The sequence below is a fragment of the Thunnus maccoyii genome, chromosome 2 (genome assembly GCF_910596095.1).
Source record: "Thunnus maccoyii chromosome 2, fThuMac1.1, whole genome shotgun sequence".
Taxonomy (NCBI): Eukaryota; Metazoa; Chordata; class Actinopteri; order Scombriformes; family Scombridae; genus Thunnus; species Thunnus maccoyii.
In genome coordinates this window covers 29,252,506-29,316,284 of record NC_056534.1, presented here as the reverse complement: position 1 = coordinate 29,316,284, position 63,779 = coordinate 29,252,506, and the positions used below count along the sequence as shown (strand labels likewise).

At 39.4% G+C, this 63,779-nt stretch overlaps 5 protein-coding genes across 13 annotated transcripts; 1 reads left to right on the top strand and 4 right to left on the bottom strand.

Annotated features, from left to right (window-relative positions):
• Nucleotides 1–4,409: 4,409 nt before the first annotated feature.
• Nucleotides 4,410–23,956, bottom strand: rgl3a (ral guanine nucleotide dissociation stimulator-like 3a). 4 transcript variants are annotated; one of them, XM_042391784.1, is made up of 18 exons: nt 23,772–23,956; nt 22,307–22,568; nt 15,729–16,018; nt 13,921–13,965; nt 13,466–13,635; nt 12,382–12,542; nt 11,964–12,275; nt 11,763–11,866; nt 11,503–11,587; nt 10,519–10,593; nt 9,742–9,828; nt 9,602–9,634; nt 9,340–9,461; nt 9,117–9,212; nt 8,557–8,692; nt 7,956–8,225; nt 7,151–7,265; nt 4,410–6,546 (listed from the first exon to the last, which is right to left on the bottom strand). In XM_042391784.1, exons 2-18 carry the CDS (start codon nt 22,493–22,495, stop codon nt 6,392–6,394), a joined length of 2,445 nt encoding a protein of 814 aa, XP_042247718.1. In that variant the 5' UTR covers nt 22,496–22,568; nt 23,772–23,956; the 3' UTR covers nt 4,410–6,391. The 4 variants fall into 4 exon arrangements, with proteins under 4 accessions (XP_042247718.1, XP_042247733.1, XP_042247724.1 ...); XM_042391799.1 differs by having other exon boundaries at nt 22,307–22,513; XM_042391790.1 differs by lacking the exon at nt 23,772–23,956 and adding an exon at nt 23,319–23,753.
• A 3,329-nt stretch (nt 23,957–27,285) lies between these two features.
• On the bottom strand, nt 27,286–33,533 carry odad3 (outer dynein arm docking complex subunit 3). The gene is made up of 13 exons (XM_042423816.1): nt 33,092–33,533; nt 32,742–32,863; nt 32,548–32,625; nt 32,209–32,400; nt 31,969–32,070; nt 31,383–31,508; nt 30,813–30,935; nt 30,425–30,574; nt 30,135–30,295; nt 29,613–29,769; nt 29,392–29,541; nt 27,786–27,873; nt 27,286–27,700 (listed from the first exon to the last, which is right to left on the bottom strand). The coding sequence occupies exons 1-13, from the start codon at nt 33,168–33,170 to the stop codon at nt 27,576–27,578; spliced, it is 1,653 nt and encodes a 550-aa protein (XP_042279750.1). The 5' UTR covers nt 33,171–33,533; the 3' UTR covers nt 27,286–27,575.
• A 627-nt stretch (nt 33,534–34,160) lies between these two features.
• slc44a2 (solute carrier family 44 member 2) lies at nt 34,161–52,889 on the bottom strand. Of its 3 annotated transcripts, none has more exons than XM_042393379.1 (23): nt 52,395–52,889; nt 44,926–44,974; nt 44,745–44,818; nt 43,847–43,931; nt 43,565–43,649; nt 43,346–43,465; nt 43,178–43,238; nt 42,964–43,090; nt 41,997–42,080; nt 41,562–41,674; nt 41,344–41,475; nt 41,154–41,253; nt 40,233–40,325; nt 40,041–40,125; nt 39,627–39,889; nt 39,021–39,115; nt 38,519–38,622; nt 38,364–38,437; nt 38,184–38,254; nt 37,984–38,072; nt 37,811–37,895; nt 36,996–37,531; nt 35,127–35,212 (listed from the first exon to the last, which is right to left on the bottom strand). In XM_042393379.1, exons 1-22 carry the CDS (start codon nt 52,429–52,431, stop codon nt 37,023–37,025), a joined length of 2,535 nt encoding a protein of 844 aa, XP_042249313.1. In that variant the 5' UTR covers nt 52,432–52,889; the 3' UTR covers nt 35,127–35,212; nt 36,996–37,022. The 3 variants fall into 3 exon arrangements, with proteins under 3 accessions (XP_042249329.1, XP_042249313.1, XP_042249321.1); XM_042393387.1 differs by lacking the exon at nt 52,395–52,889 and adding an exon at nt 47,150–47,283; XM_042393395.1 differs by lacking the exon at nt 36,996–37,531 and having other exon boundaries at nt 34,161–35,212; nt 52,395–52,868.
• Nucleotides 52,890–54,633: 1,744 nt separating this feature from the next.
• LOC121884653 (glutaryl-CoA dehydrogenase, mitochondrial-like) lies at nt 54,634–59,845 on the top strand. Its single transcript, XM_042393588.1, has 12 exons — nt 54,634–54,741; nt 55,259–55,365; nt 55,634–55,666; nt 55,804–55,944; nt 56,269–56,331; nt 56,547–56,717; nt 56,826–56,955; nt 57,347–57,563; nt 57,704–57,807; nt 58,556–58,681; nt 58,774–58,934; nt 59,274–59,845. The coding sequence occupies exons 2-12, from the start codon at nt 55,266–55,268 to the stop codon at nt 59,345–59,347; spliced, it is 1,320 nt and encodes a 439-aa protein (XP_042249522.1). The 5' UTR covers nt 54,634–54,741; nt 55,259–55,265; the 3' UTR covers nt 59,348–59,845.
• A 134-nt stretch (nt 59,846–59,979) lies between these two features.
• syce2 (synaptonemal complex central element protein 2) lies at nt 59,980–62,704 on the bottom strand. 4 transcript variants are annotated; one of them, XM_042393609.1, is made up of 5 exons: nt 62,450–62,704; nt 61,991–62,108; nt 60,824–60,903; nt 60,581–60,695; nt 59,980–60,488 (listed from the first exon to the last, which is right to left on the bottom strand). In XM_042393609.1, the coding sequence occupies exons 2-5, from the start codon at nt 62,063–62,065 to the stop codon at nt 60,288–60,290; spliced, it is 471 nt and encodes a 156-aa protein (XP_042249543.1). In that variant the 5' UTR covers nt 62,066–62,108; nt 62,450–62,704; the 3' UTR covers nt 59,980–60,287. The 4 variants fall into 4 exon arrangements, with proteins under 4 accessions (XP_042249543.1, XP_042249551.1, XP_042249534.1 ...); XM_042393617.1 differs by having other exon boundaries at nt 61,991–62,095; XM_042393600.1 differs by lacking the exon at nt 62,450–62,704 and adding an exon at nt 62,203–62,247 and having other exon boundaries at nt 61,991–62,095.
• Between the last annotated feature and the right edge of the window lie 1,075 nt (nt 62,705–63,779).

Sequence of the window (63,779 nt, the reverse complement as noted above, 5' to 3'; positions counted from 1 at the left end):
ACACAAAGAGGGAGATTTTTTACTCCCTCTAAGACTGTAACTGTGGAAAATATCCACCTTATTTGACTAACTCAGACAGCGGAAGCCTCATATTATCTAAATATAAACTTCTTTTTGCTCAAATTGAGGACTGCGGATTTTGTCCTCCATCACTTACTTTAAGTGCGTTTGGAGGGAATCTTTTAATGGTCAGTATGTACAGGAGTAACCTGTTTCAATGTTCATATGAACCAATCGTTCATATTTAGATGTGTCTTAAAGTATATGTTTAGATTTTTTCAATATCTATCACAGACATTCCCTCACTCTGATGTTAAAGATGGGGAACAAATCCTTGTTCTAGTTAAGCTATGAGGTTTTAACAGTCTGGGTTTGCCTAATCAAGTGGGTATCTTCCAAATTTACAGTCATTTTAGGACAAAATTACTCCCTCTGCTCAGTAATGAAACTGTACGAGGAAACACAAAAAGGGAATTGTGTACTAAATAGCCTGTGACTTTGGAAGATACACACTTGACTGTTGAAGTCTCATATTAGCTTCAACTTCAGCTGAATATCTGAACCTGCAAATTTACCTCAGGTTGATGCTTTCCTGCAAATACAGTTTACACAGCTGATACTGTGCTGTTTCATCAGGAATAATGCACAGTCTGCATTTTCCATGTAAGCCAAAGGCATCACAGCTCCAGCAGCAGCCTGACGGACAAACAACATGTTGAATCTGTCCTTTGTGGTGGTTATTAAGTGGATTAACCCCTTTAGATTAGTCTCAGCCATTTCTCCCATCTGTCTACTGTTACACCACAGACCTACTGTACTGCCAACACAGGACACACACACACAAACAAAAGAGGCATCAGAATTATGTTTACATGAGCGTATGAACAAATCTTCTCCCACTGACCTTCTGTATATATCTGTGCGTGACTGGACAGACACACAACACACACACACTGAATGAACACTTAATGCTCACATCATATGCTTACATTTTATTGTAGACACGCTCACACAGTGGCCTTTGCCTCACATGCAAGAAAACATGCACACACACTAATCTGTGATTAGTCGTTGGTTATTATTCCCAGTTGAGTGAACAGCAGACATGCAACTCATATACAGTAGTGACACAATGAGGCGGTGTTAGTGATGCGTGACTTCAGACACAGCTGTGCGTGTGGAGGGATTTAGACTAAATGTACAGTATTAATTGCGCCACTGTGCGTGTGTGTTTGTTTGTGTGTGTGACACTATTGATGGTGCGAATCAAAATGCATAAATAGATCTTTATTTTTAGTAAAAAAGTTTTTTTTAGATGGAGTTTATTCTGATGAAGGCCTAAAGAAAAGTTGAAAAGAAAATCCAAAACACCTGAAGAAAAGCACTTTTCTACAGAAGACCACAGAGGACAAGAGTGTGTCATTATTTTATCTTGTGATTTAATATTTAATAACAAAACAATATTTATAAAACAAAACAACAGATTACATGAATTTAGAGAGATAATATATTTGAGTATGTGAAACCTTAACCTTAACACCCCCCTTACCTTTGTCCTCTCATGTACGTATCTCAGTAGTAGTTACTCACACTGAAAGGAGGTTGTGTTTTCACTGCCATTCATCTGTCTGTGTGTCTGCTAGTTGCAGAAATATTAAAAAACAAAAAGCAATTCAACACATTTCAGTTATATTATTAAAAAGTTCGATCATGTGTCAAGAAAACCACATTACTTTTTGGTGCAAATAGAGCCACCATGTGGCCACTAACTCGTGAAGTGTCAAAGCAAAATCGATTTTTCTTCTTCTGTACTTCTTAGTTCAACACTTATTTCCATATAAACCACCTCCATTCTAGCATAAAGATTTAGCATCATTTTTTGATAATATATTTAATTCATATAATTTTCTTGTAACTGTTTGCCAAATTTTTATATGCCTCATGGTGCCGTTGCAACCGAAGGCAGATGACTGTACAAGCACACATGAAGTCAAAACACTATACTTAATAGCACTTCACCAATCAGAGGCGGCACAGCAGCATGATGAATTCAGACCACCATATTTTACTGGTCATAAGTGTGACTTGAAATTTGCTACATTTTATCCTCCTACAAAGCGCTCATAGTGCTGCTTTGATGCAGATCAAAAACATCTACATAGGCAGCTGGGTGGAGGTGCACATCCTCTCTGAATGTTTCACTGTAGTTTGCATCACAGTCTGGGCTACTACTAAACTAAAACTACTGATGATTTGATTTTCGCTACAGGCCTCACTTCTGCCATCAAACAGAGCAAACAGTCCATGAAATACAACTCATGTAAAACTAATTTCAATGGCTCAGAGTGAATCTTCTATATGTCATCCTGGGGTGAATGGAGAATAATTTGTACTCAGTTCTCACATGACACCAGTTTGTGAATGTGCAGCCTGTTGGTTGACTGAACGGAGGGAGTTCATCTTAGGGAAGCTGATCTGGCCCCGTGCACACTGGAACTCATTAAGACTCAATTAGCCACGAGGCCCCGGGGCAGAGGAGGACAACAAGAAACCACAACCACAAGTAAGGAAAACAACACAGCCCTCAGGGAAAAAACACAGCTTGTTTGTCTGTTTTGGTTTTTTTTTAGCTTTGAGCTCACAGACAGACAGTCACACACAAATGCCTTAATGTAATACAAGCAGTCAGTTCAGGGCGAGAGGAACATGTGACGTGAGGTGTCACTGGGACATCCTGTACAGGTGGTGAGAGTCAAAATAATCACACATATATGAAAGATGTGCCTGTTTGCAGTGTAGCAGTGGTAGTTAGAGCACATGGAGGGGAGACGGTAGAGTTAAAGAAATCTAAAATATTGTTAAAAAGAATAAGCAGAGGAGAGGAAATAAAGAGAGACAAACATGTTTGACTCTGTATCAGTTACATTGCACTCATGTTTGCACTGAGCTCTAGGAAATCTAATCCCACTCCTACTGACAAGAGTGTGAGCAGAGAGAAGTGTGTTCAAAATATGGAAATTAAAGCTCAGACAACATGCAGTAAAACTGGCCAGACAGGTCACCCCCCCCCCCCACCCCACCCCACACACACACACACACACACGTCACTGTGAGCTCTGCCCTCCCATATAATTTAATGATTCATCAGCTGCATTTCTGTAAAGTGTTATTTCAGCATTATTTAACCACAAAGATTCACATCTGTGTGTATGTTTTGTCTGTTTTGTTTTGCTTTGCATTTCTTTGGCTGCTGTTACACCAAATACATTTTAACTTGCTCTACTTTTGGCCAAAATGTAGGTCACCGCTGAAAAGACTTGATGTTTGATTGAAGGATAAACCAGTTGTTTGTCTTTCAGTGGAACCACAGGGAGTGAAACAGGTCAAAACACTTGAAGTATTTGTGTCTGGCTCCACCTAGTGGTTGTCTACGAGACTTATATTCATCCTGATAGTTGCAGTTGTACATAAATCGTCACTTCCCAGTTGACCCGCGAGGCTGGAGTTCATTATCAACTTTAAATATAATATAATGAAAACAGGTTGGTTTTCGGCTTTGTGACAACACACACAGATCATCCAGTAAGTTTTTAAAATTGCTCATTTAGCTTAAAAGTATAAATATTATAATGAAACCTGCAGCTTATCTGACTAACTCGAAATTTGGAGATACATGGTTTTAAATTTATATTGTATATTTGGACTGAATATTGGTTATGATATACTTTTTATAGTGCATGCATTTTCCAGGATATTTTATATACTGTATGCTTAGACTGGATATTGATCGCAGGTGATTGGACTGTGCACATTATTCATTTAAACTGTATATTGGGACTGAGTCCTGTATATGATGTTTTTATATTGCTAATATTTTTTTTTAGGTTATTGTGTTGATGGGTGTGTGCATGAGTGCGTATGCTTGTGTATGTCTGTTAGTATATGTACATTGTGCTTCTGTGTTTTAATTGAGAAGTGTATGACCACATGAATTTCTCCTAGTGGGATAATAAAGTTTATCTTGACCTAAATGGACTTCATGTTCATGTTATCAGTCAAAATATCAGTGTTTACTTTTAAACGTCCCATTTCAAGAAGAGATTGTGTTGAAAATTAATGGTCCTCTGACTAAAATATTCACTCACATTTTTCACTGTATCACTTTTTGCACATGAAATAAATTGATTCTTTTGCATCCTGGGAGTCTCTTCCTTTTTTGTGAGTGTGCGAGCAATTCCTTTTGAACATGCAATGTTGTTTTTGGCTGTACACACCTCACACCATCTTTTGAAACGCTTGGATTCATGAGTGCAAACCTTGTTACTGTTTGTTGCTTTTGAATGACCTGTGACTCAAAAAAGTCCCCAATCATAAGCAATACAGCAGACAAATTTCATTTATAACACTGATAAATAGTAAATTGGCTTTATTAGTTGACATTTCATACTAGTTACAAAACAGCAAGTGCTTAGACTTAACTTTAAAAATAAAGAGTCTGTTGAAATAAAGTATTAGAACACATATAGGCTTAAATTACAACGTGCATACAGTAATGTAGACAACTTCACTTACATTTTAAAACACAATAAAGGAGAGAATGAACAAAAAGCCTACTAATAATAAAGTTGACAGACACAGCAAGTCACGCTGTAGACTTCTCATTCATATATTTTGACTGCCAGACCTTTGTTACCACAGTAGCATTAATGTTGGACTTGTGATGCAAAATCCTGTACAAAACTCAGCAGGATCTTCACCAGTGTGTGTGTGTTTGTTTTTAACAGGGATGTAAACCACTGTGTGTATCTGTTTGAGTATACCCTCTCACCAATACTATCGGTAGTTGCACAAAAGCTGCCTGCTAGTTTTGGGGAGGATTTCACATCACTGAAATGTTCTAATATGTCACATTTAATTCACATACTGGGACACTTCATTTTCACATACAAGAACCATTCATCACACTTATCTTGCTCACAGCATCACAGGCAGAGAGAACCATCCTCTACTCATGGTAGAAGACTGGTTTTACCTTCATTCTTAGTTAAACTGCCCTGGATGACAGAAACCTTGCCTGAATCACAGCCTTTAACATACAACATATCAGCATTTCAGCTCTACTTTAAACCCTGGCAAGACCACTGAATATAAACATATTTAAACATTATGCACACGCACAATATCTCCTTCATTTGACAGCAGCAGACTCGAAAGATTTCTTCATTTAAAATAAAACAAACTTCAGTTCAGATTTACGTCAACAAGTCAAGGATGTTTATGTCTGACAAAAACATGTCGCATTTCAGACTGAAGGGAGGGTCATGATCAAATGAACCAAAACATAAAAACCAACAAAACAGAAACAAACACATTTTTGTGATACACTTGCTCTAAAAGCTGAATACTGAAATGCATTAAATAATTTAAGTTGATAAAATTACATTAAGTTACTTTAAAACAATTAAATCCTCAACTAGAAGACAACTAAATACTTATTACCGACTCTCAAATAAAATCTCACTGAGGTCTGGGTCCAAACAGTGAAACACTATTTGACTCTTGTTCTGCAGTGCACTTGGCACGACTGAGATCAGACAGATTTCACATTTGAACCAGATGTGTTTAGGAGTGCTTACGCATCAACTAACAGTGGACATCCCATTTTTAGTCATTCTGACTCATTTTTCTTCACTTTGTTCTGTGTGGTTGAGAAAGTCAACTGCTCCTTTTTCTCATTCAGCCTCACATCTCATGTGAGTCCCAGACAAGAAGCTGCAGTCGAGTCTGTGGGCCTGATTCTGCAGATTTATCAGGTTCCACTGTAGAGTTATAAAACATGACAGTTTTCCAAGTCCTGCTGTTCCTGATGTTTCTATTTAGCAGCAGTGAAAGTTCCAAAATCCACCATGTAATGTGCATTTGTGCTCAGTAATACAAGTGTACATCTAAGGAAAAAAGGTCCTGGGTAAAATGTGATTCATTTATCCAAAGATGTGGATGATTAGCATGATAGAAACAGTGTGAGAATAACAAAATTCTATATTTCTTAAAAGTCTTCATGTCTCTCTTTTGTGTACCAGGACATTTCTCTCTTCTTCTATCACTCTTCACACAGTCCAGAATAATTCTTGGGGTGACACATTGCACTGTTGCTCCTGGACGGTGAAGACCACTTCTTGACAGGAACGCCTCAAGGTTATGTTTCAGTCGACGCTCTCCGGTTTCTTGGGAGTCTCTGTGGCAGAGCCGCTCATATCTGCTGTACAGTGCCAATCTCATGTTGATGAGTAGATACAAACAGCCACAGATGTGCTGGTTGTTGTTGTTGCAGATGAGCGGCTTATCTGTCTTCTAGGTGTACTCCTAACATTCAGCCAGGGACAGATGTTTCTCACTTGGCATGGCGGTTCTTGGGTTGAGCTCCAGGGCTGGAGGAGGTGCCGAGATGTCGGCTGTGGCTCTTCCAGCGCTGGCGCAGGACGAAGTTGTAGTTGGCTGTGGTGCACATGGCGTAAAATACGTTGGCTTTGTCGGGGATGTGTAGCTCTGAGGCAGAAAGAATAGAATGATGAAGTTGTGCAATTTATTTTTAGTTTTATCCACCTTCCCTCAACCCACATTGTCTACTTCTGTTTCACAAACTGTCTGAGTTCCTACATTTCTCATAGTGACAAGTTGGGTAATTTCGCAAAAAGTTTGTGATGAAGATCTCAGTAGAGGGAAGGATTAGCAATGACAACATAGTGAGAACTGGAGTGCTTTTCCAGCTGAGAAATTGTGAGTTACACCTCTTCTGAAAACATTATGTTTCGTGGATGATTTGCATTATTGTTTATTAAAGGATGTTTCTTTTTTTGTATTTCTGTACAATGGATGTCCTGACATTTATTGCTGATCTACTGCAGAGGCCAAAGCCTTTTCTGCTACTAAATACTGGTGCAACATGACATAATCTAGCGTTTATTTAGTCACTTCATACATACGATTAAGACAAATGAAACTGACCTTAAAATGCATAACTGTCACAGCTGTAAACAGCTGCTTTTTTTTTTTCTTTAGAGATAATGAATGACTTCCCATTACAACGACATTACAGGTATTCTCGTTCTGAGCATTCAGGAAAGATCAGACTGCCTGAGGAGATATTCACCTTTTCCATTGTTGAGCATCTGGTAGAGGTTGAAGTTATGGCAGCTGACATCCTCTATGTTGTGTTTCTCAAGAGCCCTCTGAATCACCTGAGGCGTATGATCCTGACTGGTCAGCTGGGGAGCAAACACACAGCCAGATTCTATTTTACTAATAGAGTAAAGACAATGTAACTTTAATAATTGTTTCAGTCATTTATCAAGCAGAAATTATCAATATTTGCTGATTACAGCTTCATCCTGTATCCTAATAGTTACTTTATGTTCTCCATGTCATAACATTATGAAATTATCATTTTTAGGATAAATTAATTAATGCTGTGGCAACTTGCAACACACATCAGTCATTATTTCAGACTTTGAAATACATTTATTGATTAAAAGCAGCAACTGTCAATTGATGAATATCTTTGACAACAGAAATAATTGTTAAGTGCAGGATAATGTTGCTTTGCTGATACAAGCTGGAGAATTAATTCATAAATCTTAAGCTGATATTAGCGTAGTAGCTTATTTGCAAATGTCACAATAAAACCTAAAACTGCTTCTGATTTCTGATCATGGACAAAATCTTGCACACATGCACCAAAGTAACCACTGACTGAAATACTCTTGAAGGAAACACGTCAGTTTTCTTTCCTCATAAAGCGGTCAAGACAGGTCATTAGGCAATACCAAATCCTGACTCTTCTGCTTTCTTTTTTTGTCTTTTCTTCTACTTTCCTTCTTTAGGACTTTTTGACTGACAACAGTCTGGCTGAGCTATGAATGTGCGGTAAAAGCAGATTACAAAACCATCTCCCTTACCAATATGCTTTTGTAGACATTTCCGTTGCTGTCACTCTCCACGCTGACCCTGATGATACATGAGTCAGCGACCTGTTTGTTGTAGACAGGAAGTGCGGCCTGAGGGGAGCAGCTGGAGGATGATGTCTCTGGGCTCAGTGCCAGAGAGGAGGAGCTGAGGTCTGGATGAGAGGAGCTGCAGGAGGAGCTGGAAAGACTCGCAGAAGAAGAGGAGGACATGGCACTGGAGGAGAAGTCCTCTGCTACATTGTGGAGAGAACCCGAGAGAGACTGAAGGAGAGGCAGAGAGGAAAAGAGAAGAAAATGTAAATATTAAGTTCCAATTTTAGGCTTTAAGTGTTCAGGTTTTTAAAAAACATACAACAAGCACCAAATCCCAATTTAAATAAGTCAGTCATTGTATGTTTTTAATCTATGTACACTGTGGCTCAAAAATTCTTATAAAGTGACAAAAAGCAGGTTGTGCCTAATAAAAGCAAAATTTTAAATTAAATCTGCTCTTGTCTCTTTATTGACGAAGGTCAGATTCTTTGCATGAATGTTACAGCTCTCGGCACACGAGACAAACGGTGTCCGTTTAGGAGACCGTCAGTGCTCACACCTTGAATTTGAGTCTGAGCGGAGAGGGCTGAGGGACGGTGAGATCCTCCATGTCTGAACTGCTGGAGCCAGAAGACGACACACTGATCTGGTCTGCATGGGTCTTCCTGAGGGAGCTGTCGCTGGCTGTTCGCAACCTGCACACACACACACACAAAATCCATGTTTAAAATGTCAGTCTGGCAAGAGAATCAACTTTCTGCAAATATTAAGCGTTCCATGTTAAAAGGATGATTCCAGCATTGAGTGAAAATTTTTTAATTTCTATAAAGTTTGGTTTAAGTCCTGCTCCAGGAGTCTTTTAAATAATTTGTTAACACTGCGTGATTGTGGCATTTTTGAATATGTTCAGTATTTCCATTTGCAATACTTCATATGCATAAAGGAAACCATACTTCCAATTATGTTCTATCACTATGTGTATTTTGATGCAGATCTAGATTCAGAGGCAAATTAAAAACTTCTAAACTTTGGGAGGAGGATTCATATCACAGCAGTCATTGTTATAACAAGTCACCTGTGGTTAAATGTTACAAGCTAGATGTAGTTTTCCAGACTTACGAGGCGAGCTTCTTGGTGAGCAGACGACTGCTCCATATGTTGGGAGAGCTGGGACATGGGTCAACTGGAGGCTCCAGGTCACGAGACAGCTCATAGCTTCAGAACAGAAAAAAAAAGAAGCTGACTCAGGAGAACAAGAAATGATACTAACATCTTTGAAAAGTCTTCAAACCCACTTGATTGTCTTTATGTTTTATTGCAGCGGTGTTAGTGTGTGTCTCACCTCTCCTGGTCTGTGAGAAGTGTGTGTGCCTGCAGCCAGGCAGTGATTTGAGGGTTGACTGAGAGATTGTAGTGCGAACAGGAAGCCTGAAGCTGCCGAATCTGAGACAGAACCTCAAACTCCTGAAACAGAAATGAATAAAAACAAAAGTACAGATTAATTCCTGGAACAGAAAATTATAAAACAGAAGTAACCGCTGGATATTAAAATTGAAAACAATTATAGTAATTGATGCAAGACACCACTAGGAGGCAACACCTACCCGTCTGCGCTTTTCAAAGTTGATGAGTCCACCCTTCGGAAAATGGAAAGAACAACCAGTGTTACTTGTGGCGTCATAAATTCTACTAAAAATAAAAAAAGAACAAACAAAACCAACAGGAGGGTTTGATTTGTACTCACTTCCACAGTGTCAGTGAGAGCTGTATCCAGCATGGTGAGGACAGTCAGGTAAGTGCCCAGGTAAGGTACGACACCACTGTGGAGGCTCTGAGGACAAAAATCAAGCAAAAAGGTTTATATTTGGAACATTGTGTTGATAGAAATAAACTAAAAATAATTTTCAAAAAGCTGCAGATAAGCTATAGATTGGTAAACATCTTGTTGTTATGGTATTGATCCTATTGCAATAGAAAATTAGCGGATGCAAGTCTCTTATTCTTGTAGTTGAAGAATCCATTTGAGCCCAACCAAAAGAGGACAGAACACTGAGCTCACTTGATATGTCTATGAAAATAACAGAATATACCTGATGTAGAAATGTACACAAACAACTGAGAAAACATGCCCATCCCTATTTAAATACAATGGAGATATAAAACTTTTACACACAGCCCCACCCAACCTCAGCAAAGTGTGCCAAACTGTGGGAAAGGGGGACTAATAATTGTCATGTGAATTGTTTGAGTCTGGCTAGAGTCTTTTTCTACTAAATGTCCAGAGTGAAAAAGGAAGAGGGAACTGGTACTCTCGAAACTTTGAAAACTTAACTTTTAGGGAAGCAGAATTGATGATCAAGGCAGAGCAAAATAAACATCTGCCTTTCTGTCTTTTTTTAATGACTGAAATAGCAGACACATTCATTTTATTTCTGTGGTTGAACCTGAAATGAGGAACCAAAAAGGTAATTTCCAAAGGCATTAATTTCATTATTTTGGTGTGACAGACAGTGAGTCTTACCATCTGTTTGGATACAGAGCACAGATGAAGTGACTTAGAGCCCGGGGTGGTGATGCCGTCTGTCTGACTCCCATCCTGCAGCAAAACAGACAACAATCCTGTCAGTGTTGATTGAACAACATCACTCAGGCTGTTAATGTGAGAGTGCAGGTTATATAATTGTTCTTTTCAGGGTTGAGCACCTGCTGACAGGGTGCTGTTGGGTGTGGGAGGGTGTGCCATAGACATACTGTAGTTACACCTTATTACGTTGGTAATGCTCAAGGATCAGTGTGTGTGTGCGTACTAGGAGAGTATTAGACAGGATGTAGTCATAAAAAAAAAAAAAGAGTAACCACTGAGTACTTTTAGTGCGCAACTAACCACTTTCATTTGTAGCTTTATTTGTGTTGGCTGCCAACAATGGCCTTTTTATTATTTTATAGGAACTGGTGTGCTGATAAAAACAATATCACTAAACACACAATCATATCGATTGTTCTTCAAAGGGAATGACTCACAGGACAAAGGAGACGGAGTGGCAAGTAAACTGGAGCCAAAACATTAATTCAATTTTATGATGCAAGTTAAAAAAAAAAAAAAAGATTTGACCGTAACACCATTAAAAGGACAACTAATTAACAAACTACTAGAGACCCTTTGTACACAGTGCATCCAATAATTATTAGAAGGACCTTTCTGATTCATGTAAGTATAACACTTTTCACAGTTAAGAGAAATGTAACAAGACACCTTGACTGCATACAAGGAAGTAACCTTGTATGCATTCAATATTTTCTTCAGTGAGGTGAATTCAAATCATGCAAACATCTTGTCTCTGGTAAGATCCACCCTGCACACTTGTTGAAATAAGAATAATTACGTATATAAGAGTTAAAGAGTACAGTCTTGACCTGTGCCCTGAGATAACACTATACAAATAAATTGAACTGAATTGAATATAGATCTTTCTCTCATATGAGTCAAAAAGACTCAGATAGTTACCTCCACAAGGATCTCTCTGCTGGTTAGCACACAGTTCTCATCAGGAAAAGTCTCACACAGGTGGTCAAAGGTGGCCATGCTTTCCCTGAAACAAAACATATTCAATTTGTTAAGACATCTTTGTTTTGTAGAGTCAGTTTTCACCGTGAGCAACACTTAATGATGCAGGCTCAAATAAGATAAATAAAATACAAATCGATTTTCTATCTTTGTTCCTTATCGACTCAGACAATTTAAACTGCTTGATATTGTTTGCTGACCTGCTGACAGCAGCCCAGGTCTTCTTGAGGCGATATATGGCATTGGACTGCAGGGCTGAGAGGATGGCCCACAAGGAGGAGAAATTCTTCAGCTGTTTGCACTCCTTCAGAGAAAACATTAAATAACACCTTTTGTTAAGCTGTTTTGACAAAAGTTACGTTCATTTATGTCACTTATTCTTAACCATTTTTAATCCTGACCTGTGCAATAGCGATCCACCTCTCGATGATGCGTTCTCTGTGGGCGGGGCTTGTGTGTGAGGAGCGAGGTGAGCCCGGGGCAGTGGGGGGGTACAGGAAGGTAAAGGAGGAGCTGGGTGATGAGATGGGAGAGGAAGTGGAAGGGCTGGGAGAGGACGGGCAGAGGAGTGAAGTGATGACACGGTTGGTGACAGCGTTGAACTGGGAGATGGTGGCGCGAACTGTGGGCGCAAGGTTTTGGTTTCCCTTCTTGTCACGCTGCGACCAGACGCAGCCCAGGCAATGGAAGGGCACCACTCTGACAAACAGTTCCTGTCAGAGAGATAGAGACGGCGAAGATGAACGAGAAGAAAACACTGAAAAGAAAAGATTCAGAGACCTAAAGTGAAACAGAAATGAAAGATCAGATGAAACCTACGGCGTCCAATCTGGTCAGCTGCTCCGCCACTTCTCTCGCTGGGAAATCCATTAAGTTGTGTTTGTGTTCCTCCTTAGAGGACATCTCTCCTCCTTCCTCCTGATCTCTGAAGTCCTGCTGCAATGATTCACTGTCATGCTCTGATGTAGACCGGCTGCAATCTGTCAAACACAGCAAAAACATAAATGACATATTAACAGACTGCTCAACAGACGCGTTACAGGACACACGCACAAACATGCAACTACTTGTCATTCATGACATGAGATACTACTGAGGACGTTAACGTTGCTTAAGGATCATATAATTCCTATGTTAGAGAGGCAGCGTAAGTAGTCCAATATCCTACAGCAGTCTATCACAGTAACGTTGAGGGCTAATTTCAAATTTCTACAGTTGCTTTTATTTCTATGTGATCTACTGTAATCTCTTTTCTGCACGTTCCAGTTCATCACTGCATAAAAATCAAGAGCACATTTTTCAAATTAAATTAATTATGTGCAATAAATTTTCTATATGGGATTGTTGTTATCTTTGGCAGAAAAGTAGAGAATGTTTGCACTCAAGGAGAGCTGATCAATTACACTGAATTCTTGATAATCTGGATGTACGGATCTATGAATAAAGGGATGGATGACTGATTATCAGGGCTGTCAATTGATTTAAAAAATGAGCTAATTCAGATCCCACAATTTGCTGTGATTAATGGTGATTTATTGCTTTTTTCCTTCTCAATATTGAAGCTTGTAATGATGGATATTAAAATGTAAAATCACAGAATTAATGTAGAATCAACACCAAGGAAGTAAATTTAAATAATATACATATATAAAATAATACATTGAATTTTTCTTCTACACATTAAATATTTCAAATTAATTAAAAAATGAACATGTTCATTTTGACGGCACTAATAATTATATATGAGTGGTTGAGTATAAAAGATAGAAAGTCTGTGAAGTGTCCTAATTATTCCTCTAGTGTAAAACGTATTCAGTGAGGTGCTTGAAACTGTATCAACAAGTGCATCCTGCAGTTGATGCATTATGGCAGCAGAACATAAACAATCACATCTCCCCTGCACCTTGTTCCTGGAGCCTTTTGAGCAGATTCTCTGCGGTCTGAGCCAAACGTCTGAAGCAGAGGCGATGCCGCAAGTGGACACACAACAGCCGGAGGGCCTGGTACTGAGGGGAGTCATGGAAATCTTCACTGTACTCCTCCAACCACAGCCGGATGACTGGGGGTAAGGTACTGAGGAGGTGATCAGGGAAAGAGTTTTACAGTGTTAATACTTTACTTACCACAGTTTGTGCTGCTGAGATACAATAAAGTGAGGCCTGGACAACATCTTTAAAATGTGTCAGACAAATAAAAAAAAAAAAAAAAATTTATTTGTCTCATAATTTGTTTGGGAAAGTATCACAAGGTGTGGCAAAAGAACATAAAGCTTCCGCTTCGCTCCATTAAACCCAATTATCAAAATCTCACTTTAGATTGATGGCAAAACACAGACAAACGTGGCGTGACTTCACTCACCTGCGTGGGCAAACAGTGTTATCCAGGTTGGCGATTGAGTCATCTCTGTGGAAAAGGTAAACACAATCACCTATCAGCTGAATATAAAAGATTTCACCACATAGAAACACAACATGGTAACCAAGTGGTAACAGAAAATACCCTGTAAACAAGAAAAGGATCACAGGGTGGATCTTCCGTAACTGTTCATCCTGTGGAAATGTCATGCAATACTCCGAATCCCAGCTGACTGCAGAGACACTGTAGCCTTGAGTGTGGAGAGTAAACTGACAAATATCTCCCTCAGGGATCAATAATGACATCATTTGAATATATACGCTGTTTAACTGAAGCGTATTGCGATGCTGTCTCATTTTAGGAACATGGCCAGAGTTTTCTAATGGGGTCCTTCTCTTTATGACGTCAAAATGTGCTACAAAAGATAAATAAATCGTAATTCTTACAGCACTTATAAAGATACAAAACAGGTGGTTTTCAATTTAACAACAGCATCAAAATATTGCATCCTGTACAAAATCCTGTCAGCCAAAGGAGGGAAAAACACACTTCTCAGACTGTCCTTAAACTGACCTCACATAGAGCTCACAGGAAGCCTGTTGCCACCAGCACCACAGACATGAGGGCGACTGTTTGACAAATAATATATCAGATCTACAGCACTAATGGCCACAATTGCTCACAGAAAGATATTTGTAGTGCATTCAGCAAAGGTGAGTTAGAAAGAACTTTTAAAGACTCAAGCCTCTTCTTTGGGGGGGGGGGGGGGGGGGGGGAACTTTGTTTGGGAAATCTACTTAATATCTACAAATGGCCTCTTGGGGAGCGCTAATAACCAAGGTGGCTGTTTTAATCTAACACTATAATTGATCATTTAAAGAAGATCCCTGCAGGTAATTCCTGAGTGAAATTAAATCTCAGTGCAGTGTGAGGGTAAGAGGCCGCTGGGTGTGGAGGGCGTGACATGAAAACTTAGGAATGGAACAAAGTTACTGACTGCTTTGTTTAACTCTTGACAATAATACCCGTCATAGAAACTCGCACCGTGTCAATAGAGGTTTTCTTTGTAAATAGCTTAAGCGATGTCAAGAGAGCGTTAAATTACTCTTTGAAATTTGATGTGTGCATCTGGCATAATGGAAAACCTGGCTACGTATGTGCCCCACTTACATTTGTATACAGTGATGACCTTTCTAAAAGTAGCACACACTGCAACAACAAATCAATGTCAGTAAGTTAAGAAGTAAACACTAAAGCCCTCGATTCTTCTGATCAGTTTAGGCGTCACTGGCACACTTTTAACTAACTTCACTTTTTGAATGGTGAAATTAGTACAGTTGTGGTTTTGCTTTAGCAAAAAATATAGTTTTAAACTTCGAAAAGCTTAGCTAATATCTTTGAAAAGCAGTTTGACATTTTGGGAAATATGCTTATTAGCTTTCTTGAACATGTTGACAGCTGTCCCGTAGCACACTGAATTTACACCTGTCGTATGAAATGTGCTATATAAATAAATTTGACTTTTGACTTTTAGCTTAGCTTAGCATAAAGACTGGTAGCAGGGGGAAACATCTATCCTGGCTATGTCAAAAGGTATGCTTTATGCTAAGCTAAGCTAACCGACAGATGTGAGAGTGGTATTGATTTTCTCATCTAACTCTCGGCAACAAAACATAAGCATGTATCCTAAAATGTCAAACTATTCCTTTAAAAACAGGGTCTCAATCATGACTGAGCCCACTTGTTTTTTTGTTAACATGTGTTTCAGTTCAACAAAAGTCTGCAAGGCCCCGGCGTGGACAATTTCTCACCTCTGAAACAGCAGCTCGATGAGGGTGCTGGTGGAGGTGAAGGCCCTGTATGTAGAAAGGAACACAGGGACGTAGTCAGGCTCCTGGTGCTCTCGATCCAGCAGGTGGGTGACCAGACGCTCCAGGGTGGCGGCCTTCAGCCTGCGCACCTTCACCGTGTGGTACTGGATGAAGCTGAAGGCTGTAGGGGGCTCTGCCGTGTCCGAACCCGGCAAGACGGGCTCCCTGCGCAGTGTGATGCCAAATACAGCCCCGTCTTCCTCCTCCTCCCCCCACTCCTGCACCGGGTCCTGCAGGGGAGAATACAAGGTCATCAAGATCTGGCAAGTAATTCTGTTTCTTTGTGATAGTGAATATAATACAGACTATCATGTAGTTTTTAAAAAAGGGAAACGTGTAGAACTATTGCACAACAACAAACTTTTTCATCAACTGAATGTTTTTCTTAATCTGTGCAAATACTTGCAGTGCAAAGAAGAAAAATCATCGGTATGTTTCAACATTTCACTTGACGAGGCTGAACGCAGACTAAATAGTCACAGAGCTCCTTCAATACTGCTGAGCTAAATTACTGTGACAATCTTACATATCTGCTGCACATAATTCATGACAAATGCAATAAGCCGTCAGACTGAGTCATTTTATTAAGACGCCAATTAAACATCGATTGAACTCATTCCTGAGATTCTGCTTGTGACCCATCCTTGAACCCTGACGCAGAAAGACACCTGGTGACTGAGGCGATGACGAGGCAGAGAAGCATCCACTGGCACTATTTGTTTATGCCCAGAAACACAAGGACAACTTCTTAAACCATGACACAGTCTGACCTCAGTTTTGCTTTCCTCAAACATTATTTTCCACTTGTTTAGCATAACGGCAGCAATATGTTACCCCTCATTATTACATTACATGATAGAAAACTGTAGAGAAACAACAGTGGTCAGAAGAGATCAGGGGTCTTTTCTTGATCTAGACAGGCTTTGACTGGAACAAAGTGAAAGTATGTTTAGCTGAATTGTGGTGAGTGATGTAGACAAAATTAATATCACTAATTATAAGAGCATTATCTCAAGTGATGTGTTACATTTAGTAAAGTATCCAAAATAACATGTTCACATTCTTGATTTAAATAGTTATGTTAGTTGTATTATGTTTTACTCAACAATTTACTTATGGGTTGATTTTTACTCCACCATCAAATGGAGAGTGGAAGAAGGGAATACATCCTCAATGATACTTCAAGATATCTAAACTATATTTAGATATTAGTTTTTACAAAGCACGATTTAGACCTGTAATGTATTTATGTGCGGCATCATGACAACCTTCCTATTCAAAAGTGTTACAGACAGCTGAGATGAAACAGTGAATAAAAGTGCGTCTTGCAACAGAATCGACAGTATTTTATGACAACGTCCCACATTCTCAATATGCTATTTCATATCTTGCGCTTATGTTCATGCATTTTATTTTATCTGTATTCACCTTTCTCTGTATTTCACACAAGTCTCATGCCAACTAATCAATAAAAATACCACCATTGCTAGTGAAAATGTAAAATCAAAATGAATGTTTTAACAGCATGAGCTCAACTTGATAGGCTGAGACAGCCCTCCAATCACTATCAAAGTAAAACCTTTGCTGCACTGAGCCACTTTGTCAGTGACAAGTTACACCTAAGTCCTACACTCAGCCTGCTCGTCATTCAAGGGTGTACAAATATATACTGGACCCTAATAATGCAGCACAGTGTCGGTACAAGTATATGGGACCCAGAATTAGAAAAGTAGGGGTTGCTGACAAAATGAAACATGATCCTGACGATGACACCTCACCCCATCTTTAACAACTAGTCATTGCCCTGCCAGGAATGAGGCTCTATGACCGGACTGGTAGAAAGCACGTGTCTATACAGGCTATATATGTATATATGTAAGCACAGTGTAACTCGAACATATGTAACAACAGAAGCAGACCAGGCTTGAAAACACCTGATATCACATGACAGAAACTCAGACAAAAACCAGTGTGCTGCCAGACACAATGAGACACTGGTGCATCACAGCCTGCAGTCAATTAAACCATTATATCGATAAGGTTGTCCTGGTAACCAGAGACAGAATAGCAAATAAAGAGTAAAATCGAAATGACACTTTAATGTGACAGTTTTAACGTTTCCATCTTTTTTACGCTTCACAAAGACACACACAGTATTAATTAAGAGGTTCATTCAACCTACCATCGATAAGTGCCATTTTCCCATGTTTGTCTCGCGCTCGCAAAAAGAAGAAAATCTGTTGGCAAACTGCCGCTATTGTAGGTGACAGCACCGCAGCACAGGCAATAATTAAGGATTTAGCTCCGTCCTCCGACAGTTCACTTCAGTCTGAATTACATGTGAGAGTCTCATTTTTGAAAATGAATGTCATAGATACCATAAAGTTAAACTGTGTCTCTCAGACGAGACGTGTGACAGTTGACGGACTAGTTTCAGAGTGAGCGGAGGAGAACAGTGAGGCAGGGAGGAGGGGGGTGAGGGGGGAGTGAGCAGTATATCACTGGGCGGGGCTGATTGAACAGGTGTGGGCGTGGCTAATATTGCTGACCAATAAGGATGATGGGTTAAATCGTATCAGGTATTATGCTAATTTAAAACGTGAGGCTATGACTGGTAAACGTATTATTGATACAGATGATGTTACTGCAATTAGTGAACTATCATGATTAGCAGCACAACTGTAGTGGTAGCAGCTGTAGAGCACAATTAGTAGTTATAGTAATGGTAGTAGTACACAGGGTGTCGACTCGTGCATAGCACTGAAAAAGTATTAAAATCCTAAAAAAGTAGCCATTTCACAGACTTAAATTACCCAGGTTCTTCATGTGTTTATACCATACTATTTAACTTAAAGTAGAGTTTTTAGCAAGTAAAAGTAAAATGTTCTTATCAAAAGTAAAAATACGTACTCTCATGAATGGGTCCTTTCAGAGTAGTGTCAAGCAATTAATTGAAACATTTATTTAAGACTCGAAAATCATTGAGGTGTCCCTCATTTGCAATGATGAGTTAAAAAGAAAATACACAGAGTTAAATAGATTGAAAGAGGACAATACTCAGTGAAAACAAGTGTGCACTGAGGTGAAGTGGTTTGAGATCATAGTCTTGAATTGTCCAGGGTTAGTGAGAGTGTTGATCATCATGAGGATGTGTTGAAGATAATTTCACTGTCTGCTGCACAAAAACTAAAAGGTGGATTTTACAAGTTCAGAATAAACCCACAGGACTTGAAGCATAAGACAGTAATCAGAGTGAGTTTGAGGGTGAGGGTCTCATGGTCCAATCACACATAGATGTTATATAGAGTGGTAAATGTCCAATAAGGGATTTATGGAATTGAAGCATACCAGTAATAAAGGATGTCAATGCAGTGCTAAGTTTGAGCTGGTAGTTTAAATTACATCAATGCATTTGATTTTGTTATACATTATGCCTGCTCAGTAAAATCTTAATCATCAAATAACTAGAGGAATGTAGCAGAGTTAAAGTACAATGTCTTTGTCTGAGATAAAGTGAAGTAACAGTTAAGTTAAAGTCCTACAACATGTAACAGTTGCTGTAAATCTCCATATTGCATTATGATGTCTTCTAACAACAGTCAAAATAAATAACAATAATGATGATAATAATTAAAGGTTGAAATGTGCAGAAAGGTTGTAAGGTTTTCTCATTCATGCTTGGTGTCAGGATGAACGAATGGTGTGAAGGTTTGTATCCTGCCTGTCAGAGTCCTACAGTATGTTTGCTTGACATCAATATAGACTCACTTTTTTTGAAACAGACAATGAGAAGTCATAAATCTGTACAGCAACCAAAACCTCCCTCATTATCACTATCCACTGTGATTACAGAAGGCACCATGATGTGGGAGAGAGATTATGAGCTGCTGTGATGCTTGACCCTCTAAAATGCCTGATGACTGTTGGTTTAAGACATCATACTGCTTTATGAAGGTGTACAGTATTTCTTAAGGTGCATTAATAAGTGTAATAATGTGTAGGCAGTATCCATACACCCTTCATAAAAAGTGATGTGTGGGAGTATCTAACCTTTTTATTGTATCTAAATGTTTTTCTCCATGGAAATGAGCAGCAGAGACAATACTGTGACATCTGGTGGCCAAACTATAAACATTAAAAAAAAAAAAAAATGAATCAATGAATTCAATTTCCTCAAGTTCTCCGTCTAGATCAAGAACAGGCCCGGGAGCTTTCATCTAGCTCCACATCCTGATCGAAAAAGTATCTATTTTCCGTTTTACAAAAACACCAGCTGTAGTTTTTCAGGAAGAGATTGAAGGAAAGATATCAAAGGAAAGGTTCTGTCAGCTAGAAGTGAGAGGCTGATTTCAGGCCAACATCAACATGTGAGGAACTGGTATATCTCAGAGCTGTTGCCTCTTAAGAATCCAGTTGGGACAGTTTTACTCGACAACCTGTGGCTTATATTCCTGCCCCATGGTGTCAGAGGCGTGGTGGGGACATACCACATGAAACAGGTCTGGTTGGATGCACAAAAACAACTTCACCTGCGTGACTGAGCAAAATTTCAAGAGAAAAAGTTATCATTTATGACCCTTTGGTACTACTGAAAACACTACATTTCATTACATTTAGAGACAACTGACTGACTGCCACAACATTATGATAACATGGACAAGCAGAGCAGATGAGATGCCTTTAATCAGGCTGTCCACTGCTCTTTAGGCTCAAAGGGAAGAATGAGCTTTTTGTTTCTCTAATGAGTTTCTGCCTCTGAACTGAAAATCCACATTACCCCATCCCAACCAGTTTTTTTGCTGAGGCTAAACAAAAGAGCCTCTTTGCAGCGCCGGGAAAGACCTCAATTAGTGCTGATTAGACACATGAGAAGAGGTGACAGGCAACAAGTGGCAGCTGAAAAAAAAAAACACACTGGTTGAAGTTGTTTCCTCAAAATTTCACATGACCACAAGGTTTTGCTTTGACTAGAAATACACAGTACACCCACAGGAATATAATATACTTCCTGGAGAGACGACTGTAGTTCCCTTTCAGTGTCACCAAAAAGCTGCTGGTATTGACGTGCTGAGTGAAAAAATATTGAGCAGAATGAGAACAATAGTGGGAGTTTCCAGAGAAAAACCTGACGTAAACACTACCTGGATATATGACGGCTCCTCCGTCACAGATGTAGTATGTGTAAGTGCAGTCAAATCAACCCTAATAATTCAACTCTAAACAACTCTTCAACACTAAATCTGAAGTACAATCTGGGAAAGAGTTCATTAAAATGAACATTTTAATTGTAATTTGAGACATCTACCATTTAAAATAACACTATACTAAAAGGTTGATGGAAGACTGAATATTGGCAAACATTAAGGACACCAACACATATCACGGCCTTGTTTTGCAAAATGATAAAATTTAAAAAAAAACCTGAATCATCTATTTAAGCAGTGCTGAGTAATTCATGACTGTCCTTTTACCTCCAGAAGGATATAAAATTAGGTGGAAATTACAAACTCTGTGGTGTCCTTTGTGCCAATAGTTCAGGTTCAGACTGCACCCACCTTTACTCTTTTTGTTTAAGATACGCTGAGACTGGAACTGTTCATATGATTTTCAGCATTACTGCTGGTCACCACAGTGCATGAAGACACAGTGGAAGCTGTTCTGTTAATATTGACATGAATTATTGTGTTGAAGTTAAACATCACTATCGTTTTGATGATGAATCGATCAGTCTGCTAACAGGAAATTCATCTTTTAAGTCATTTGCTGGTTCTAGCTTCACAAAAGTAAAGATTTACTGCTTTTCTTTGTTTCATATCGTTGTAAGTTGAGTATCTTTGGGTTTTGGATTGTTGATCGGACAAATCAAGCGATTTGATGAAGTCACGTTGGGCTTTGAGAAAATATGATGGCCGTTTATTAAAATCTACTTTTTGAAACTTTACAGAACTACTTACAGCCCTGGTTGTTGTGGACTCCTTATTAATACTGATATGATAAAAATAAAAAGCATGAATTAGTCTTTTCACTAAACAACAACAGCCAAATAAGCTCAGGCATTTGAATCAGTTAACTCTTATACAGCCTTTAGGATCAAATGGACATTTAAGGATATTTATATATCATAATTATGATGTTAACCAAATGAGAGGTGATTTTTCATGTCATATCACAGTGTAACACATTCTATCAACATATCCTTGCACTAGATGGAATTCCCTAAAAAATGTTAACATTTCCATGCTTCCATGATGCCTCCCTCTGAGAGAGACTATTTGTTCAGTGTGAGTTTGTCACATGGATAAGTGTGTAGATGCTTTGACTGTGGACAACTTGATTTCTACAATGAGAAAATATCCAATGACCAGTGAACATAGTTTAAATATTGACATACAACCAAAGACAGTCAATTGTGAGTTTTAAATGAAGTGAGGTTTTAAGACATGAAGAGCAGCACATAAGATAAACTTCAGCATTTCATAATGTTGCTAGAAAGCCAGTTTGACTGTGTTCCAGCTCACCTCACGCTGTCCGTCAGTGTCCAACAACTGGAAGCTTCTCAGCCACACGCCAGGCTCCGTGTCCGTGTGGACGTCCACGCAGTGACTCTGCCTCAGCCACAGCAGCTTCTTCATCTTGCCCACCCTGGAGCGGAGGCCCCGGGACTCCCCTCCATCACCGCCTCCACACACGGGAAGAATGGTCCTCATCTCCCACTTAATGTCACGCTACGGGCCCACACACACACACCTCGTCAGATCTCTCCCACACCTGCTGTCTCATCTGTGGCAAGAGAGGAGAGTGTGAAAACGATCAGGCGCATTATCTCGCTGAATCTCTCGCTTATAAAAATGTTGATTCCAACCATCAAAGCAGCATCCATGTCAGCAGGTTTTAAAACCCCATGATGTGCAGCCATTAAACAATGAATGTCATTAAACAAAGATCAGTTTAAAAAGAAACTGGGTCAGTGTAGATGAATGAAGAAAAAAATCATGATTAGATTTACTGTGCTAGAACAGAAAAAAAGTATTAAAGTTTTCAGCATAACAACACAGTGCTGTAAATTATGTTTTATTCTATAAATAGCCTTCATAACAAACATGTAAAACCCCTAAAGTGCAGGGAACAAAAACAACTGACACAAATAAAGATCAATTTGTCATAACAGCTTGAGGAATCTTCTCTTGTATCAACTAAACTTTATATCTGGTAACAGTGTGTTAACAGAAAAGTCAGTATGATAGTGTTGTTTATTACATTTTACACATTTTTACAAGAAGTTCATTTGTATGATCCTTAAAAAACATTTTAATGGCCACATTATGGAAAAAAAATCAATGAAAATATGAAAACTGTGATGAGATACAGAATATAACTTTCTGGTTGATGTTCATTACAACCATGAATATATTCCTGATAGGTGCAAAATTCAGTTACATGTACAATTCACAAACAATCGTAGCTTGAGCATCTCAGAAAAATCTTAATCACTCACTGAATACAATACAGAGGAAATATATTGTTACTTACTGTAAACTTGCTTATCTTGAATCCTGATTAAGACCATGTTTAGAGCTGCATTTGTCCAGCAGGCAGAACATTCAGCAGCAGCATGTAGAGACAGCGTGAGACTGAGGACTGACTGTTCTTTGTGTTTGTGGGTGGATGATGCTCTGCGCGCATTTATATGTGTGTGTGTGTGTGTGTGTGTGTGTTGGAAAAGCCTCCTCCCTGTGTGGCTGTACACTGAGATATAATTATGTCCCTTTTTGATTGCATTTCACATCCCATCATTCCAGTTCACTACCCACCTAAGCAGAATAAACCACTCTGCCCTCATTTTCACCTTGATCATACAAGCAGTAAGACGTATAGCTTAAAGAAAGTGCGCAGAAATGCAGAATCGCAGAATTGCGCTAATTAAAACTCGACTGGTTACTCTGATGAAAGTTTGCTGATAAGCTTTGCTCATATGTTTCTTACCTGCGGTTTGGGTTACAGTACAGTTCATAGGTGAGCGTATGAAAGCGTGACAATGACACGGTTTAAAACCTGCACAGACTGCATGTTTAATTGAAGGCCTGCTGGCAGGAGATGTTGAGGAAAGCCACTCACGTTGCTGGCAGCGATTCAAACTCTGCACCAGGAAGCGCAGGGCCGCCTCCTCTTACTGATTGGTCGATCAGTTAAAAAGAAAAATGTATGCTTATCACTTGTTACCGGTGTGCACTTATTTCTTGATGTATAAACCAATATTCTAAGCCTGCATATTATCCAGTAATGTCCAACATGATGGAAAAACTCTTGAAAGAGAGAAGAAGAGAATCCCAATAAAACCACCTGATTAAATAAAGATTAAATAAAGCTCTGTCCTCTGTTACACACACACACACACACACACACACACATATATATATATATATATATATATGTATATATATAATGTTTTTTAGTTTTTCTTCCTTTTCTTTTGTGAATATTTGAACAAGTGTGTTATGTGTCAGTTGTTTATGACAGAATCAAATAATTTGCCTTCCTTTTAAACTTTATTTTCTTACTTTCTATCTCAGGTATTATTTTAGGGGATCAGTTCATTAGAGGCTTGCTGTAAATTAATTCTTCATTTCTAAGGCCTGAGGTCAGACACATAGCTGAGAACTTTACATTCACCCCAGAATTGTTACCTTCTTTCAGCTGAGTGTTAATGGCAGTCCCTGGTCTAAATCAGTGACTCCCAACCTGTGGGAACAACAAAATCATTTTCTCTCATTTTTGCCTTTCTACATGTGAAATACAAGATATATGAAAAAATCCTTCAAATGAAACAATCTGAGAAGAAGGAAAAATAACTGGTTGAACTGTTCATGCAGTAACTCACATGCACACACTGAGGAAATAACCTGCGATGTGGGGTCAGAAGTAGACAGCATTTAATTTGAAGGGGTTACAAGCCAACAGGTTGACTTTTAAAATATTAAAACTTGAAGTTAAACACTATTGCAATACAACTTGTTGGAATGAGAGAAGTCAAATTTAAAAGACAAATTTATAAGGTGAAGATAACAGCAAGCCCAGATAGCATATGAAAGTGGGCCACTTCAGGCAATGATGTGGCACTGCTGGCCTTCTTCTGGCCCAGACAAAATGGATGTGAGCCTGAAGTGGCCTACATGTAAGATAACAAATATGGCCCAAATATCCCAAAACAAATGTGGGCCATTTTTGGCAAAGATCTGGCCCAGTCGACAAAAGTTAACGTGGGTGTAAACCAAAAGTGACCCGGTTATATTAAAACATACCTAGGCCAGTTCTGACAAAGATACGGCACAGTAAGCACTGGCTTGACTTGATGTGAACCTAAAGTGGCCAACATATGATATGGCAAATATGCCCTAAATACTATACAACAAATTTGGCCCACTTTTGGCAATTGTATGCCACAGTCAGCACTGGCTGTCATAATGTGAGCCTAATGTGGCCCACATTTGAAATAGTAAATATGGCCCAAATATTACTGAACATTATTGGGCCACTTTAGGTAAAGGTGTGGCACAATTGATACTGGCTTATCTGAGTGTGGTCTGTTTATCTTAAACATGTCTGGGTTAGTTCTGGCGACACAGTAAGCACTGGCTAATCAGGGTGTGAGGCTAGAATGGCCCATATTTGAAATGGTGAATATGGTTGAACAGTATTGGGCCACTATAGGGAAAGATGCGGCATAATTAGTACTGGCTAATCTGGAAGTGAGCCTGAGGTGGCCAACATATGATGCAGCCAATGTGGTCCGGTCATCTTAAAACATATCTGGGTCAGTTTTGGCCAAGATACGGAACACTCAGAACTGGCTAAGCTGGATGTGATATATGTTATGAGATATGATTTACTGTGGTTCTAAATTAATCAAAAAATTTTAGAGGTGAAGCTCAGTGTGAGTGCATACACACCGATAACATTTACAACTGGGACTCAGGTAAGATTCTCTGAAAATGCTCCCAGAAGATTATTTTTCTACAGCAAAGTGTGCCAGGGCCTCCTCCTCTTATAAACATGGAATTTGCTGTTCTGTTAGTCCAGGGATCATTGTCCTAACAGTCCAGCCACAGTCCCCACCTCTAATCTAAGAACTGGTTTCCTCTGCCTTGTTTGGTGCAATTATGGTTGAACCCCACATGTACCCAATTGAACTGATTAACTGATAGCACCTTGTTGGGGGCTGCACAGCTTAAGGCAGCTGTCTTTCCAGTGACACACAAAGGCTTTATCCACAGGTCCCGGAATTTGCAAATCATCTTGACTCTGGTGACTGCAAAAACAATGTTGTTAGGCCTGTTGCTGGCAAACAGGAGTGGAATGCCCCAGTACCATCATCCCATGCAGTATTTGGGCCAAATGAAGATATGAAATGTAGGCCAGATAAGGGCCTGACTAAAAATGAACTGTGGTCCAGATTTGGGCCAGATCTGATTTATTTGTTTAGTTTTTGGTTTACATGTGGCATTGCTATGATTTGCTTGTGGCCCGGATCTGGCAAACAGGAGCGGACCACCTAAGTGCCATCAGTCCATGCAGTATGTGGGCCACATGAAAGTGTCGAGTGTGGGCCAGATATGGGCCACAGCAATTTTGCTATCTGGGAGGTCACAGGAGTTGGTGGAGAAATCACAGGTGAATACAGGAAATGAAACTCTCTCTCACAACGGGCAAATAGCGGCATCTAAATATGTTGGCCATCAAAAAATTGTATTGGTCAAAATCACTGGCTACTACGTTTTACAGAATATTTATCTGAGCCTAAAAAGATGCTAAAATTACTGTTAAAAAAGTCAAACAGATATCAGACAGTCAAGAGAAACATTAAAAGCTGAATATTGGAAGTGAACGTGACATGAATCCGACTGCAGATTAGATTACAACCACCACTACTCTAATTTCAAGCTTTCCTGGAACTTACTGCACACACACACGCACACATACACACACACAAAGGAGCCAAATTGCCAAAAGTTGTCTGTCTGGTTACATTCTGTAAGTCATTCAATCGCTGCTGCTGCAGCAGTGACCAGAAATAATTGTCATACAGACAATTAAAGAGAGTTAACATCACTGAGGTTATACTTGTTGGACTGAAGAATTATTGTTCTGCCTTTAACTCTGTGATAGAACAAAACAATCCATCTAACATCCAAGAGCTGGCTCCATCAACACTAAAGTGTTTGGGCAAAGAGGCAGAACAATTGTTGAGACACTGAACATAGCAGAAATAGTTCAGGTGTTGGTGCTGCATGTGTCCAAACAGGGAAGGTTTCACATGCAGCTCTGTATCATATTTTATACTCGTGCAAAACATGAGCATCTTTAGTTTTGATGTGATTCACAATTGGTAGGTTTCAATCAGCAGGACACTGGCAGAGAAAACCTTTGGGTACATGTTACCTGTTTCTTCCACATACTGCACAGCCCTTTATGGTAAAAATGAATAAAAAAGTGAAAGAAATGTTTTGACTGTTTTTATTGGCCTCCCAGTGAGACAGAGTGTAGAACTCTGAACTGTAGAAAAGAGGCGGAGAAACAAGTGTTGGTGCAACAGTGACACAGGCCAGAGAACATTACTGTTGTCAAAACAAACTCACCTTTACACCAAGTAACCAGCTTCAAAGACACAAACATATTTGGATAAAAACCCAATGGACTCAGATATTTATGGGCTCTTTGTCCTAAACCTGAGTTCATTTTACACTCAGACCAGGTTGTGAGTGTTTTCTCTTCACAGACTGTGGAGTTGGATCAGAACTTGCCCTTCTTCTTCTTCCAGGGCTTTTTCTTGGACTTGGAGTCGATGATCAGCTGAGACTGACGCTTCAGTGCCTCCCGTGAGATGATGTCAGCTTCGTCCTCTTCACTCTCGTCCTCTGAGACACAAGCAGTGAAAGTTGAAACAAAGAAAAATGTAGAGAGTGTGTGTTTGTGTGTGTGTGTGGGTGGCTGCCAACTCACCGTTGTCAAAGAGGTCCAGTCTTTGGTCCTCAGGCAGCTTGACACGCGTGTTGTAAGCTGGCAGTTTCCCCTCAATCCGGACAAAGAACTGCTCAAAGCAGCACACAGACACGTTGAAAATATTCAGTGGTCAAAGACTCTCAACAGAAAGACAAGTATTTTCTATTTCTGCTAATTTAATTTTTATATGATTCTTTTTTTTAAATCTACAAAATCCCTTATTTGCCATAAAATTAGAATTTATGCAGGTCAATTTTCATGGTTTTTGCTTTGGTTTATTGACAACATTGTAATTCATGTTTAATCTTTATAAATGCAACATTTATCAGACTTTGTCAGGGACAGACAGATAAAGTCCTGGACCCATTACCATTGTTGTCCCTGGTGTCTGCACAGTCCACCAACCTTCCTCAAGGTGGACATTAAGTCCTGATAACGTGTCCATTATCAGGACTTAATGGACAACAGGGAGGCCAGAACCGTCCTCCGCTGTGCATCGTACAGTTGCCTCTGTGGAGTTTATTAGTTACCTCATCATGCTCACTCTTTCACACAATGAAATTTATGTAAGCTAATATATATATATATATATATATATATATATATATATATATTCTTAATTTCACATTTGTTTCTTTTCACAAGGAAATGAAATTAGTTTTAGGCCAACAAAATCTAATAAATGAGCCAAAGTTGTAGGAGAGACGGGATCCTTTTTTTGATAATTCACTCAGACCTATAACAGATATGATGACCAGCAGAAGACTGGCCTTTCTCAGACTTTCTGTTCTCCTTTATGATAGAGCTGCAGGTCGTTTGACAGCCAAACCATATTCCAACCGTACCGGTCAGGCAAACAAGGCCGGGCTGATTTTGAAATTATCAGCTCAGACTTACGTCAGTTAGAAAGATTATGCCTTCTAAAAATGTATCTGAGGGTAAAACAGTCAATGTCATTAGTAAATGGCAGGCAGACTGTTACGTGTTTCCTCTGGTACACTCTGATATTCCATGTTCTCAAACAGAGAAGGTCCTGCCGAGCGTTAGTAATCAAGAGCAAACACTTCAGGTGGCTCTAACAGCTGCTTTTTCATTTGGATAAGCAGTGCAAGCAGAGGAACACACTCAGCCATGCTGCGTTCATTAGTATTACTCTGTACTGTGGGCTTAAATAAGAGTCCGACATGCTTCATTATGTACCTTGACAGCCCCCATTGCCACCTAATGCTAAACTGCTTTTATCATTGAAAGTTCAAGCTGACACACAGCTCTAACAGAAGAGACTGCTCACTGATTCTCTGAATCAGATCTCCATATTTAAAAAGATTTCAATCTAGTTTTTTAAAAGATGTTTCGAAACGATTTTCTTTCATCAGTAACAGTATTTATTAAATATGACTATATTTGTCACGTATTTACATGCGTAGTACCACACACGTGCCAACATTCTCTGTTAATGAGTACAAACTGTACAATGTGACTCATCTAATGATTGGCGTGTGCCCTTCCCACACACACCTGTCACTACAGTACTTTTTGATGTCCTAACCAAAACCAGAACCTGTATTTCAAACCCCTGGTTAAGTGTTGTGTAACTTCGTCTCACCTCCTCTTCCTCCATCTCCTTCATAATCGCAGTGTGATCTTTTCCCTGAAGCTCCTCTTGCAGTAACTGCAGCTTCAGCTCACACTGGGTCATCAGCTCCACCACAAACTCATCGGAGTCTGGAGACACTTCAGCCACTGTGTGCTCACTCTGAAGGGAGAACAGAAGAATTTGCCAAAAATGTTCAGAAATAAAGAAATAAAGCCATAGTTAAACTTTACCAGTGTGATGTGCTGAAGTTTGTCTGCAAGGTGCTCCTCTCCGGCTCGGACAGTACTGAGGGTTTTAACAAGCCAATCCAGGCGCTCTTTGGCTGCATCACACCTCTGTTGTTCAGCCTGCAGTTGCTGCTCACAGTCCTCCAGCATCTGCTGGTCGCTATTTAAACCACAGAGAAAAAGCTTTGAGAATAAACATTAATACAGTTGTATCAAAAGATTGTATAAAAAATGAAACTCATCATTGGCCTCATAGACCATGAGTGTGGTAGGTGAGTTATAGAGCAGGAGGTCATTAGATTCTTCATTTTTAATCCCTAACCCTTAATTTTGACATTCCAGATTATTTAAGTTATTTAAATAGTTAGACTTAAGCACTCCCATTACCTCTGTAGCTCTCTTAAACAGAATTAATTTTACCATCATATTTTATATATTGAATGTGTATATTGCATGGAAATATGCATTTAAGCCATTTTTGTAAATGGAGTAATGGTGGTACAGTAGTGCATGATGCTGTCTCACCTGGAGAGTTTAGCCTCCCCAGAGTATTTCATGTCCTGGAACTGTTGGTATAAGAGCCCCTTCTGCTCCTTCAGCTGCAGCAAGATCTTTTCATTCTCTTCTTTCAGCCTCTCCAGATGTTGGTGTGTCTCCTTCTGTGAGATAAAACGCTCCACTATCTCCTACACACATAACACATGAAGACACGTGTGGGTATATAAACGCTGATAGTTACCACATAAAATATCCATGGAAAGTATGGGCACATGATGCAGTGAATACAGTAAATCCTTCTCTTTTCACATTCATACCTGTATATTTGTGACTCCAGTGGCCTCCTTGATTCGCTGGAAGGCCTCCTCAAAGGTGGAGATGGTTTTCTCCTCTTCACCTGCCATTCTGGTGGTGCTGCGCTGGGCCTCACTGCTCAGCTCATCCGGCTGCATGGTTGATCTCTGAGCCTGCAGGTAGCCAAGTTTAAGTTTTTCGTTTGACCAAATATAAGATAGTAAAGGTGGTGACTGCTTTTGAAGGCCCTTCTGTGGTCATGTTTCTTGATGTCATTTTAATGTTTAATCGTAAGTTCATTCGGCCAACAAGAATGCTTATGTAGGTGATCAAAAGAGGAAACATCACCAAAATCAAACTTACGCCTCTTAAGTTGTACACACACAGTATAAACCACCATATTTATCTCACCCTCCTGTCGACTTTCTCAGCCTGGGCCTTACGCTCCTCAACCTTCTTCCTGTAGCTTGCTATAATACGCTCTCTGTCTTTGCGCTCCTTGTAGAGCAGTTCCTCCTGCTGCTGTAACTCAGCCTTGAAGGAAGAAGAAAGGGAAATGAATGTTGGAGAGTGAGCGAGGGGAACAAGGGAAGAAAGTCGGTATAGAATTTTAACATTTTTGTTGGCTTAGAAGGCTCCGTAATCAAACACATTAGCTTTTGTGGCGAGTACTACTGCCTCTTAGCAGTAATGTATCTCTATTTGTGGCTGTGCAACTTTGGCAGGAACTTCAGTGCCAGAACACAGAAAATATGAGAAAACAGACAATTTCCTTACTAATAGTCTCATTTGCTTAAGCTGGTTATACGTTAAAGGACACAGCTACATTAGATAAACACTGAAATAGTCCCTGAAGTGTCTCTACGAGAGATGCATTTAACTAATATCAGTAGTGAAAAAAGTGATGTTGAATGCTTAATGCCTTTACTCATAACATGTTCTGTATGTTGTAAATTCATGGCAGAGGAGGCTGCAGGTCACCTTAGCAGCTTCTTTAGAGAGCTGGGCTTCGCTGTTCATGACCTGTAGGTTGTGATGTTCCTCTCTGTGCTTCAGGATTTCTGCTTCCAGACTGTCCAACTGGCCCTGGAAAGTCAGACTCTCCTCCTGAGAGGGTAAAAAGTGGAAGAGTGAGAGATAGAAGAAGCTGGTTTGACACTGTCTACCACTGGGGAATATTTGTGAGGTGATCAAAATTCAAAAACATCCTGTATGCAAAAATGGAGGTCAAGTTAAGTTCAAACAAAGGTAAAATGAGGCCTGGGACAGGAAGTACTGTACCACTGTAGAAGTTGTTTACACATTTACATACCACAAACACAGAGTACCTTGTCAAAGGTACAACAAAGTGTCATATCACAGGCCATTACCCTGCAGAGCACTGCAAACCATCTATTGTTTCTGCATAAAATACCTAAATGAAAATGATTAGCAGACTGTGTACAAAACATGAATGGTGTACAAGTGTTTTCACTCTCATGCGGGTGTATAATGCAACATGCAGCAGAGCAGTTGAATTTAATTCATTATCTTGATATTAAAAAGCAAACATGCATCTTGGGCTAACCTGCAGGTGACTTTTGAGTTTTAGATAGTTTGTCATGATGTTTTCAGCTTCCTTGCATTTAAACTGGGTCTTCTCCAGATTGTTCTCCAGTGCCCGCAATTTCTAGAGAAACAGAAACAGATGTACAAAGCATTGTTCACGAAGATATTTATCTCTGAGTGCATCTAGTGAACACCAGGAAGAAATAACAATTAAGATTATCATGTTTTGCTAATCCCTACATGAGCCTGATGTAACTACCATGGCATCTTCCTCTCTTTTCCGAGCACGTGCATCAGCAGACTGTGCTCCACTGCTGCCTTCTGGTTTCCTTCTCTGGTACTCCATCCTCAACTCGTCCAGGCGGTGCTGGTAGGTCTGGGTGGCGTGTTTTAGGGCATTGAGACGCTTCATCTTGGACAGCACCCGCTGGTCCAGTGTTGTGATGGCCGCCTGAGAAAAGGGCAATGACATGAAACTAGGCTGAGAACTCTTGTATGAGGATATAAGCAGTGTTCAGATTCTATAAACCATAAACAGCAAGAATCAATGTCAAAACAAGGCTGCTGTGTCTTTTATATTCATGCTCCTTCCTCTCACCTTCCCTGACATATTGCGGTAGGCATCCTTCTCCAAGCCTCTGTTGTGAAAGGCCACTTTGATGATATGTTCATCACCCTAGGAGGCAAAGTGAACAGGATTGTAACTGCCATGAGAGTCAGGTATGTTCAGTTTTAGTGTTTCTTTGTGATAAATGAGGACAAAACACAATTTGTGCTATGCAGGGAACTTACAGCATTAGCCTCTGCCACTTTCCTGTACAGCCTCTTGTTCTCCTGCCTCAGCTGTCTGATGGACTCTCTGTTCTTCTTGATGGTGGACTGAGAGCTCTCATAGTATGCAGTTCTGTCGCCCTCTGGAGGACATATTTCATTGTTACACCAATAATGCACAGACAAAATAGGTCATCAACTACCGTAATAATTAAGTTAACTGCTGCTTCTGTTGGACTTCTTTCTGTTACGAGTTTACACTGACATGGATAAAATAACTTAACGTCAATTATCTGATAAAACTAGCATAAACAATTGTTGCAAAACGGACTCTAATGGACTCCTATCGACAACCAGGCAAACAAACTTACCCAATAGTTGAATTTTCCGCTGCATTTCTGTGATTTGGTCATGCAGCGGAGGTTTCATTGTGTCGGTACTGAACGGCATTTTAGTAGTCTATTAATATTGTACACATTTAGCGAAGACAAATATGCCTACAGTCAGAGTTAGCTTGACCTCACTGAACACTGAACACCTCCAGTGTTGCCTGGCAACCTGTACACTTCACACCATAGGCAAGCTCACGCTTTCATATTAACCCTGTGGGTGCTGAGCTGCTGCCATTTATTCTGGTGGTCTATATATAAACTGAACATTTAAGTTTCATTGACCATGACTGTTGCAACAGAGCTCGGTCAGTAACTTAGGTCTAGCCTGTATCTATTGTCATCACCTACAACACATTTCATTTCACTAAAACGCCCTCTCTTGCTTAAAGGATCATTGTGTAGGATTTACTGGAATCTAGCGGTGAAGTTGCATATTGCAACCAAGCGTGTAGGAAAACCTACGGTGGCCGCGAAACTCACAAAAAACCCGAAAGTCCCTCTCTGGAGCCAGTGTCTGGTTTGGGTCTAAGCAACTGAAGAAACATGGGTTCTAGGTTCTAGGATAGTATATATCCATGAAGAGGACCCGCTCCCTCTGTAGATATAAAGGGCTCAATCTAAGGTAATGAAAACATGATTATTATTTTCAGGTGATTATACACTAATTAAAATATACTTATGAATACTATATTCTATTATGTCCATAATATTCAATTTCTGCCAATAGAGCCCCCTAAATCTTACACACTGGTCCTTTTATGTTCAAAACGTCCAAGTACGCTGTTCTCATAAAAAGTAAGATATAAAGACTCCCATATGCAAAAATATAGGAAGCACACAGCCTTAATATACAATTTATAAACTTTGTTAACAAAACGTAGGCCTTTTTCTTGAATGATTATGACTACTTTTGCATGATACAGGTTTCATATCTGAAGTATGAAATAAAAACGTTTATAAAACTGCAGATGTATGATTCTTGGAGATTCAGTGGGTAGAGGAAAAGGTATCAAATGTTTTGATTTTCTTGATTTTTTTTATTTTTTGTATTTGAGCATCCTGTTCTAATAATAACAGCATACACAATAATAATCCACATTTTATTTTACCCAAATAATATCAGTCTCTAAAAGGCAGTGGCCTTTTTTGTCCCCCCCCCTCCCCCTTTGAACGTTAATATGGCAACATAATTTTATTGATTTACAACAATATGAAATGAATGAAAAACTTTTACAAATTCAACATTTGTACATTAATTATGGATATGTTTCATATAAACATGAAAGAACACAAGCTATTAAAACAGCAAAAACTGTAAGTCTAAATTAAACCACTTGAGTCATTTGTAATCTCTTAAGGCAATGTGATAAGATCATACTAAACTATAATCACCTGCACATTTGCAATTTTGCTTTGGTGAGCTAGTGCTAGCGCAATATGCTTTGTTAAACTGATTAAGCACAGCTTTACTCATGTATCAACAAGCTACATCTGCCATTAACTGGAGATCTCATTAGAAGATATTGGACTCTTCAATGCTTCCACACGAATTGTGTGACAGAACATACATAAATAAAAGACCAGCAAGACCAAAAAGTACAATGAAAAAGAAAAACACAGGTTTTTAAGGCAAATTGTTGCTTAAATTAAGTACACATGTTATGTGTAACTCACGCTCCCTGTATTCTTTCTGTAATATAATCTCACTTGTTGGGCAAGTACAGGAAGACAATAGGCTTAAGTCTTTGTAACAAAATATAAAAGGATCAAAATATGATACAGACAACAGAAATTAACATTTGACAGTAATAGTAGTTACTGTAATACTGTGGTGGTGCTGAACTCAGTCGCTCATCTAAAGCACCACAAACACACAAAATGAAGGAAATGGCACTTTAACTTTTTTCTGTTCCTCTTTTCATTCAAAAATAAACACACAAACGCACACACACACACACACACACACACACACACACACACACAAACAAACTTAATCTACAGATTTGGCCTCTTCGTTGGACTTCTTTAGGAGGGTGAGCAAGCTCTGCGACATGAAGTACGGCCTCTCTGCTGTTCCATCGTTGCGCTCCAGGTCCTCCACTGTGACATGGAGAGAAACAGTTAAGGGACATTTTCCTAGAAGTATCTTAACACTGAACAATTGAACAGTGCTTGTACTTATGGATTGACTATCTATGATTGGCTTTAAAGAGTTAAAGGGGTACACCAACAATTTAGTATTGCAGTTCCATAAAGTAAGGAGAGTTATGAAAGAGATTGTTAAAGAAAATATAAGATATCCTGATTTTATTCCCTAACATGGGTCAAGTTAAAACTACTCTAAATCCTGGGTTTATAACGCAGGCTTTCCCTCAAAAATCTTTGGTCCCAAAGCACAACCTGGGATTACTCAAGTGATATCACTCAAGTAATTCTCTAAGACTTTAGAAAGCTCCTTCAGAGCCACAGAAGACATCATATAAATGTTTTCACAGGGTAAGAGGTACTTCCCATGACAAGTAAATTTACTTTGATATATCATTCACAAATGATACAGCTAAGTAAACTGGCATTTGTTACATTTAGTTATGGGTTCACAGTGGCTAGTCACATGGTTAAAATAACTTAACATCAATTACCTGATAAAATCAGCCTAACATGGCAGCTAGCTAGCTAATTGTCTCAAAGCACACGTTCTTCTGCATGAATTGAAATTGAAGACCAGGATAACTTGACTTTATGCTGCTTTTCTGTTATTTGGTCATGCAACGGCGGTTTAATTGCATCGGTACTGAACAGCATTTTAGTAGTCTATTAATGTTGTACACATTTAACATGTAAATTGTTGGCGTGCCCCTTTAAGAAAAAAACCTAAAGCTGACTATGTTGAGACATGCAAACTCACCTGCTTCCAAATGCCAAACACCACACTGAAACTCACTTGTTTACCCATAACAGAACTACTGTGATTAAATACAATCACTTTTAATAAAGTTATTACATCCAATAAATATGGAATGTCATCAGTAAATATCATCAGTGGAAAATCAACTTACATCTTTCACAAGGTGACACGGAAGGAAAAAAAAGTACAAAAGCATCCAGCGACTTAAGATGTTAGTTGCAAGCGTTCAGAAGGTCTACACCATGCAGCACTTAGAGAGAGAGAGACAGGCTGAGGACAGGGACAGAGCAAGGCAGGTGGGGTCAGTAAACAGAGTCCAAGAGGTCACGATGGCTGCGTCATGGCGACACAATCACAGCACTTACGCCAGTCTGAAATACCAAGGCAAGTAGGTGGCAATACAATACATGGGATCCCATCTTGGCGAGGATCTCTTTAAGACTGAAGCCAAAAGAATACATAATAGACATACACTACTGTATATACACAAGTCCCATAAGAAAAAAAAGATCCAGTATTTATACAGTTTATCAAATATGTCTGTAACATTTTGGTGTCAGCTGGTATTACTGTAAACAGTGAAAGAGTTTCACCATTGATTGAGATGCATTGTTCTGACTGTAAACATGGTAAGTAGTGCTTCTGTAGTGCATTCGTTAACAGGATTAAGACAACAAATATTAGTGACAGTAATCAGGCACAGGTTCAGTACTCACAATGTTCTACACATCTTCACAATGTAAAAACCAACACTGTTCTAAAAACCAACACAAGATAGCGTTTTTTTCAAGCTACAGAGATGCGCTGGGCTTTTTGACCTGCTTCAACCTTCAAACACGACAACCGTCTCCAGCTGGACGTCACAGCACTCACATAGCGAGGCATACATTTAACAGGTCTGTATCACGACGTTGTGGGTACAGTTCTTTCATTCAACACGTATGCATTTTAAGCTTTATCATGTTTACCGAGCCTTACTTTTTTGCTGTTACACACTCTTATCATCTACTCCTGTGGTGCAACGGGATGATTTTCTTCCTTGGATTCATCTTTTTCCTCTTTCTTTTCATCTGTTTCCTCTTTCTCAGCTTCCACAGCTGGAGGTGGTGCCTCCTCTTCCATCTTTTCCTCCTGTTTCAATTCCTGCTTCTCTTCTTCTTTCACCTCTGGTTCTTCCTTGTTTTCAGCCTCCTCCGCTTCACCGTCTTTTTGTTCCTCACTCTTCTCCTCTTTTGGTTCTTCCGCATCTGTCTTGGTCTGAAGGGGCTGCTCCTCCTCGTTGTCCTGCTTGAGCACAGTCTGATGTTTCAGTTGGATCTCTCCGTCTTCTTGCTGGTGAAGAGGGGTTTCCTCCTCAAGTTTCACCTCATCTGCTTGCTTTGCAGAATCCACCTGCAGGTCAACGCCGTCTTGATCTTCCTCCAGCCTCTTTGCTTTGGAGAGGATCTCGTGCAGCTCGGGGGACATGTAGTAAGGCCTTTCAGACGAGCCGTCGTTTCTTTCCAAGTCCTCACCTTTTGAACGTGTATGTGGTGTGTTTGATTGGGTTAAAGGAAAATTAGGGGAAAATGAAATCATGAAATAATTGTGGAGAAGGGGTGAAAATAAAAGTAAAGTGAAATGAAATGAATGGGAGAAATGAGACAAAGAGAAGAAGAGTCAGAAACATGGCAGGAAGAAGAAGAAACCAGCAGCTCAGCTTTAGACAGTTGTACGAGTGCTGAAAGGAAGGAGGAGAAGATCTGCATTAAAACACTGTGGCTGTCCACCAACATGTTTATAAAATTACTCACAGAAGCAGAGGAAGAGTGTGTCCACGCACATGGCGTACACACTGAAGAAGCCGTGGGCAATAAGGTACGATCCCACTACCACCGTCTAAGTAGACAAAATCACATATGTCAATACCATGAAATGACTACAGGTAAACCATGGATCACAGTATACAGACATAATTATCTCTCACCAGTATTGGCACCCAATAGTAGTTCAGAGATGGAGCAGCCTGCTCTACAGCTTTGATTTTTCCAGAGAAGAAGAAGAAAGAGAAGATTCCTGTACAGAAAAAAATTATGTGAATTAGTGAATTTAAACAAGAAATCCAAACAGATTTCTTTCAATTGGTTTAGAAAAGAGATACTTCTGGTCTAAAAAAAGCTCCCTTACCAACAATTCCAACAATAAGGAGCTTTCCAAGAAACAGCAGGAAGTCCGTCACTTTGTCTAAAACAGCCACCCTGTGTTGAAACAGGCACGGTGCAAAACAGAGTATATTAAATTAAACCGGTCTAAGAATAGCTATTGAATAAATGCTCACCGAATGTGAGCAATGTAATGAAATCCTACCTGACGATGTTTCTCATGAGAAGGAAGAAGGCATCTCGAGCTGAGGTACAGAAACTTTTACCATAGATGGCAATCTGAAGACAAAAAAACAACAACTTTACAGCCTGACCAACCCAACATCTCTCAGGTAGATGTATCCAGTCACTAAAACTCACCATGATGTAGGCATTTCTGTTTAGGAACTTGATGCATTTCTCCAGACACCAGAAGCAGCACTTCATGCAGCTTAGCAGGAATTTAGCAAACTTGTTTTGAGCACCTGAAGGATGAGAACAAAACTTGCACATTGCAGGGTCTTTGTCATGATGGGATGTGTTTACAACCACAATATAACTGACTTTATTTCATACATTCTTTCCAGGTCTAACTTGGATTAAACAAAGTTACATGCACGCTTGATATGCTCTGTTTGCTGCTATGAATAAACCAAAGGTGTTGCTTGCAGACAGAAGTGTGTGTGAAAAAGAAGGTGCAAAGCAGGAGAGAATAAAAGGTTAAATGGATGTAGGTGGGAAAATAAATCAATTCTGAAACAATAATTGTGATATTATACTAAGTAAGCACTAATACATTGCTGAGTACACTTTAGTTTGCCACTGTAACTCATCAATTATGTTCAGGCTTCATGGCCAGGGTTTCCATTATTCTATTACTGACCTTTCAACTTGTGATCCAGGTACTCCAGAATAACCCTGATGACCTGGACTATAGACAGGATCAGAGAGCCAAACGCCAGGGAGCCCGTGTGGTATCTGAACAGGAGGAGGAAACAGAGCCCAACTGTGAGAATAAAACAATCTTTATCCCATTACGCAAGTAAGCTAGCTACCAACTGACACCCCCATCTGTCTCATTTGGAGAAAATTACCAACTTTATCGTCTTTAAATTCACCCAAAAGAATCTGACTAAACTTCACACACTCATATTAGCTTTAGTCTGCGAATTTGTTTAAATTTGTGTAAGGAACATTTAATTAAATGTAAGAAGAGCTCCACTTATACAGATTTTTTAAAGAAGTATTAAACGACAAAAAAATCTTAACTTAAGGTGCACTTACTGCAGTAGCTTTTTCCAGAGCTTTCAACTGCATTTTGCACCAGAAAAAGCTAGTGAGTACACCATTAAGATTTTTGTTTCCTAGGTCAACAATAAGCTTTAACACCCAATATCATACCTGTTTTTAGATTCAAAAACAGATAATTAATGATCAAACACACATACTGTATTTGCCCATACTGCTCACAACAAATCCAACTTCTAACCTGAGGGCTCGTCCCAGAGAGGAGAAGATGGGGTAGGCAGGGATATCATCAGGTTTCTTGAAGGCCCAGTAATATGAGGCAAAGGCCCCCGCCAGAGTGACTTGGCCCAGGGCCGTCACAAAATTGGCACACCAGAAGAAGAGGAAAACGTTGTAAAACTGGAGTACGATGAGGTATTTGTGGTAGAGTGTCTCACCACCATAGAAGGCAAACAGGCACTCTGCGTCAGGGCATTGAACTGTAATGTTGGAGGTGTTGAATGTCTGGAGAAACAGAAGGGTAAGGGCCATAGTCATTTATGATGTTCTTCCTAAAAGGTGTCAAATATTAGCAGAATATTCGTTTGGCTTTTTAGCGAACCTCACGTATCTTCAACGAGTAAATTTAGTGTGACAGTGACATTTAGAGGCCTACCTTGGGGTCGCAGGTTTGTCGTGAGTACTCACACTCAGTGGTATTGAACACTTTGTACACCTGTTCATTAGAGGTGGACAAGAAACTGGTCAAAGCTGTCAAGGAGATTATCACAAGAAGATGAGGATATATTTGAAAGGGTCACTATCTTTTTATACGGGCCTTTCTTCTAGATCACAAGAGGAAGGATACACAGCAGTGATGGCCCAGTAAGCAATCACCACGGCGAGGAGGGCAAAGGTCAGCAGTGGGTAGAACAGTGCTGACATCACATGCCCAACGGCTCTGAAAAAGAAAACAAAGGCTTAGATATGAAACTCCCCTAAAGGAAGGAGTTTGTTTCGAAAACAAAGAAACATATAGCTTAGCACTCTCTTACTGTACGGTGATGTTTAAGGGTAAGAACTGTTATGCAGAAGAATACAATTAAATTAAAGCAGCGTTAATTGTTTTTTTAAGCCTTTTAGAGGCAGCAGAACAAGCTGTAAACACAACATTGACATATTATCACCATATAAAGTTCTTATGCTGTTAGCAATTGCATATTTACACATCCAGCAGATATGCAACAACATTAGTATTCATTTGGAGTTGTGCTTTTGGCACACTAAAGTCCAGTATTCACCCTCCTTTCAGCTCTGTTTTGGTCTCCACCAACTACTGAGGGAAATATCTCTGTCTTTAGTTCCTAAACGCTCCACCATGTTCAAGAGCTAGTCGCTAACTTTGTCTGTCTGAAAGGCAGGTAGCATACAGGGGTTTACCAGAGCTTTTTTTTGCTGAAACAGGGTTGATGAGAGCAGTGACAGTGAACTACAGCAGTAAATTTGTGGGCCTGAAAAACCAGAACAATGAGCTGAAAGATGCTAAAATGCTACATAGAACACACTGAACATCAGAGTCGGGTGATAATTGTCTGTGGGTGTGTCACTAAAAAAAACAACACTTTCACATTACACTGTCATTTGATCCATTATTTAATATAAAATGATTGATTGTTGCAGCTTTATAATATGGGAACATGTCAGGTCACTTTTCCACCATGGCTGAGAAAACACAAGAGAATGATGCAGCACAATGCAAGACTGGAATTAAAGACAAACTCAGACTGACCTGCTGGCCTCTTTGATGAGGGCGATGGCGATCAGGATTCTCTTCCTGAGGAAGATGAGAAGCAGGATGATGATGACCTCCACAATAGCCAGGATGATCACTGCAAAACAGTGAATGCAGCAGATTAAAATGGATTCCTCAACACTTCATACAGAGTTGTATTACAGAGTGTCAGCGTATCTGTGCATACTGAAAGCCAGCCAGGTCTGTCTGATCTGCAGGTACACAGAGAAGTCCGTCTGCAGGCCCAGGTCACGGATGGTGACGTCAGCGCCAGGCTCTCCCTTCAGACTTGCATACTCCATGTAACAGTGGAAAATACCTAAGAAGTTGTGTAAATGTTTAATCATTTTTCACATTAATAAAAGCAAAAAGCAACTTTATTATTTAAAGAAGCTGAAGACTCACCATATCCGATGACTAGAATAACCAAGACAATCATGACCCAGACCATGATGCCTGCCAAGAATCGCAGCAGAACGATGAAAATCAAGCTGACAAGCATGGCTATCACCAGACCACTAGAGAAACAAATCAAACATTTGAACATGTCAGTTTCAGACTTAACAACATTAGTTAGCATGCAATGTTCAGAGCTGTTGTCATGCATTTGTTTTGGTTTTAAATGATCAAACAGTTGAACTCAGCATTAAACACTCAAATGCTTTTATTATACCATAATAAAAAAAAAATGCCATAATTACTGTGTGTGTTGTGTGGACAACTACAGTAGGGCTACTGAATGATCCAGTTTAGTTGCTGCAAAACCAGTTAAATGACTAAATATGGAAAAATTGGTCTTTCAACAGTTATTCCATCACACTAGAGAACGGTCACACTTACAGCAATATCCAATGCCATGACTGAGTGTAGTCCTCAAAGATTCTCATGGCCACCTGGCGAGCTTCAACTACCATGTTTGACATCCTGTAAAAATAGGAGATGAATTAAAAACCAACCACTGTTGTCCAAAATTAACATTGTAGTCACCTGACAAGGACTGATAAACTAAGACAACAATATTTTTTATCAGCTAAAATAATGAATATACATATTTTAAAGACAAATCCAGCTTTCAATGCTGCTGTGCTTCAGCAGAGTTTTAATTTGAAGCTTTTGTTCAATTACTGCCACTAACACTAGTCTATGTCATTTTGTGTCACATTGTAAATTAAGATGACAGATGTAACTCGGCTTGATGATGTGTCTCTACACTCTGCAGCACTGTGATACAGGCTGCTTCAAAAATACAACATAACAGCACGTAATACTCATCATCTTGATAAATAACATGCAGGGAGCATTGCCAAATCCCCCAGTGGGAATGACGCAGATAGAAAACTTCTTCCTGTTCAGAACCAAAGCAGTCGGAGGCTGTAGCAAAACACATCAGCGTACAGAGCAAATGGGAGCATGACGGCCTTTAAATAGGCCGTCAAATCAGTAGAGTGAGTTATGATGGGGGATGTGATGTGCTAGCTGTCAGCTGACACAGCACAGCATGATGATGTGTGACAGGAGTGTCCAGTAAAAACTAGTTAATTTACCCATGTAAACAACATTTTCTCTATAAGTGAGGAAAGTGGGGATTTTTCTTTTAGTCTATAATTCAGTAGGAAATGAAGATAAGTCCAAATTTAGTTCCCAAGGTACAAACTGATATCTTGAAACAGTCTATTTAGTCAAATTGTCTATGATTGATTGATTATCAAATATTTATCTAGTTTGTGCTTTTTCTGTCAATCAACTAATCCATTAAATGATTCATTATTTCAGCACAAATTTTAGCAAAACGTTGCAGAGGACTCACTTTGATGCCTCAAGCACCTTGGTGGCATTGATTTTGACACCGTCTCCCGCATCCAGCATGGTCTCATTGCCCACCACCACCACCCCGCCTTTCTTCGTTCCCAGGGCCGGAAGGCAGCGACGCGTGACTGTGTTTAAGGAGTAGATGATTTTCAGTTTTTATGTGGTTTTATTTGTTTCAGCTTCATGACCTTGAACAAGCTTCTTACACTTACAGGCTTTACTGGGCATGAGCATGGCAGGACACAAGCCATCCCTCAGGATCTCAGGGGTGGTCTGAATCATATAAAACAGCCTTCAATGTTGTTTTTGAAGAGATATTTTTTACAGTATATATTTTAGCATATATAGAATGTAAATGATCCAATTATTTGAATGTTTACCATTTGGCTGAAGTTCACTCCTTCCTTGCAGTATCGTTTGTAGTATTCACGGTCTTCGTTGTTGCCTCTCTTGGCTTTCAGCAATGTAAGATGCCTGTCAGGACAGCTTTCCACACATAACTGGGACAAATAACAAAAAACAATCATGACAATTGTTGAGATTAATTGTTAGAAGGGTGAAATAGTTGCAGTAATCATAAGCAAATACATGTTTCAGACCTGTGTGGTGGGACACTGGAACTCCAGCAGCACCAGCGGACTGGCACATTTCAGGATATTGAAGTAGAACAGAAGAGGCTTCTTCCTGTTGTGTAGGAACAATAAAACAAAACTATTATTTGGCCTCTATCATAAATAAATGTCTCTAAGTCCTAAATGAAGGGTCTTAGATTACAGTGATACATGTAATTATCTAAAATGTACACAAAATAATCTGCATGTGAAAGACTTCCAAGGAGACATATACTGTACACATTGCGATCATATTGCCGGGTGACTCACTCCAGAGCTGTTCCATCTTGTCCACAGAACTGTCCCCTGCTGTCTGTGGGATAGATCACTTTCCTGGGGTCACCCTGGGACCAGGCTGCATGGAGAAGAGTTAAAATCATTCAGAACAAATGAGAACATTAGATCAAAGACATGGAAAAGGGTCTGCATAAGATATTGTCTCTTAAATCTTAAATATAAACCATTTCTAACACTGAGAACACACATACAGTGAGGTGCAGGCCTGTGTGAGCTTCAGTGTGAGTTAAAACAATTCTCCAGTTCACCAAACGTCTTCAGCTATCTTGCCTTCATCAGGAAGGATGGTTGCTAAGGTTGTTTGTGCTCTCCTTAATTATAGTCCATCTATCATTCACATGCTAGATGGTCCCCCATCACTTACACTGAAAGTGCATTATGACTGGCTAAATGTCAGTATGAACAGGAGGAATGATTACAGCAAGAAAAACATGTGTCAGTGTGCATTTGGGTACCTGACTGTTGATTTAGGACAGGCTTAAAAATTGTGAAACTATCCTTTAACTATACAAAACAATATTATATTTTTACAAAATACAATATTTACTCCCAGTAAATGCATATTTTATGTTTTGTAAATGTATCTATATACTTAGACATATATAAGGAAATTGTACATAACCTTAAACACAACCCTGATGAAGGCAAGATAGTCAAACATGTTTGGTGTATAAATCATGCTGGACCTGTGAAGAGTTGTGTGATGTGTTTTAAATTGTTTAATTACATAAATAATAATGAAATATAGCAATAATAAATCAATATTGTACACAATTATAAAAAGCATGGTTCTTAAAAATTGTGTATCTAAGCAGTGAACTGTCTAATCGAGGAATTTGTACATATTGTAGCAATGGGAGATCAATCTTACCGAGGATACCCACAGCAAAGTACCCAAACATGGCCAAGATGAAGAGAATACAGCAGAGGACATCTGTGCAACCCCTGAGGAGAGGAGAGGAGAGGAGAACAGAGGAGAAGAGAAAATTTTTATTGGAGTCTTGAAAAGTTAAGTGTAGAATTCTGATCACTGATAGAAACAGACGTCTCACCTGTTGTGAATCGGTCCTTTGAAGCTTGGGTCAAACTTCCTCGACTCCCCTGGAGTTAAAAAGAAACCACAAGCTTGTCAGTGCCTCCTCCTCTAATTTGAATGTGAGACTTTTAACTTCAATCTCAGTTTCATGAGCCTCTAAAAACAGAACACATGCAATACAGCTAGTTAACCAAAAACTAGTGGTCTCACTAGACTGCTTTAACTGACCACTAATCACATTGTAAACTCTCAATGAAGACCTGAAAGAAAACCATTTAACCACAAGTGCTGCCAAAAAGTCGTTTGTGGCATATAAACAAATGAGGATCACCCATTGCACTGGCCAGTTAACTTTCAGTTACAATTCCACTCAAAGTCTTTATATTATACAGTAATACTGAGCTCTTGTTGTTATCGAGGATCTTTGCTGTTCTCAAATTGTGTGAATGTGGGTCAGTATAAACTCTCTCGAGCCATAATTTAATCTGATCAAACGTAATCTAAAAATACACTAAAATGCGGAAGGTACATTGTATACTCTCATTTTCACTACTGGATTATAGGAGCACCACCTGGCACAATGAATGTGAATGTGTAAAAGTGACTCTGGTACTATAGAATAAAATGTATATGAGACTGAAGCTATAAAGCTAAAATGTTATGTTTATATTAGGGCTGCAACTAATGATTATTTTCATTATTGATAAACCTGATTATTTTCTCAATTAATCCATGAATTGTTTGGTAAAAAAAAAAAAGAAAAAATGTGAGAAATTCCTATCACAATTTTCTAGTCCAAGGTGACGTCATAAAATTGCATGGTTTTTTCAGAATTTTTTTTTCAGTAAATCCTAACAATTGAGAGTCTAGAACCAGAGAATATTTGGCATTATTGCTTAAAATAATACCTAAATGATTGATAAATTATCAAAATCATTTTTTCTGTCAATAGACGAATCACCCAGAGTCTCGAGACTGATTAGTCATTTTGTGGCGTAGATCATTTCCTGAACGTGTGAACTGAAGTCTATGTGCGTCTATTTAAAATACAATGAGAAACCACTTCTGGTCGAAGCCCTATTGGTCAATGCTCTTGACTTTGCGATTGCATTGGTTTGGAAAGCTTAAAATCTGAATTTTGTCAGGGTGCTTGGACTCCGTTATACTTTCCTGTAACTCTAGTATGTTCTTTGAATTATTTCATTCCCAACACTTCTAAATACCATCAACATAATCTACAGTTTTACAGATACATTTACAGAGAAATATCCTTTTTTCTCCAATAATTTACACTATATTTGATATTCATTATATCATAATAGTAGTGTACAGTCCACAGTAGTGAATAATATAACAATAAATACATACATGTGTATGTAAACAAAGACTAGAATGTGTATGAGAGACAAACACGAGCACAATGTATCAGAGTAAGTCTATGTATCCACAAAAACAGGACATTATGCAGAACAAAAGGATTCTTCTGCCTGACTGTCATGCCTAGCAACCCACAAAATGGCCCCCCGGCGACGAGGAGCTCCCGGTGGACATCGCCAGCCGCCATGGAAACACCTCAGCCACAGCAGAGGAGAAACATCAACCAAGCCCACCCTGCCTACAGTGAGATCATCACGAGCTAACACTGCGAGTCACTATTTCCAAAGAATTGATCCACTCATCCGTCATTTCTAGACTTTTAAATTACATTTATGAAATATGTTTTACACAGGAAATCAGTTTTCAGCTGAGAGTAAACATGATCTCCCTGACCAACATCCTTTTGCAAGATAACCAGTTTCTGTGCTATTACACATCCTGTCACATTACTGTAATGTCACAGCCTTCATGACCATTCCCATGATAAGAGTGGCATTTAACTCTTCTTTAAACACCCTATTACAGACACACAGTGACATTTAGAGGCCAGCTCTGCTACCTGTTGTCACTGCGTACATGTCTTTCCAGACATACACAGGATACACACACACCCTCTGACCACAAAGCTGACACAAGCAGAAATGTGTCGCTGTACTTTGAATTTTAAATTACTTTAAGTGTTACTTTAAGTGTTCTAGAGGTAATATGTGACTACGGCCCTTAAAACGGTTCATTAACTCTCAAAAATATGTGAAACCATCAGTGAATGCAGTTCTCTATCTGACAACCACATCAACAAAACATCCAGCGACAAATTGACCTCCAGTGGATCATAAATGCAGCCTGACAGACAGTTACACTACCTTGTCTTTCGTATTTGCTCATTCTGGCGTTATTTTTCTCTCACTCATGGACGGTTTTGTAGATTTCTCTCACTGTGCTGTGTGTTGCAGTTGTTTCTTTACGTCTCCTTCCTGTATGGGGTCTGTGTCCTCACTTCCTTCTTTTGCTGTACTTAAAAGCTCTGCCTTCACCTCCTGTTCTCTCGCTCTCTCGCTCTCTCTCTCTCTCTCTCTCTCTCTCTCTCTCTCTCTCTCTCTCTCTCGTGTCTCTTGTGGCTTTGGGATTTGTCAAAGGGACTGCAGCAAAAACAGTATTGATGTGGGAAACTGAGAGAGAAGTACAAAAGAGACACGAGAGTTGTGGTGCCTGTGAATGTGCTGTTGCCAAATTGGGTGTTAACACAGACATGAGACTTAAATGTGTCATTTTTAGATATCTACCCACAGGGCGTGTCAGTTCCAGTGGTGGGTAAAACTTGCACTTGAACAGTTCCTCCAAGCAGCATCAGCAGGCATTTTAGGCTTTAACTCAGTCCATTGCATCAACGTGATAAGCTGTTTCCTTTTTGTCACCGCTGTTTTAGAGAGTGCAACTGCATGCGGTGCAGTTGCACCCGCACCGCACAAAGGTAACATCACCAAAACACAAGAAAATCTCTCACTCTCACTACACAGTGCTTGAAAATTAATGGGCTTCTGTTTATCAGTGACATAAATATGTAACATATACCTTCAAAAAAACACAGCAGTGCCACATATACAATGTCAGTGTCTTCTCAGCTTCCTGTTTCTAGTTTAAGTTGTGTTTTCCAGCTTGTTGCAGCACTTTAACCACATCCCACTTGAAGAGCTCTCAAATTTACACTATAAACTTCCTAAACAATGGACAATGACTACTTGAGACATTTTTTTTGCATTGTTAACACAATGGCTTGTTTATGATGCATTGTGCACATCTGAGACCGGTGCACTGAGCTGTACATCAACAGTAGGAAAGATAAGGCCGTCCTACGTGTTCTCTGGTAGCGCATGACGCCAGTCTGGTCTGCCCACCTCCACTGCCATGTGACGGAGAGACAACATGCCATGCCATGAAATACAATACTAACTACTCAGCTCACACATGTGCTTGTTACATAGACTTCACCATGTCCTTGCCCAATACAAACTCAACCTCCTTCTTAAGAAACCCAGCTTCCTTAACATGTATTAGAACCAGACTGATACTGGATTTCTGAGGGTGCTATCAATGTTTGAGAGAAAAAGGAATAGTTCAATATTTTGGGAAACACTTATCCACCGTGTTGCCAAGAGTTAGATGAGAATGTCTGTCTGGTAAATATGTAGCTGAAACCAGCACTCAACTGGAACAGTCGGAAAGACTCAGCCTAGCTCTGTGCAAAGGTAACAAAATCTGCCCACCAACACTTCTAAAGATTACTCATTAACACATTAAAACCAAAGTGTAAAAACAAGGTGCTGATATGCAGAGTTTATCATTGGGCAGCTAAAAATGTAAAAAGAGATATTATTTTTAAGGCATGGAATATTGTGTACTTTCATTTGGTTTTAAATTTCAATTAGTGAGATATATAATAATATATATTTATATATAATGATCAATTTATTAATAAATTGACCAAATACCACACATTTACACCAGCACATGTGAGTTTCATAAAATAACAGGTTACTAAGCACTGAGATGTTACATATCCTGGCTAGAGTTAGGACAAAGATTACTCCCAAATATCTAAAGGGGACATATTATGCATTTTTGTTATTTATATACTATTATGATGTCGGATATTTATAAGCTAAACATGGTCAAAGTTCCTAAACTTGAGGTTAACATATGTAGAAAAGCTCTCTGCAAGTCAAAAGCCAGGTTCCTTTCCTAGACTGTATATAAAGATGGCCGTTGCAAGGTGTGACATCACCAACTGGTTTGCACTTGAGCCAGTTTGAAGCCCAGAGTTGCAGTTTATGGTGGCGCCATCTTTTCTGTTTGGAGCCAGGACCTCCCAAATAAGGAGTGCGAGGTATTGCCTTTCACGCTCTGGAATGGTTTTTGAATGTGAGTCAGGGACTTTTTAGAGTCAGCATCTAGTGACCGTTGGTTGCATTGCACTTTAAGGGACTTCTGCATTGGCTCCAGCCTCAAGTTGTGGTAGTTGGTAGTTTCAACCTGATCTGAATGCTTTGTTTTTTTCTACCTTGCTGACGAGATTGTTGCACATGCCCATAAACAGCCTTCCCTTCTGTAACCTTTGTTCCTAAGGTTGTTACAAATGCTTTTCCATGTATTTTTTTCGCGTTGTCTACTCACAAATTTCAGATCAAATTTTCGGCTCGAGCATGTACGGATGTATTTGAGAAGTTGACGTTTCAAGAACAAGAAAAAGTAGTGAAATCGTTCTACTGCTGTTTGTTTATATAGCCTCCTGAGCCACCGAAGTTGGAAGCTGGCCAATCAGAACAGAGTGGGCCCATCGGGAAGGGGACCTGAAAGAGACAGGAGCTAAAACAGACAGAGGCTGAACTGAGGAGCTGTGTAAAGGGTCAGAATGAGTAAATTAAGGAGTTTTTTAAACTGTAAATCATGCAAAGATATTCCAGTAGAGCCCCAGAATAAAAAACTAGACCTGCAAATGTGCATAATATGTCCCTTTTAAATTAGTATTTATACAAAAATTTCAGAGGGCATCTTGCTGTATGGTCTCATCTCTGCCATCACTTTGTGTGTGTATACGCGTCCTCTTTCTCTTTACTGAAGAGGATAAACAATGAAAGTGATTTTCCATCAGCCTTTCATTGGTAGAACCGTCTGCAAATGTGAGAGACACAGCTCCATTAGAGCTGTAGAAACAGGCGGCTCTTTGCCTGTTTTGTGCCATAAAACAATCTCCGATTGTGCTGAAAAATATCTCAGCAGATTTGCTGTGTAAAGGCTGCCAAATGTCTGGTAAACAGTCTTGTTTGTCAGTCTGCTACATGTAACAACTCTACCATGAGATGTAAAAAAATGTTGTAGAAGATGATATCTCATTTGGGTAGCCTGGGATCTAAAGGTAATTAGGTGTGTAAATACTACACACTCCAGAGAAACTGATTAAGAAAACCCAAAGGGCCTACGAGACAATTTCAGCCTGCATTCAGGTCGGAGTTAAAAAGATCTGACAAACCTCACTGATATTATCAGTATTTATTTAGTAAAATCATTAAATGAAAATGTAAAAACTGAATGGAAACAAGTGTAAATGCTATAACTGGGGTAAAAGATATGTTTTTCTAGTGACAGTTGTGTGAATGCGTGTGTGTGCATGTGTTTTAAAGGAAGTGATGATGTCATAACTGATGTGGTTCACTAATGTGCCCAGAGAGGTTATCAGATGAACCCTTCCCTGGCTACCTTAATGGGTTAGTGGTGTGCGTGGTTGTTTGTGTGTGTGTGTGTGTGTTCAATTGATGCAAGAAGACACTATCTATCTATCTATCTATCTATCTATCTATCTATCTATCTATCTATCTATCTGTCTGTCACTGCTTCAAAAAACTCCCCTTTGACAGCCACTAATGAGGCCATTAGCCTACATACTCATAAAAGGAGAGGAGGAAACATTAAAGCTCTTTTTAAAGTGCTGCATACTTTAAACTGACAGCCACTGGCTCAGATGATTATCTCTCTCTACTCCTCACAGAAACTACTTGGATCATATAGCAACAGTTTGTTTCATTTTCCAAAACCAAAGTCCAAATGACAAGGCACAACTGTGAAACATTTAGCACTAGTGTCTGAGAGTGTGTGTGCACACTCACAGTGTGTGTGGTAATGCATCTGAGTGTTTGCGAGCTTAATATTGACTGAATGCCTCTTGACTGTGTCTGCTGAGTGGGAAGAGCAGGCAAGGCTGAACACAGTCCAGGCAGTGCAGGCTGCAGCCTGCCTGCAGGCATGCACATCAGCCTAGAGAGATGAGAAAAAGTGACAGTAGGAGGTAACTGGGGCCTGCTCACAGGTCAAACTCTCCTAATAAAAACAACTGTGTAAGAATACGCCTGGGCTGGAATGTGTCAGTGGCTTTTGACCTCTTGGCTGTCACGGGGGAAGGGAGCCAAGGAAAAAGAGCTGTTTAAATGGTAACAGGAAAGCAACAAGGAAATGCTCCACAGGGGGAGCTCCACAGAATGGGTTGGATGGACACTTGGGACATTGTGGGTGTGGGATGTTTGGAACATCTTACATTGTGAAAGAAGGAATAACTCAAGTAGTCAGACAGCATTAGTGTTATTTCAATGGGATGGCTGCAGTTTGCTTTTGAGCGGCCTATGGCCATCCCACCATGTACCAGCCCCAACAAGGGGTATTAAAGCAAGAATAACACTGGTTACGAAAACTTCATGACTCAACAGTCCATATGAACAACAACCAGGCCCAGACAGACACAAGACCGTGCTAGGCTGCTGTGGGCTGGTGGAGAAAATACATGTGTGACACTCATAATTAATCAGCAATGACTCATGTGTTTGGCTGGTACATGATATTTCCATAGTATGTGCATGCAAAAAATCAATGTGAATAAAAGCAATTAGCATCTGTGCAGCGCATGTGTTTGTATGTTTGTGTGGCAGATGTGCATCTCTGAATAAAATGGTCATATGTCAATCTACAAAAACACCAACTGGTTCTTGAGCCCGAGAGAAAACACAATAAATCAAATAAATTATCCATGAATCTGTGAGCTCTTGCTCTTTGGCCTGTTTTACTGTTTTCCGGCAGCAATGAATAACCTGAATATGAAACCAATTTAATGGTTTGAATGGATGGAAACCTTCGTACCCTACTTACTCTTAACAAACGTATTTTATCAGGCACTTCAGCTCTTCATGAAGCCATAAACCAGCTATAAATAACTACGGCGTGTGGTTTTTGTTTCATTTGAAGCTAAATTTGTTTTTAACAGTCCGTTACAATAGGTTAAACTACTCAAATACAACCATCCGTTTACAGCATGTCACTCTTGTTATCTGTGTACTGTCAAATGAAAAATTAAAGACTAAATCAATGCACGTTTTCTGGGATTAATGATGAAAACTCCTGTAAAAACAAGTCAGCTGTGGAGGATGAGGATGCCTCCAGATCTGCATAAGACCCATGAGGTCCACACCCATCTATCCATTGCAGTCATTGTTTCCATTTCTTCGCCCGTTTTGAGAAAAATCAAAGACTCAGGAGGGGAAAAAAATGACATGAATCTCTTCTTACCGTATTTAGGGTCCGGGTTTTTTTCCTCCAGCTCCATTCTCACACTCGGCTCGGCTCCTCGCTGTTGATCAGACCTTGGACAGGACAGTTACCATGGAAATGTCGAGGAAAAAAACATCAATATGAGTGGTCGAATGCTAGCTACGGAGCAGAGAGAGAGCGAGGGGGAGAGAGAGAGAGACCATTCCAAACCAAACTGAAACACGGCGCTCCCCCAGGCTAACGGAGAGGAGAGACAGCCAATCAGAGAGCGCTACCAAGGTAACTGACAGCGGCCACAGCCAATCAGAGTGCGCCGGAGTGTGACAAACACATTTGTGCCGCTTCTTCAATGGAATGTGCTCCGAGTGTTTGTGAAGACTAATGTACTGCTAATGAACACAAAGCATTTAGAAAGGCTTTTAAATGGCCGGTTTCTCTTCAAAGATAATGATCAAATCAGAGCAGAGGTGGAAAATAACTGAAGTACAAAGTTAGCTACTTCATATGAGTATTTTATACTAATTCATACTTCTACTCAACCACAATTCAGGAAAAACACTGTACTGAAAATACTGTAGTAAGTGTAAAATGTGATTGGTACATAAAGTAGTCAAAATTGGTTCCATGTTGACCAATTACACAATTAGCATGCGTACAAGTGAGTAATAACAACCCAACACTCTAAAATATACATAATTATATTCTGTTAAGGGCCTTTAAGCATAATGATTTTATTTTTGATACTGCCAGGCCTTTTAGCTTATTATACTTGTGTGCTTTCACTTAAATAAAATTTAGAATGCATGACTTTTACTTGTAATGTAGTTTTATAAAGTGTGATATTGCTACTTTTACTTAATTAATGCATGTGAGTGCTTCCTCCACTGCTGGAGCACAGTCACCACAACTCTGAGGAAAGACTTTTCCTTTTTCTATACAACATGAAAGACACTTCTGAAGCTCATGGATCACAGCAGCAGGGTACTCAGAGTACTTAACAGATAAGCATACTGTAAGAACAATCTAGAAACAAATTTCTCATGAGTTTCATGAAAAGTTAAATAGACCTCAGCGGAGTAATGACTGGCTTACTATTTTCTGTGTTGTTCTATCCAGCTTCACCTGTAGATGCTATACAGTAACGACTCTTTGATGTACAACAACAAAACAATAAACCTATATTCCCACATAAATTTAAAAAATCGTCTTAAAGACAAACATATGAGAGACTATCGCATATCATTACACAATTCAACTGGATGGCAGGTGACTGTCACACGTAACGTGCTCTGCCCCACCTTTGTCCAAAGAAGTGTCATGTGTAAGTGTGCTGGTAAAGCAATGAATAATTTAAAGTCATGAAATGTTATCTGGTTTCTTAAGATAATCATGACACCATTTTACACATCTAAAATAACAGCCGGTCACTCAGACAAGTAAATACATATTACCAAGCTTCTAGGTAACATTTCTTTCTTCGGAGATTTAACATTGATGAATGATCTGAATTGGTTTATCTTTTATCTGGTAAAAACAACAAAGACTAGTTACATTGTAAAATATCATCAGGTTATTAGGCTGATTGCTAGACTAAACAATAGAGACTAATCAGTTTTAAAACATTTGGTCTCTAATAGCTTTTGTTGGGCATTTGTCATATTTTTTATCGACTAAATGTCTTAGGGTTTCCTTGCTTTTTCTTTATTGCCTACATAACATTTCCCTCACAATACCAGCACATTAAGGGTACCCCCTTAACCCCCCTCAACCCCCCACTCCCCACACATTATGATAATATTATTGTCCTTGGCTGTCGCACAGTGTATCCCTGTTGTCAGCTGGGTCCTCTGTCAGCTGTAGTGTCACTTACAAAAGTTGCATACAGACACTCAGACAGCCTGTACATGTCTCCTTATTTTACCAGCCAATGATGTAACGGGACGTGGGCCGACACCCTCCTCACACCCCGGACACACAGCAGCACCGGGACACCATGTTGAGTGTGGAAATGTGATGATACTCTGATTCATAACCGACAGTAACTTGAAATATTGTGACACACAGGGCACAGAACCGATTTGTTTAAATTCCCAACAGACAAAACTCCCTTTTTGTTTTGTTTTTTAACCGCTAAAACCTGCAGTTTAAAATTAGTTGCATAACGTCCACGTGTTGCACAACTCTGAGCCGCGCATTGCTCCAGTCTCTTGCCTCATCTGTCATGGTGGATGAGGGCTACCAAACATGACGTTACGTATCCCTGTGACGTTTCACCGGGCGAGATATTACTTAAGCAACTTTTATCGCTCAGATCACAGGCGAAAACTCATCGGATCAGCAGATAAACCCATCGAGAAGAGAAAAGGTACAGTACATCTGGACGTCTAGGACGAGGTTTGCTGAAAAAAAGTCACTAATCTTACATTGTTGTTCTTACATGAACAGCGTTATGTTAAGTTATTGGCATGCAGTGCTTGAAATGGCTCTGAAGAGGACATCATGGGGATTTGTTCTAAAAATATGTTCAAATATTACAGATAGGATACAGTTTTTCTTTCAAAGAAAACTAAAAATATTATTCTAACCCAGTGTCACATCAATACCCAAACCCTTACACTTAGCCCTACATAGAGTGATAATAATGTAGTTTTAAGTCATTTACATAACCAAAAACTGTTTTGTTTGCAAGCCTGCTGAAAAATACTATAAGTAATTCAGGATATTGTATTGTTTATTATGTTTTGATCAACTTGTCTGACTCTCACAGGCTTCTTGTTAAACAAGTTCTCATTAACAGTGAAATATGCTCACACTGTGTTCATAGATACTAAAAATATTAGAACTGTAATATATATTTATTCTTCTTTCCCTCTTATGTTCAGTAAACACATGGCTCTCAGAAGTTTCACTCGTCTGCTCTCCAACACCCAAAAATGTGTGGCCGTCACTGCGTCCAGAGCCCAGGGCACAGCTGCAGCAGCCCACAAAGGTAGAATTTAAATTATATTATTATTATTATTATTATTATTATTATTATTATTATTATTATTAGTAGTAGTAGTAGTAGTAGTAGTATTTAATTATCTGTATAGAAAGAAATGCCGATCTAAAGATTAGGGTGAGTGACAGTGTGGGAAAATACACAAGTCTTTGGATTTAGGAAACACTGTCTGTACACAGGAGGTGAAAACAGAATTAAGTTGTTTAAATTTGTGTAAGATGATGTGTAATTCATACTTTTATTTTTTTTCCTTTAGATGCTGAAGAAGTCAAAAAACCCGCAAAAGCACGTAAGTAAAATTTCAACGAGTGCAACCTGGTCTGCCCAGGTTCCTCACATGTTCTGTTACAACATGTGACCGTGACATAACTACTGTACGTGTATGTGTGTGCGTATATATATATATATATATGTTTTGACCCTCAGCCAAGGTGCTATTCAACTGGCGGGACGCTCTGGATCTGGAGGGTCAGCTGACAGAGGAGGAGATCATGATCAGAGACTCCTTCCGCGACTACTGCCAGGAAAAGCTCATGCCCCGCATCCTCATGGCCAATAGACATGAACGTGAGCAAAACACACATCATAATCAGAGCATACAGACATATTACATATGGGTCAGACTATATGGACAAACTTCTGCTAAGTTATAATAACATAAAGAAACTTTTTGTGATTTACATATAGTAAAGTCCACTGTTTTTTATATATATATTAAATCTCCTATGATCTACATTAAAGCAATCACCATAGCACAGAATTATTCATTTTCAGGTTTTTCCTCTTTACTCGCTCCATGAGTTGAAACTATTAAAAAATAGAAGAGCTGTTTATTCTTTGGTAAATATTTGACTGTCGATTTCTTTTTCCCTGACATGCACTGTGCTACAGATTTCCACCGTGAGATTGTCTCCGAGATGGGAGAGTTGGGCGTTTTAGGCCCAACTATCAAAGGTAAACAAAGACAAAATCAACATTATCATGTTTTCAAGTTACAGTTCCATCCTAATTCATGCAATGCTGTGCCTTTACATGTGTTTTCTATATGTCCTAATGTCTTTTTTTTCTGCCAGCTTCCTGAAAATACTACATGCTTTTTTGTCATGTCAGGACTTCTTACTGGTTAGGGTTACTTGCAGATATTTACACTGTTTCTGTTTACCGTGCAGGTTACGGCTGTGCAGGCACCAGTTATGTGGCATACGGTTTGATTGCCAGAGAGGTCGAGAGAGTGGACAGCGGGTATCGGTCTGTCATGAGTGTCCAGTCTTCACTGGTCATGCACCCTATCAATGCTTATGGCACAGAGGCCCAGAAGGAGAAGTACCTGCCCAGGCTTGGTGAGGGCGACGTTTTCTGCAGCTGGACATGATATTTCAATGACAAAGCATGATCATGATCCTTTATTCTAATCTATGTGGTGTGTGTCATTATGGTTTTCTTTGCAGCTCGTGGAGAAATCCTGGGCTGCTTTGGTCTGACAGAGCCGAACCACGGCAGTGATCCCAGCAGTATGGAGACCAAGGCCAAGTACAACCCATCCAGTGGTACCTTCTCTATCAGTGGAGCCAAGACCTGGTAAGTAGACAGACACATACATGGAGCTGTCCATTTTTCAAAAGCTGTCCATTAACGTAGAGTGAGACAAATATACAGATGTGGAAGTGAAGTCTGGGATTTTCACTGTTAGATGATGCTGCTTTAGATGATGTTCAGTGGTGTGCCTGATTTAACTTGTCCGTATAATATTTGACTCAGGAAAACATAAAAAAGGAAAAAATAATTTTATTCTACAGCAAGAAAATACAGTACAATAAACTCTCAACTAACCATTTGACTCGTTGGTGTTTGTCTATTAGATTAGTAAAAACAGAACCCTGGAAACTTTGTCAAGATGAAATACCTGAACGCACTGTGGATTCCTCTTATCAACCGATGTTTTCATTTTACTCTCTCTTTCATCTCCTAGGATCACAAATTCCCCCGTGGCAGACATTGCAGTGGTGTGGGCCAAGTGTGAAGATGGCAGGGTGCGGGGTTTCATCTTGGAGCGTGGAATGAAGGGTTTCGCCACCCCCAAGATAGAGGGCAAGTTTTCCCTGAGGGCATCCGCCACTGGCATGATCCTGATGGATGAAGTGGAAGTTCCCCAGGAGAACCTGCTGCCCAACGTCTCTGGCCTGGCTGTAAGTAGCTGCTCTCCCAGATCAACTTCACCTCCATCAAAGCCAAACGGAGTCTATATTTATTTTATTCATTAAAAGAACCCATATATTACTGTGTTTTAATTTATTGTATTTCTTTTGTCATCAACTTTTGTGACCAGGGTCCCTTTGGCTGTCTTAACAACGCCCGGTACGGCATTGCCTGGGGAGCTCTGGGAGCTGCTGAATTCTGCTTCCATGCAGCCAGACAGTATACCCTGGACAGGTACATGATATTCTTTTTGTCCATAGTATGTGTTCACTAAAGTTAAAATCACAGGACTCACCCAGGGTATTTACGGGTCCTGCAAAGTCTTAGAAGGTATTAAAAAGTCTTAAATTTCATTAACAAAGGTCTTGACTATTTGTTTTTCTTGCCATAGACAATAACATTAGTTAGTTATAACCTTTTTCAATGTGGTTGAGGGCTGTCAGGAGACGTCATACATCTATAAGCTACAAGTGAGTGGTGCAGCTGTGCATGCAGGAGGCTGTTCAATGCTTTTTTAATGCAGTTTCAGTCAGTCCCATCACACCCTTTGCCAGCACTGTTGCTAGCTACAGCAACTAGAAAGCTCATTGACTCAAAATAGGCATATTTCAATTTTAGTAAAAATGTAAATCAACACAAATTATTTTTGAACTGGTTAATGCACCAATTTTCTGCATCTTATCTGGGTCCAGGTCATATAAATTGTTATATTAGATTATTATTGTGACATACAACTGGGAAGTACTGACTGGTTTTCTGATATTCTTTGACTGGTATGACTGTGAAAAAGGTATTAAACTGTATTCTATGTGGTATTTTAAAAGGTCTTAAAAAGTCTTAAATTGACTTTGGTGAACTCTTCAGAAACCCCTCATACCAGACAAAATCTAAATCCTGTGAAAAAAAGTGGTAACACTGCCATAGTGTACACGTAGAGAGCCTCACCTAGTTTCAGTTCTAACAGTTTCTGTCCTCCAATCAGAATCCAGTTTGGGGTGCCACTGGCCAGGAACCAGCTGATGCAGAAGAAGATGGCGGACATGCTGACAGAGATCACGATTGGGCTGCAGTCATGTCTGACCCTGGGAAGACTTATTGATGAGAAGAAGTAAGTTGTCTTTTGATGTCTTTAGATTTCTCTTTGACTCCTTCTCTCTTCTGCTAAAAAGACCTTTAATGTGCCTCCTCTCATCATAATAGAGTGGCTCCAGAGATGATATCCATGCTGAAGAGGAATAGCTGTGGAAAGGCTTTGGACATTGCAAGACAGGCCAGAGACATGCTGGGAGGGAACGGCATCGCAGATGAGTACCACATCATCCGTCACGTCATGAATCTGGAGGCCGTCAATACATACGAGGGTAAGAACACGTCAGTGGATACAGCTAATAGTAACATCTATACCTATATCATTTACTAGGAGGTAGATTGGTACCAAGAGTTGACTAATTTAGTGAAGAGTTTCAAACATTAACTGCAGTAATGTACATCCACCACCAGAGGGCAGCAGTGCACAGATTATTACAGGTTGACACAATGATTAAGAGATTTCTTTAAAAACATAATCTATCCATTAATAGTCCAAATCAAAGAAAGCATATGGTTTTAGTAAATAATAAAGAACTATTCCAATTTTTCTATTGTATTTTTTATGCAAAAAACTAAACATGCACGTTTTTTTGTTCTTGTTTTTTTAACAGGAACTCATGATATTCACGCCTTGATCCTGGGCAGAGCCATCACTGGACTGCAGTCTTTCACTGTTGGGAAGTGAAGGTCTTCAGCTGTCTTCCCCTACAAAAAGGACTTGACTTGGAACGTATAGTACTTTGCTAACATCTACCCTCTGAGACACATGACCCTGTTGGGGATTATTATGTGTTGCACTTTAAGGTGCACTTAATCATCTTTGTATGAGGTGTTTTGCCTGATGGAATAAATCTAATATACCTCATCACATCTACTGTATGTGGTTTTAAACCACTGATGTTTGTCATCTCTGGTAAACATTTAAGGTCAATCTAACAAAACATTGGGTCCAACTGAGATATGATATTTGTACATTAAAATGTCAGAAATATTCTTCAGGCATTTATTAGGCATTTAGCATGTAAAAGTTGTTGCATTATGAATTATGTTTTGGTTTTGTGATAATTTAATATGTAAATAAGTAGCTTTGAATGAGTGGGAAGATATGAGTGAGTGTAGTGGAGATGCTCTATGTGCAGATCCTGTAGTGCTGAACTGTGCCCAAATAAAATTCTCAACTATTGTCCTTTTTCATTGTTATCTAGTTATGTCAGTTACTGTGAGAAATCACATACTGGTGCTGACACACCTAAGTTATGGTGAAATACAAGCACTAAAGACACAATGAGGCATAATAACTTGTAACAAATCTAACACTTAAGAGCCAAATATTTCAGTTTATTGTGTTCATTTTAGTAGTATTTACTGAAGCAACAGATACTTCAAAAGAACACTGAATAAACATGGCTTCAACTTTTGTTTTTGCATTCTTTTACTGCAAACATGAGCTGTAGCCTGGACTACTGTTATGGAAACAAAGACGCAGTCAACAGTGTATTCCTGGAAAAACAGGAAGAAGAACAGGAAACAAAAGGAGTAATCTTACCCACTCTAAACATGTGGACAGACAAATTCAACTGGTCTGAACACAGAATAAAATAGCAGACAAAACATTAGCTAGTTTGTCAGGGATCTGATGTCTGACTAATGGCCAGGCCCTCTCTGAGACTGGCCAGCGCTTGATTGGCTTCCAGGAGCTCATTGTTGAGCTTAGTGCAGTTCTCCAGCACCTCCGTCAACTCCTGCAGCTTCACCTGCATCTCATTACTGTTCTCTTCATAGACTGTGTACATGTGCTCCTTCATCTGCTGGCATATCTCTTTCACCTCAGGGAGGACGAAAAAACCTTTTTGTTGCAACTTACAACACTACAAACATATAAAAAAATGAACAAGAAGGAGCTAAAACAAGAGGATACCTTCTCCACTAACTTCTCCTGAAAGCTGTCCATCACTCTCTGGTCACTGGTACGGCTGTCGTTAATCTTTTCGACCAGCTCCTGCACTCTTCTGCTGACATCATCTATGCTGGAGCTGCAACAGATACAAGTAGGTATAGTCATGTTCATCCTGGGACAAGTAGACAGTCCTGCTCAGGATTACACAGCTACTACATTAACTATGACATCAGGAAGGACGGGACTGTACAGGTGATGATATACCTGGTGTGCTGCTCCTGAATCTCAGTCATGCTCACACTTAAGGAAGTCCCTCTTGATGAATCATGGTCTGTGTCTTCTGTCTGTACTTGCCAAGCACAATGAAAGACACTGATATAAAGTTTTCCATTACCACCAGTTGCACAAAGGCAGACTGTAAACATCTATTGTACAAATATGATTTTACAAAGCCCCCAAAAGTCCCCATAAGATTGTTTTTTATCTAGTGATGACCTTGTGGGAACAAGTTATACTGTTTAAGCATCACTAACACGGCACACAATCAATTATATCAGTGCTTTATATATATGTGTTTTTTGATCAGGTCAATTTTTCCATTTACTCATCCTTTTATTCATTTACTGTTGATCAACTACAGAAGTTATTCTAGTCCAGTGGTAGGCAAATAGTGGCCTGTGGGCCAAATCTGGCCTTTCAACAAAAAAAACATTTGGCCCCCTAATGAAAGCTGAAGTTTTCCCTTTTGTAGATTACATCAGATCTTTTACGCAACTCTTCAAAAATCTAAAATATGACCTCTTGAATAAAATGAGAAAAACTCCTGCACACTGTCTCGCTTACTGCTGGAATATTTATGAATATTTATTTTTGGATATTTCGTTCTATATACCTCATGAGGCTCGGACAGACAGAAATGTCGTAACCTAATAAATATTCCAGCAGTAAGCAAGACTGAGCAGGAGGTTTTCTCATTTTTATTCAAGTTGTGCTTTTCTCCAATGAACCTGTCACATATTCAGGTGTGCAGAGACTTTCAAATTCTTAAGGAGAAATAAATATAACTTTGTAACATCTTATAAACTTACCAGATGTATAACACAGTAAATCACATAAATTGGCCTCCCTGACCAGAACAGATTTGTGTCAATAACAGAACTTTGCTTAACCATAAATGGATTGGTCCACTGTTTATTGTGGGAATAACATATTGATAACATTGCTATGCTCATGTTCATGTTTATGAGCCTTTTTTTTTTGCACAGTGAGTATCAACATATGCTGCTGTCACTCTGTTTGTCCTCAACTAATTAAAAGGATTCATGACATCTGCCCTGAAATACAACCTGTTTTATACACTGTGCCTGCACAGTTTAAAAAAAAAAAAAAACATCTTTGGGACTCTAGGAAGTTTCCTTGATTACATGTTACCATTTGTGAGTCTTCATGGCCGTTCTCAGGAGAGGACTGGGAGGTTGAGGGGAGGCTTTCAAAGAACAAGTCCATTCTGGTCTGTTTGACTCTGGAGAACTGAATCTGAGGGTGACAACTGGAGAAATGTAGAAATATACAAATAATTTTACTAAAAAACGATTTAAGTGTCTTCAAACAGAAGTTACTGTTTCTAGGTATAGCTAATATACCATGAGGAAATGGCCAGGTGATAAATCCATCTTACAGCTAATTACAGACACCTTTAGCTTTAGCTAACCCTCTCTAGCTATAAAATGTTAGCCTTGGCGTTGTACTTGCAAAAAAAAAAAAAGTAAGCAGCATGTTCCCAAACAAGTGCTTTATGGTATCTACAGAAACATACATAATAACTTATATCATTAAGCTAGTACTGCTGGTTAAGAGCAACAATATAAGTGAATTTATCTTTATACTTACTGGCTGAGTGTTGTATCCTGCTAGCAACTCCCTTACCTAACGGTTAGCTAAGTGGTTTCCTTTTTATGTTTTTTTTTTTTTGTTTGTTTTTTTAATTTATTGGTGTTTCTGCAGGGTCTTTGGTCTTTCTAAATCGGTGTTAACAAAGATTAAACAGCATTTATCATGTTAGCTAGAATGCTAACACGGAAAACAAAACAAAATAATCAATTGTAACTGTTTTTTGTGTTTTATCTTGCCAGTAAAATAAAGTGTTCAATATGTATGGAAGCCCATTTCCGCCACTTTGATAAAAAAATAAAGATCCTGTAAGTCATTATAATGACTTAGTATTTCAAAATAATGACTTAGTATCTCATAATAATGACTTACTATCTTAAAATAATGACTTAGTATCTCATGATAATGACTTAGTGGCATAATGCCTGTAGATGGCGTTGTTCAGTCATTTTCAAGCTAATTCATGAACTGAAAAACAGTAATAGGAGGAAGATGAAATGAGAATGAATCATAGAATGAAATGGTCTTTAATTGATTTACAGTCCTAAATTTTGATTATTTTAACTGTAGCATTTTTTTTCTTGCTCATGGTAAACTGATTTTCAGTTTTATTGCTATTCCTGCCTATTTGCTGCCTGCTCAGTATTAAGAAGTCTCAAGAAACCAATACTCTAATATGACAGGGGACATCACAGGGTATCATAATTCTGAGTTTTATTCGTTTTTACGGGAGCATTCTTCTCTTATTGACCTTGAAACCTTTCCTCTATTTGTGAAAATGCAAAAAAGGGAGATTTCACTGTTTTTCACATCTAGACTTGGGCTGTGCGATTAATCGAATTTGATTTTTGATTACGATTTTGGCGTCCAATGATTACGAAAACAAGATATTCAAGATAAAACCATTTTTGTTTATTTTTGCTCTCGTTTTGCTTTGTGTTGCAAATCTAGCACACCCCTTTCCTTTACAGTGGTGCATTTTTACTCCTCTCTAAACGCCTCCGTCAGGCGGCTGGCCAACCTGCTTTCACCAGGCTAACTAACAGCTGAAATTTACTGAACCAAAATAGTCTGCATGTTGGCTCCACGGGAAGAAAACAGTGCTCGGTGCTCCGGTTGGATTCAAACGGAGAGCCAGGGCTAGCTGGGAGGCTAGCAGAGCGTGAGCCGAAGCATGACCAGAGGGAAGCACAGCCAGTTAGCCTCTGCTAGCCTCCCAGCTAGCTTCCGTTTGTGTGGAAAAAAGCAGTGAAATCTCCCTTTTTTGCATTGTCACAAATAGAATAAAGGTTTCAAGGTCAATAAGAAAAAAAATGCTCCCGTAAAAATG

Excerpts from the sequence above, each read along its gene's own strand:
- rgl3a (XM_042391784.1), bottom strand. The coding sequence starts at position 22,495 with ATGAGGACCATTCTTCCCGTGTGTGGAGGCGGTGATGGAGGGGAGTCC. Across the intron at positions 16,019-22,306 it reads ACACTGACGGACAGCGTGAG|GACCCGGTGCAGGAGTGGGG; the intron begins GTGAGCTGGAAC and ends TCTCCCCTGCAG. Across the intron at positions 11,588-11,762 it reads ACCTGGGCTGCTGTCAGCAG|GGAAAGCATGGCCACCTTTG; the intron begins GTCAGCAAACAA and ends GTTTTGTTTCAG.
- odad3 (XM_042423816.1), bottom strand. The coding sequence starts at position 33,170 with ATGCCGTTCAGTACCGACACAATGAAACCTCCGCTGCATGACCAAATC. Across the intron at positions 32,401-32,547 it reads ACCGCAATATGTCAGGGAAG|GCGGCCATCACAACACTGGA; the intron begins GTGAGAGGAAGG and ends CCCTTTTCTCAG. Across the intron at positions 29,542-29,612 it reads AACTTCAGCACATCACACTG|AGTGAGCACACAGTGGCTGA; the intron begins GTAAAGTTTAAC and ends TTCTCCCTTCAG.
- slc44a2 (XM_042393379.1), bottom strand. The coding sequence starts at position 52,431 with ATGGAGCTGGAGGAAAAAAACCCGGACCCTAAATACG. Across the intron at positions 40,326-41,153 it reads CTCATCAAAGAGGCCAGCAG|AGCCGTTGGGCATGTGATGT; the intron begins GTCAGTCTGAGT and ends TTTCTTTTTCAG. Across the intron at positions 40,126-40,232 it reads TACTGGGCCATCACTGCTGT|TTTCTTGTCCACCTCTAATG; the intron begins GTATCCTTCCTC and ends AGCTTTGACCAG.
- LOC121884653 (XM_042393588.1), top strand. The coding sequence starts at position 55,266 with ATGGCTCTCAGAAGTTTCACTCGTCTGCTCTCCAACACCCAAAAATGT. Across the intron at positions 57,564-57,703 it reads CCAACGTCTCTGGCCTGGCT|GGTCCCTTTGGCTGTCTTAA; the intron begins GTAAGTAGCTGC and ends TTTTGTGACCAG. Across the intron at positions 57,808-58,555 it reads AGACAGTATACCCTGGACAG|AATCCAGTTTGGGGTGCCAC; the intron begins GTACATGATATT and ends TCCTCCAATCAG.
- syce2 (XM_042393600.1), bottom strand. The coding sequence starts at position 62,232 with ATGGATTTATCACCTGGCCATTTCCTCATG. Across the intron at positions 62,096-62,202 it reads CACCTGGCCATTTCCTCATG|ATTCAGTTCTCCAGAGTCAA; the intron begins GTATATTAGCTA and ends TGTCACCCTCAG. Across the intron at positions 60,904-61,990 it reads GCCATGAAGACTCACAAATG|ACAGAAGACACAGACCATGA; the intron begins GTAACATGTAAT and ends TGGCAAGTACAG.